The sequence below is a fragment of the Furipterus horrens genome, unplaced genomic scaffold, assembly GCF_987537825.1.
Source record: "Furipterus horrens unplaced genomic scaffold, mFurHor1.1.pri manual_scaffold_6, whole genome shotgun sequence".
Taxonomy (NCBI): domain Eukaryota; kingdom Metazoa; phylum Chordata; class Mammalia; order Chiroptera; family Furipteridae; genus Furipterus; species Furipterus horrens.
Window position 1 is genome coordinate 31,616,397 of NW_028327176.1, and position 71,915 is coordinate 31,688,311.

Consider the following 71,915-nt stretch of genomic DNA (forward strand, 5'->3'; position numbering starts at 1 on the left):
GCATTAACCCTGGAAGTTGCTCCCAGCTCGTGAAAGCCTTCAAACCCTGTAACTTTAGCATGTAAAGATAGCAACTTGGTTGATGATGGCTGAAGAAGCATCTGGCAGAGCCACACTGACAAGGACTAGTTTGTTCTGTGATAGAAGAAGAAACTTCTGTCCTTGGCTAAGGGCCATGTTCTCAGACTCCATGGTGATAAATGGAAAGCTTGTCAGGAAGCTGTTGCCCGTGCCTTAAATTTTTAAGCAGTTTTGTAATTAGCTCCAAATTAGGAAATTAACTGGCAGTCAAAGCTTTAAAGCAGGAAAACCCATTATAGCCCTTCCAAATCTTTGAAAAAAAAGGTTATGGAGCATTAGACTAACTGTTTTTATAAGGAGAGGATTAGAAGAACTGACGTTTAGGTGAAAACATGGGAACTTCCCCTCTTAGAACCTCTGTGTTTGTTTTTTCAGGAGCTTTAATGATCTCTGAACTCAACCCCACTGCTCCCTAAACACCAGAGGAATAGCCAAGTGGTGACACCACATAGGTCCAAAAATAGAATCAATGCAGTTCAGTTAATTAGCGAAGAACAAAATATCAGTCAGATCTTGCTCAGATGGTAAAGAATTTTCTCCCTCTCTTAAGCTTTCCATATTTCTTGAGGACACTTCTGTTGTGTTAAACTGTCAACATATCTCATGGAGTCATTTTCATGTATGCCATCTCCTTAAGCAAGTACAGACGTGTGAGGCAGGCGCCATGCCTTACACTCACTCTTCCACAGTGCCTAGCAGAATGTCTTGTAAATAGTAGGTGTTCAATAAATACTAATTGGATACATTTTAGGGAGCAGACCAAGGAACTAGCCAATAGCAATGGTCAGTGTAGCTCAAGCCACAACTAAGAGTGTCCCATTCTAGGACAAAGGATAGTCAGTCGTGGGCCATTCTGAATTAGGTGATAATCCCCTTAAATATCATTGATTTCAGTTGGCATGCTCAGTGAAGATACGGGCTTTTAATTTATGGCTGGAAATTTCTATCCAAAGAGTATTCAGGTTTCCTCAAGGAAAAGGTTGTTTAAAAACAGTGTGTGCTTCAGACAGTAGGCCGGAATGTATCATGCACTGAAAATGGTGATGTTTTTTTCCCTGCTTCATTTTCACTTTTGTTGAAGCCATCCATATGCTGTAATTTTTTTAAAATATGGCTTTCCAAAAGCCTTCACTCTCTATTGAATGAATGTTGCAATATAAATAGACTTAATTGTTGTAAAGTTTTTAGAGAGGAATGTTCTTAAGCCTTTAGGGCTAAGCTTGTCCTAACTCTGAAGTCTTCACTTTTCCCAGCCACGTCCCCTTTCAAATCGGGCATTTCTGCAAACTGGTTTGAGTTTATATTAAGTGATTCCAACAGCCTCAGCTGATTTGTTTTGAGGAATTCCACATTAATCTGCTGGGTCACATCTATAAACACTTTGGGGACCCCTTGTTAAACAGTGTGAAAGTTCTACATCGTTCCCATGAAAAGGCTGCCAGGAAAGGGACCTGTTAATAAAAAGGAGAATGGTATCATCTGAAGGTCTGTTGATGTAGAGCAGGGACTGTAGTAAAACCAGGTCACAGCTGGCCAGGAATGGCTGTGGTGGATTAGTTAATTGAGGCCAGGTTGAGCTGTTTACCAGCAGATTTTGATACAAAGAAACAATGCCAAGAAACGGTTCTTTGGAAATATGTGATGGAGTTAATAAGAAATAAATCTGCATTCATGAACATGGCAACCGTTGGGGCAATGTTGACTCGTACAGAAGCGGGTGATGGTGGTGGGGTGCTTCCCTTGCAAAAAAGATAAATGGTTTTTGACCAATTATTTGGTCTTTAGAAAACTATGGGCCTATTTGCTTTGCAGAAGTGTCGAAGTTTTCAAAAGAGATTTCATTAGCAAGGTGGGCTACGGGCTAATCAAGGCCATACTGCTTATTCAAAGATGATAGAATTAATGATGGTTGCTGTTTGTCAAGTGTATTGTTTCCTGTATGAGTCAATCCTTTCTCCAGTTGTTACCTGTGGCATTTTCTGAGATGTTCTGGCCTCCCTAGGAGGCCCATTGGCTGGACACAGGGTATAGGAGGTTGAATTTGGAGCTTCAACCAGAAGGCCTTGGAGTCAAGACACCTTTTCTTCCCTTCCTCTACCTTTGTCCTTCTTGCTTTGCACCTTTCCCACTCCTTACAAGAAGCCTGACTCGGCCTCCCCAGTACCTGTCTGGTTCCATAGACAAGTCTCTGAAAAATTACCAGTTGAGTTCTCTTTTCTAGTCTCCCTCCTGCCCTTCCTCAACCGATGACCGTCACCAGGAAGGTAGCTGGAGGAAGTGAGGAAGGGAGGCAGACCTGGTGCCTTTTACTGTTTGGTTAGACTATCCTAAGGATAAACACAATTAGAAATTTTACCTGAGAATAAAAGTATCTTATACAGATCCTGGCTGGGTGACTGCGGGCACTCCATTGCCCTCTCAGAATGTTTTTTTTCCTCACAGCCCTCAGCTCAGGTTCTTAACTCTGGCTGGAGGCTGAATAGGATACTGAGCATCTTTTCCATTTCACCAAGGGTCTCCCAAGTCAAAAACAAGATATACCCGAGAGAGCATTTAAAAGAGAATCACACTGTTATGCAAACAGAAGGCCGTGCTCATTCAGAATTCCCTCATTTTCTTTCTACCACCCAGGCACAGCACGTCAGCTTGAGGTGTTCACTAGGGCCCAAGCCCTCTCTTCCCAGACAGTTCCTCTTTCAGACTGTTAACACCAATATTCCTCAGTCACCATTTTGAAGCCACAAGGGTTTACTGTGTCTACTGTATGCCGGGCTCTGGGAATACAAAAGTGAATAGCATACCACTTGGGCCAAAATGCTCCCTTGCTTAAAAACTTTCATGGATTTCCTTTTTTTCTGCTTCATGTCCAGTTACACACTGCCATCCAAACATTTCCCCACTTCTCCTAAGGCTTCCAGCCCTGCCATCCGCCAAAGCACCCCATGGCCCAGGCAGGGCCCAGAATGCCCTCCTTTGCCCCTGAGTCTGTTCAAACCCAGTTCAGGCTTCCCATCCTGGGGTTGGGTGTTCTTCCAGAATAAAAGGCACAGGCGGATCTCTTCATTCTGACTCGCTACCAGTGAGGCAGCCCGGCTTTCAGAAGAGGCGGAGATGTCAAGTGACTTGCCCAGAATCGCCTTCCAGCAGGTGAAGTAGGGGCTAAAAGCCACCCACTAACCTCTCCTTAGAGGACTGTCCCTTCTCTTCTGCAAGCAGCACACAGTGGCCATCTTTAAATACTTGCCTCCTGCCCCAGGCCCACAGCCTGGCCCTCACCAAGCCACCCTGCGTCCTCCCCTCATGAGTACTGATGCGCCCAGGAAGGTGAGGTTTCATCTTTGCGTCCATCCTACCCTAAGACCAGGGCTGGTCCCACTTCTGAAGAAAAAAGAAACACTCAGAAGCTTCAAAAAGCATTCTTTAGTTCTAATCACAAGACAAAACAAAACCATCCAAACAAAAAAAATCTCGAAGCCCAGTCCTAAGCACGACCATAGAGTCCCCTTTTCCGCCCCATTATCTCGCTACCCAGGGATGACGACACGGTCCTGGCGAGTGCAGGCTGGCTTCAGACCTGCCGAGGGTCCCAGCCTTGTGTGCATGTAAAGGTAACACGTACTGCATCCCTTACCCCCCGCTTTTGCTGGAGGGAGCACCCTCTCCCTGCCTTGGAGGCTGCAGACTCAAGGGAAGGAAGAGAATGGAGAATGAGACACCCGAAACACTTTGGGGGACCTAAGGCAGGAAGGGAATGAGGAGAGAAGGGGGAAACCGGCGGGAACGGGGCAGTGGAGCAGGTGGGTCGGGGAACAGGAGCGCCTCTGACCAGCGGCCACCCCTCCCTTCTCCTCCCCTCCCCTCCCCCTGCCCTCCCCTCCCCTCCCCCTGCCCTCCAGTAGGCTCCCGGCCCTCCCCCTCCGCCCCCTCTCCTCCGCCCCCTTCTCCGCCTCTCTCCCTCTTCCTCCCACCCCTCCTCCCGGTGTGGACGGCTGCCGAAGTCGGAGCCCCAGCGGCGCTGTCCGTGAGTGACCAACCCCAGGGGACAGACGGGGAGGCACAGGGAGCCCCCTTTCCAGGGTGGGGAAAGTTTGCGGGCGGGGAGCGCTGGCGCCCCGGGACTCGGGCATCCCCGGACTGGCCGGCGCGCTGTGCCCCGGCACCCCCCCAACCCCCACCGCGCCCCAGCACACACTCCGCCCTCCCTGTCCCCGAGCTGCCCAGGGCCCGCGGGGCGGCCCCGACGGGGCTTCCCCTCCGCACCTCAGCTCTGAGGCCACCGCGCGCTGGGTCCTGCTCTAAAGAGAAAGGAAGCGCAAAGAACAGATAGACTCCAGACTTGGTTCCGAGGGCGAGGCCGGGGCTCGTGCAGAACCCCGCGGGCGGTCCGGCCTTCCCGTCCGGGGCCACCAGGCTCCGTCCCTCCTCCTCTCTCGGGGGCTCAGGGGCGCCGGGACTCCCCTCCTTTCTCCTGACTCCTGTTTTGAGTGCTGTCGCCGCCCCATCCCTCCTTTCCGTGGGAGGCTCCTGTCCCCCAGGCTCCCGCCACAACCGGTGACCCCAGCCCCGTGTCTCCTGCAGCCCCACTAGGCGATGACCCAGGCCAAGGCGCTACAGCCACGAGACATTTCTCCCTGCCCGAATGACCGGCCTTGGGATTTGGTGTTGGGTCCCTCAGACCCACCACCTGGACCTTTTGAGCCCAAGGGGAAATTAAATACTGTAGAGTCCTTCTTAGGATTTTACTCTGCCTATTGGTTGAGCATCTTTTTAAAAACCTCTTCAACTCTGCATTTTTCCAATAACGTGCTACATAGAATTAGCCTTTCCAATTATGAAAGGAAAAAAAGAAAAGGAACCCCCCAAATAATAAAGAAAAGAAGAAAGAGAAAAAGAATGCTTGCTGTGCAGAAGCATTCTTTGGAAAGTGAAGCCTCAGTCCCACACTGAACCGTTTTAGCGGGAGATGGGAGTTCAGTAGAGCTTGTTCTCGGACTACCCCGAACGGACCATGATGGCCTCCGGGAGGCTAGAAGTTTTAATTGGCCTGACAGAAACCGCAGTGTTTGTTGGCATGGCAGCCTTCGCCCTGGCATATCCTCCTTGCATTTCTCTCCCCTCCTGCAGCTCTCCGACTCTCCCAACTCCCCCACTCCCACTTTCACTTATTTGTGAAAATAAGGCAGTGGAATAGGCTAAAATGAGCAGGACCACAAAGAAAAAGACAGCCTCACTTTTACTCCTGAGGCTCTTGCTTCAACTTGACTCCGATTGGGTGGAAGAATGTTTAGTTTATTGTGTGGTTTTATGTCGGTTCTCATTAAGGTTGAATCAGTGTTTCCATGACAGGCCTGGTTCTCTGGGTGCTTAGAAGGAGCTTGTTAATTCTCAGATGGGTCTGGACAGATCAAGTCTGAAATCTGGAGGGTTTTTTTTTTTTAGGGATTGATCTGGGTTGATTTTGCACGCCTCTGCCCACTCAGAACTGGAGCAGCAGTGGGCAGCCAGAGCTGGGGTTTGCTTCCATGTGACCTAGGAAGGAAAAGCTTCTCTAAGGAGTGACCTCTGTGAGCAGGATCCTAGGGGGTATTGAACTTTTTTATTGTTTTTAGGGAGAACACACTTCTGAAGAACTTCAGGCATTCCCATTTCTATACATACAAACAATAAGTGTGGTTGTAACATGTACTAAGTAGATCAGGTTCTGAACAACCCATCAGAACAGGTCATGGTATTGAACTATTTGGAAATAAAGACTAAAAATTTTTTAATTTCATTGGAAATACACTCCTTTATTTTAAAAAGGATGTGATTCATTTTTCAGTTTGATTGTTCCCCAGTTGTATGAATTAGCAAAGCTTTACTGTGGTCTCAAAGTGTCATTGATAAAGTGTTGTGATGTCCATTTAAAAAGAAAGCCCTTAAGTTTTGAAGTTGTTTGGCCCTGTTACTTAGAAAAACAATGTACTCAGATAAAAAATCTTCAGTCTCTTCCTCTTCTTGAGAATATTTAACTGTGTATTTAATGCCCTAGAAATCAACCTATGCTTTTTGGCCAGAACTTGCCTTCTGCCTTGTTGTTTTGCAACAACACTTCATGTAATCTTGTTAAACTGGGTGGTTTGTCATCAGTCAGAAAGTTTACTTGCAGCCCCAGATATACTGCTCTGGACGCTGAGGGTATAATGAGTGCTAGCAATGTGTGTCTTACCTAAGGAGCAGGTGTGTTCTGGATAGTGCGATGAAGCCTGCATTCCCAATAAGCTAAATGGAAAGCAGCCAATCAGCGATCATCTGGATGGGTCAGATGAGTTGTAAATACATGAAGTATGAGGCCTGCAGAGAGAAAGGAGGGCAGGGGTCATTAAGAAGTACAATAACCCAAAGGAAAAGGATGTGGCCTTTTAAAATCATATTGTACAAGTATACCAATTATATTGGACATGCTAGGGAATGGCGTTAAATGTTAAAAGCATGTTATAAAATAGAAAGCACTGTAATCTCAGTCTTTAAAAATACATCCAACAATGTTGGAATTATATACATTGAAATGGATGGTGGAATTATAGGTGCTTTTGATTTTTTTTGTGCTTGCCTGCATATCTCAAATTTTTTACAGTAGTAATAGCTAAGATTTATTGAGTATAGAACACATACATATGGTATTTCATTTATAAACTCTTTGAGATATGTACCATTGTTATTAGTCTCATGATATAAGATTCAGAAACTAGAATCAGAGGATCATTTGCCAAGGTTACATAGCCACTATGTGCCAATTGAATTCAGGTCAGTGGCCAAAGTCTATGCATCTCAATCCTACTGTCTACAATCTCCTTGCACATGTATTATGTCTTTAAATTATGAAAAAATAGAAAAAAGAAAGGGGGAGAGTATTTTCTGCTTTAATAACGGATATTTTGATTAATTATAAAATGCCTGAGTCTCCCATCTCTCCCATCTTCCACTGCCACTTCTCTGCCTTCTCTTTCTTTGTCACTTCTCCTTGGAAGTCCTTGGGAATCGCTCCAGACTTAGCTAGAGGTAAGTCACCTTCCCTTGGGAGCCAGCTTTACAGAAAAGTATCCAGCGTTCCTTGGAGGCTTCCCAGCCAGCCTGCAGTTTGAGGAACCCCATGAGATTCTGGAGCAGTCCTGATAGAAGGCAGGGTTTTTTAGTAGATCAGGCAAATAGTGTCTTCAGAGTTTTGCAAATATGGGCTTACAGTGTTCTTGGCATCGTCAGGGTGGAAAGACCCAGGGAAAGCTCACAGGCTCCCATTTACCCATGTGTTACGTGGAATGTCAGGGTAGGAAGGTTAAGCATTTACCACAGAACAAGGAGAAAGAGAAAAGTTAATTGCTTCTTGATGCTTGTTACTGTGAAAATACAATAAAAACTACTTTTTTAGAAGACTGGCTATGTGGGTGATCCCATGCATTGGCAAGACAAACTGGTTTAGTGGAGTTGGAAATATTCAGTGTGAGTGATTCTGGGGGAAGTCACAAACTGATGTGGGAAAAAATGCCCACATCCTATACTACCATGTGCCCTCATAGGCAGCCGGGCCCCCAGAGGTCACCTTGTCCATCCTCTTCCAGAAATACACTTGAATATCCCAAAAGGATGGGCTTTTCTAAGATACCTGGTTATTCAAGTACTATGCCTGCAGGAGGCTTAATCTTTTCCATTCCACAAGGAAGAGAATTCTGGAAGGCCGATGCATCTAAATCACCTTCTTGTTGAAAAAAAAATTGTAAGAGTCAAGGACTTCTCTCCCAAATTATCATGCTCGGACCAGTGTCCCAGATCTTGTAGACATTTAACCATATGAAAAATGTCTTTCTGGTCACAGTGCCAAGAAAACTTCTTGTGAGCAACTTGTTTGTTTTCTCTTGTTGGTGATGTGACTCCTTTAGTTGACATTTCCCATTTCGTATTTGGCCAGAAGGAAGCACAGAGCCACCTTAGTAGCCCACTTCCAGCATAGGTCTAGGACTTTATGGCCTCTATTTTTCAATAACTAATAACATTGTTATACAGCTTTTATTTCCTACCTGTACTTATCATTGAGCCCCAGTTTTCTCACCTACTTTGCATTGTTTTGTTTTATTCAATGCATTTCAGGGGCTGCTACTCTGACACCCCACTCCTTCCTTCTGAGTTTATTTTTCTTCATGCCAATATAAACGTAGAAGTTCTTTCATAAAAGGTCTTTGGTAAACTTTAAAGTACTTGTTATTCTAGAAATGTTTCTATTTTACAAATGAAAGTTTGACTCAGTGTAGAATTCTGGACTCACAATTATTTTCTCCTCAGTACTTGGAAGATACTATACCCTTATCATACTGCATCTATTGCTACTCCTGAGTATTAGGTAACTTTAGGCAAGTTACCTCAGGTCTCTCAGTATCCTGGTCTATAAATAGATCATAGTACCCACTTCAGGGATAATTGTGACGAGATAATGTGTACAGAATATAAGAATAGTGCCTACCATTTAAGGAAGCACACAATAATTGTTAATTATTATTATTTTATATTTTTTCAGAATTTCTTGGTTTTCTTGGGTTTTACTAGTTCATCTAAATGTTAGTTTGTCTAGTTGCGTGTGCCCAGTCCTTTTGGTAATTTTATTAAAATTAGTTTCAATTTATATTACAGGAGATCTGATACATTTACAATATTGGGTTGTCTCCTTTTACTCAGGTGAGTGGTGATTTTTCCTGTAAATGTCTTATACGACTTTTGGTGTATTTATTTCCTATAGATTTTGTTGATATTTTACAGGATATCTTTTTTCTTCTTATATATTCAAATTGATTATTTACTGATTTTTTAATTTTGATCTTGTATCCAGCATGCCAGCTGACTTCTCTTAAAAGATAGATCTAAGAATCTATATGTATATTTTCTTGAATTTGTAGGTAGACAGTCACAGAACAATCATGTGTCTTTTTTCCCCCTATTCCTCCTGATTCATATCTTTTTCTTGTATTATTGCATTGGGTGGATCCTCCAGTACAATGTTCAATAATAACAGTAGGCATCCTTCTTACTGTCTTTAATGAGTGCTCTTTAAATTTTTCCATTAAGCATGAAGTTTGCTTAAGGTTTTGGTACATATTCTTTATTAAATGAAGGACCTTTGCTGTATTAATATTGTTTAACAAGTTAAAATTTTTATCATGACTGAGTGTTAATTTTATGTAATGTCTTAATGTTTTTATATGAATTATATGAGATGATCATATATTTTTCTTTCTTAATATTAAAACATGATAAAAATATAAGTATATTTAATTATGTTGAGACATAATTGCATATATATGCACATACAGATATATTCTATTTTATGGGATGTATTGGGTTGGTCAAAAAGTTCATTTCATTTGTTTTTTTCCGTAAGATGGCTCTAGTAGTGCTTAGTTGTCTTTAACTTCATTGGAAATGATTTTGTGAGATTGTATTGTGAAAGCTGTCATATCATATCAGCATAAAAAAAATAACTTCTTGCCCTACCTGATGTGGCTCAGTGGATTAAGCACTAGCCTGCGAGCCAAAGGTTCAATTCCCAGTCAGGGAACATGCCTGGGTTGTGGGCCAGATCCCCAGTTGGGGGTGCATGAGAGGCAGCCATACACTGATGTTTCTCTTCCTCTCTTTCTCCCTCCCTTCCTCTTTCTATAAATAAACCAATAAAATCTTTTAAAAAACCATTTATCAAAATTGGTAAATTTTTGTGTAGCCATTTTAATGTTGAAGATGGAAGAAAACATGCAACATTTTTGTCATATTATGCTATATTATTTCAAGAAGGTAAAAATACAACTGAAATGCAACAAGAGATTTGTGCAGTGTGTGGAGAAGGTGCTGTGACTGATTGGACATGTCAAAAGTAGTTTGTAAAGTTTTGTGCTGGAGATTTCTTGCTGGATGGTGCTTTACAATCAGGTAGACGAGTTTAAGTTGGTAGCAATCAAATTGAGACACTAATTGAGAACAATCAATGTTATACCATGTGGAAGATAGCCAACATACTCAAAATATCCTAATCAATAAAGTTATTGGTGAAAATGAAAAATGTATCTTTCATTTTATGGAAAAAAATTAAATGGATTTTTTGGACAACACAGTAATTTGCTAGTACTTTAAGAGTTTTGCAAATATACATAAGTGAAACAATTGGTCTATAATTTTCTCTTAAAAATATTCTTATATTATTTGGTGTCAAGTTTATATTAACCTCATTAAGGTAGTTGGGTAACTTTTCCTCTTTCATGTATATTTTTCTTAAACTTTGTAAAAGATAAAGACTATCTGTTCCTTAAAAGTTTGGTACTATTATTGTAAAGTCATCTGGACTGCTTATAAAGGGTGTGTGTGTCAGGTTTTGATAATTCAATTTTATTAATGATTATTGATGAATTTGAGTTTCTGTTCTCAGAAGAGTTCTGAATGTCCAAAACACACTGCTCCAGTCCCCAAATGCTGTCTTGTAGATTCTCTGTAGTAGATTAAAACCTTCTCATGGCCAACCAGTGTCCTAACTCATGTTGATATTGAAAAGAAAAGCCTCTGTGGTGAGTTTCCTGTTCCCTTTGGTCATGGAGATGATGTTCTCTCTCTGCTTGCTTGTGTGTCTACTTGTGCTCCCAACAGTGCAAAGAGGTTTCCGTTCAACACTTGATTCTTTTCTTGTGGCCGATATCAGCAAAGCCTGTTTATAATATACACAGACATATATCTTTCTCATACCCTCTCAATAAATCCTATTCTTTTATGGACACCAAACCAGCAGTCATCCTTGCTTGGTCTTTTCCTCTGGCCCTCACATCAGCCGTCTGTGATAATGGAAAAGAAATGGACTTTGGAGTCCGGCGGATTGGAGCTTGAATCCAAGCTTTGCCACTAACCAGATGTGTGGCCCCGTTAGTGTGTTCAGGCTGCTATAAGAAAGTACCACAGACTCAGTAGCTTATTCTGGAGACTGAAAATCCAAGATAAGGGTATTGGCATGGTTCTGGTGAGGATGCTCTTCTTGGTTGCAGACAGCCATCTTCTCTCTGTGTGCTGACGTGGTAGAAGGGGAGCACTTATAAAAGCACTTATAAAGGCACTAATTTCATTCACGAGGGCTCTACTCTCAAGACCTCATCTCTTCCCCTTGAGGTTTATGATTTCAACATGTATTTTGGGGGGGGGCACAAACATTCAGAGTACAGGATAGCATGGCCTTGGGCAAGTTATTAAACATCTCTGAGGCTAAGTTTCCTTCTCTATAAAATAGTAATAGTAAAACCTATCACCCAAAATTGTTTTGACGATTAAGTGAGATAACAGGAAATAATATGGGCCAAATGCTTGGCTTATGTTAATGCTTACCAATGTTCATTTCCTCCCATCATCTCCCCTCCCCTGTTCTTTCTTTCAAACCAGGATTGTGCTTCCGAGTGACTTCAAGGAAGAGGCCATGGATGCACTTCCTAATAGCTTATGTTTTCTTAATAACCAATTTAAATTTCTCCTGGATGAATTTCCTGAAAGCTTTGGACTGCTACTTTGGTTTTGGATCTATACCACCTCTTAATAGCCCTCCTAGACTGTTGATCAAACTGTTGTATAGAATAATTATGTTGTTACTTAAGAACCATGCACCTTTTAAGAAGAAATATCTATTTGCTTTATTTGTTGGTTCTCCTTCCTTTAAGAAGATAAGGACCCTTTATTTTTGAAGATAACATGTTAAATGCAAAGACCCCAGAGAGTGAATATAAGGAGTAAATAACAGAACTACTTCTGGGACTAGGTTTTCTCAGGAGGGATCATGAAGTCCCTGAGCAATTGAGAGGTAGGTTTGGGTAGGGAATTGACAAGAGGCAGCCTCAGTGTGTAGAAGAACTAAAAGTATTCCTTGAGGATTTCCCAACACCTAAAATCTGCCTATTTCATAATCATTTATCTGGGCTCTGTGGAATCTGCACTTGGCCCAGAGTTTTTTGTAAGTGTCTTATCAGAAATGATAATAGCTATCACTGTTTTTACGTAGAGGAAAAGAGCATCATGAAAGCCAAACATAATTGGAATTATGGATGTACCTCCGTATAAATATCTGTGGCTCTGAGCATAATAATAACTTTTCCGTTGGAGAGCCAAGCCAAGAATTTCATGGAATCTGCAGAGAATCTAATTTAAAACAGCCGTGGCTTAGAAATTCAGAGACAGGGCTGACACATTGGCCTCTGTTCATCCCTTTGAACATTTTTTTCCTAGCTCATGGTAACTCATATTCAAGGCCAGTTTGGAGGGCCGAGAAGATGGTAATTGATACTACAAACCTTGCTTTTGTTGGCCTCAGTTTAGTGTTAATACAAACAGAGAGAAATGTTTTAATTTTATGTCTTTACAACCGAGAACCTCCCTTAATGCAGCTGTAAGCCTGTTGCTCATTTGTGGCTTGAAGCAGAACCTCATAAATTTTCTGAAAATTGCCAATTTCTCTGCTGGTCATGGATTCAGTAGAAGGTGCCTCATTGGGGTCATTCTAAGTAGCACGCTGACAGTCAGGTGCACTTGATTTTCAGAAAACTTATCTTGGGAGGGGAAAAAAGATCAGGCTTTCCTGGGAACTGGATAATAATGTCATAATCCTTCAGTTCTAAGAGGGCTCAGACTTCCCTAGATGAGCATATTTCCCCCTTAAGGAAGAAGAGTGTTTTAGGCTTCCGGCCTCATCCCCTTTTGATTGTAAACTCCCCGTAACAATGGCTCTGTAGCGCACATCATGGGGTTTACCTAGCTTTAAACAAGCATTCTCAGGATGTGCCTCCTTCCCACCCACACATTTCCCTTCTCCTACCAGATGTTCCTCCTTAACTGCTGGCACATGCCCTTCCCCATGCGCACAAGGGTTTGGCCAGTCCTGGCTGGGAACCCTGCTGCAAACTCCGCGTTTGTGGCGTGCTCTGGCCAGAGGGAGAGTCTTTCTTTGATCCACGCAAGGGCACTGTAGGGACTACCCCAACTGAGACAGGTGCTGGCTCCTTTATTGGTTTTCTAGTGTGTCTGCTTTTAACCCTCTGTTCCTGTGGAGAACTGAAGCCTTTCACTCCTTCCTTCCTGGATCTTGGGTTTGTCTTGCTTCTGACTTGTTGCTGTGCTTGGACTTGACTTATTCGTGCCTCTGGGACCCTGACCTTACTTTATTTAGGGCTCATCTACTCCCATCCCCTTTCGATATATGGGGTCATGCATTCAGCCACCACCTACTGAACAGCTGCCCTGTTTGAGGCTCCTGCACATCACCATTGGTTGTGATGCCACAGCTGACATCACTCTTGTGCCACCACGTCACTGTGGAGAATGATGAAGGTGATGTCATTCTGCAAAGCTTTGAGGCAGTTGTCTCGTGCCATGAGAGATGTGCATGAAAAGCAATCTCTTCTCCCTTATATTTCAGACTTTAAAACTAAGTGTGTGTGGGCAGGAGCCATCAGGTTTAACTCTGGTTTCTTCCTTGCCTCTGGCCTCACCACCTTCCAGAATATCCACCACTGTCAGCTTTCCTTCTAAAATTGCTATCTGATGCTCTTTATTCTCTCTTTAAATTCTTTCATTGAATCCTGTTGCCTTTAGGATAAAAATCAAACACTAACATGATACAGAAGGGCCTCTTTCACTCTATCCCCCATTTAACTCCTGGCTTCAGCCACACCCTCTACCTGTAGGATCAGGCTCTCTCCTGCCTTCTTGTCTTTGCGCACACACCTCTCTCCACTCTCTCTTGCCTGATCAATTCATATCGGCCTTCAAGATGCAGCTCAGAAGCCTGCTTTTCCTGAGATCCTTCCAAACCACGAGGACCAGCTGTTTTGTTTCCCCTACCACAATTGTGGACGTTGCCACCATCACTGTCACCCATCTTGATTAAGGATCTGGCTTATTAACAAGGTACCACAATACCCCCCATTTGGCTTAGACACATTAACATAACATTTGAGAATTGTCCCTGGTAGACAGAGAATGCCTGGGGTAACGGACTGTGCCTTTTTCACTTGCACCAGAGTGGGTGGGTGTTCTCATGCCTGAAAGAATTAATTCACACACACAAACTGCATGTTCACACACACCGTAGGGATGGGAAGCTCTCTAAATCTTACTGAGAGTACAGTATTTACAAAGCACAACGTAGGTGCTTAGTGAATGTCTGTTGAGTCAAAGAGTAAGTGCACATACATACAAACTATGGAAGATTTACCCTGAAATGTCTCAAGAAGAGAGGCCCACCTTGTAGCCCTGCTTCCTCTCCCTGCTCCCCCTGCTAACCCCCCAACTACTGTAGAAAGGATGTGGATTGGAAAATCAAACGTTAGAGTTCACATTCATCTTCTCTGCAGTTTCCCAGAGTGAATCATTTTACCTCTTTGTACCTCTTTTTCCTCATCTGTCATATGAGGTGTTAGAAAATGTATTTAATGCCTATTGAATGCTCAACATTCCATTTTTATTAGATGGCCTAAAGTCAGACGACCAGCTGTTTTCCATTAAGTGGCCTGCATGTGGGACTCATTTTTCAGCCTCATCATGGAGCACGTTCGTTCATGACAAGCCCTCCAGCACTGGGCAGAGCAGCAAAGCTGAGACCAACAGATGGATCAGAGTTTTCCCAAACTGTGGCAGGAGGCCAAGACCTAGTTGGAAAGCAAACACAGGATAAGATGCCCTGAGCCAGGCAGGAGCAGCAGTCGGTGTCACATATCAGTCTGAGGTCACAGTTGGCCAAGGTACCCAGGAAAGGAGCATAGAAGGGAGCTGGACAGTGTGCTTTCAGGTCTCCCTCCCAGGAGAGTCTTGGGAAGACCCAGTGTAAGTCATCAAGACCAGCTTCAGTTGTCTGAAGGACGGGTAAGTGAAAAGGTGTTTAGGCTTAGCCTGCGTCCCCCCAGAGCATAGATGGAAGCCAGGAAGAAGTTAATTTGGGACTAATAGGAGGGAGAAGAGTTTAGTCCTGTCCAAATGATAATGAGATGAACTTGCTCATAAAGTAATGAGGTTTCCCTACTGGAAGTGTTTATGCAGCAGCTGGATAATCCCTCAGCAGAGATGTATCAGGATTCTTTGATTGGGAAGGTTGGACTAGATGATGTTTAAAGTTTTCTTCTGATTCTAGGTCCTTCGCAAACCTTATTTAGGGAAACACTTTCAGATTCAGAGCCCTTCTTCAGCACACCCTGTAGTCCTGGTGACCAGCATTTTGTTCCTGGACTAAAGTGGTCCATTCACCTGCATGCATCGAAGTCCAATCAAAAGTAAACAGGAGTTTGCAGCAAAGAAAGTAGAGGTTTAATAGTTAAGGAAATGGCACCAAGCCTGGAGTCCCAGGTAAACTTGTGCTAAAAGATCTGGCTCCCTAATGGCTTCTAGGGGATGGGTTGTGTAGGGAGAAAGTTATGAATCATGGTGGTTAAAGGAGTTGGGGTTGTGGGCTCTACTGATTGGTTGGGGCCAAGGTAGAAGGTAGTTTATTATTGTGTCAGGTCTTGATGTCAGCCATGGTGTTGTGTTTCACGTAGGTGTGGTTTTGCTCTCATGGGCCTGGGGCTGACACACAACTGAAGTCAAGTGGTCAACAGACCTGAGGCTTTGTTGTTGAGACAGTTTGATATTGACCAGAAGCTGATGTCCTAAGGGATTAGTGATTAAGGAAGTGGACAGACTGAAAGGAGAAAGAGTCATGTTAAAGAAATGGAGTTTCTGTGTGGTTACACTTCGGGAACTCTTTAGTCTTTGAATGTTTCCCTTCAAGTGGAGCACCATGAATTGGACCTCATTGGCCAGGGTGTGGCCTGCCCAGGGCCTCTCTACAGACATTACACAATTTTTACAGATAGTGGACCTATTAATTCCTCAACTATCTTGCTCTGAGCTGAGCTGTAAAAGCAAACAGCAGGGAGTCTTGGTTCCACTGGTATGTGCTCATTGCCACCTCAGGTGATGGACAGACTTTATTTCCTTTTATATACTTTTCTCCACTGGAGCTGAACTTCCCATGCGTTTGCAGTAAATCTTCTAATCTAGACTGTGCCTTTCAGGCTTGGGGGACTTCTTCTATACGGGGAACTTCCATGGCATTCCATCCTTGCCTTCTAAAGAGCGTCACATCTCACCCCAAATGCTCTCTCTTTCTCTTTTATTTGTTTCTTTTCCCCTTTCAGTTTTCTTGTTCATCTCCTTTCCTAACTCTTCATGCTCACTGAATACTACATTTCTACTTGTTTTTCTTTTTCAGTGTTTTTCTTTTCAAATTTTTTGCCTTCCTGGTATCCTGGTGAATAGGAATGCGAGTGGCTTGTCAGCTCCATTGTGTTTATGAAGAAAAATGCCCAGAGGTTAAGTGATGCGCTTAATTTACTGGCAGAGCCAAGGTTTCCTGACTTCCCTCCTGGCCCCTGTCCTGAAGATCACATGCATTTACTCATAACACTGGTGTCACAGAGATCATCAAGCTTTTCTCTCTGTGCGTGGTGATTGTACCATAAAAGAATTTACCCAGGGGCCATACAAGGCCTCTGGAGATCATAATTTGAAATCACTCTGAAATAAACTAACAAGAGTGATGAGAGCAAAGGAATTTATGGAGTGCTTCCTATTTTTCAAAGAAACTTTTGAGTTCATCACTTTGATGTGATGTTCCCCAGAGCTGTTCGAGGTGGAAGAGCCCATGTGAGTCTCATTTTGCAGGTGAAGGTCATGGGTGGGGGAGGCCCTGAGCAGACATACTAGCTCCTGGTCCATAAATCTTCCATTTGGTCCATGCTGCAGGAAAACAAACAAAGGGGAATGGTTGTTTCTATCTGGTATCAAGGAAATGGAGACCTAGCATTCTGGGCTTGGCAGTTGTCCCAAGAAGCAGTCTCATGCCATATTTGAAGGTGGGAGCTGGGCCAGGGGCTAGGGAGGGGCAGTGGGGCATGTTCTGACCCTGGAAGTCAGACCAGCTCCAGCAGTCTGGGAGAATATAAGGCCAGATGGAAGGGAAGTGTGCAGGCTTGGTGAGTTAGTTGGTAAGACATGGGCAAGCTCATTTCAGCCTCCTGGAGAGAGAGGTGGCATTTTAAGATCTAGTAGATACACAAGTTGGGGATTCTGAAGTATGGAGAGGGACACATGTTATAAGTCTTGTTATAATCGGGTTGTTTATCCATTTATTCAGCAAATATCAGCAAGCACCTATTGAACATAAGTCAGTCTCTAACATATTTATAGGTTTTCTTATGAGGACCTCATATATGTGTGTGTATCTCTATATCATCTCATATATTTATTTTATTAATGTACATAAACAGTTGGAATACAAAGTATTTTCCTCTATTTATGGATTAGGAAACCAAGGCCCAAAGAGGGTAGGTAATTGGTTTGCTCAAAGTCCCACAGTTACTTAGAAGCTGAGCCAAGTTCCAAATCTTTGTTTCCTGAGTTCTTTTTCTTTTTCCTTTTTCCTTTTTTTACTGTTGTTCTTTTACAGTTCTCCCAATTTTTCCCCTGTTGCTCTCCCCTACTCTGCTCCCAGAGTCAGTCCCCACCCTGTTGTCCATGCCCATACCTGTTCCTTGACTACACCCTTCCCCGTCTTCCCGATTATCCCTGTCCTCCCTCCCCTCTGGTCACTGTCAGTCTGTTCTGAGTTCTTTCACTGGTGCTTCTAACTGCTTCCCGTATGGTACGCAGTTCCTAACTGTCAAGGTATACGCTTTGAAGAGGAACAGAGGAAAATGCCTTTGGAGATATTACTTTTTTACTTCATCTTTAGAGGCTGAAAAACCTAAACTTAAGAGTTGAAACACAACTTGAGCCCTTTTTGTTAAAATTCAAGTGGGCATTTGCATGGCTGGCATTCATTCTTTAAGTCAACCAGGAACAAGTCCTCTGTAGATTTGGAATTAACGTCCATGCTCTGGTGCATCTTGACCTGGGTTGGGAATCCTAGTTGTGAAGCCGAGTGGAGCAGAGCAGCAGGAAAAATGGGTTGGGTTTCCATGGTAGAGTGGTTATGGGTAAGAGGGCTGGGGTCATAGGGCAACCAACCTGGGTCCTCCTGCAGAGAAGGAAGGTTGCTGTCCCAAAGGTTCCAGAACTCAAATGTGTCTCAGTTCACAGCTTTCATACGTCCCACAGCTTGTACTATGACCACGAGTTGATCCCCTCTCAGCCCTGCCTGTGCCCCTGTAGTGGGTGCATGAGGCTCTGTCACCCTGAGCCCTGGGAATTCGGCCCAAAAAGCTGAGCAAGGCTGATGCCCAAGAGGCCGCATCGTGTTGGCTTAGCCTGATGGCTGGCACACCCATCCTAATGGGACTTCCTCACCTCCAGAGGAGGCCTGTGCTGGGCTGCCTCCGTTGGGGTGGGCGCGTCGACACAGATTCTGAGCTCCCTGGGAAGCCTAGGCCTGGCCGTAAATTTTTCCCCATCCAGCTATCCTGCTGCTGTTGCCTCCTTCTTTCCTTTCCAGCAGGAAGCAGCTGCCCTTTGTGCTTCCCTTGGCACAGTTTATGTCCTGCAAGGAGCCTGTGAGGAACTCTGGGATGAGTCAGAACCGGGCTTCAGTGTCAGGTACATTTTTCACTCATTCGTCAAATATTTTTTGGGCCTGTGAGCTTGTGCCAGGGTAGTGCACCCAGGCATGAATAAGATCCTTCCAGTCCCTGTCCTGGGGTTGCTCCAAGCCTAGAATGGAGACCTCAGGAAACACCCAGCTGGGTGTCAAAAGTGCTATTGGGAACTCCAGCCTAGATCACTGGCCGGTCACCTACTCGGGGTTATCGCCCTGGCGCTCTCTGTTTCTGCCAGACTCACCAGGCCCTGACATTTGCCTTGGGGGCCTTGCTGCTGTCTCAGGGCCACATTGCCCACTGCTCCAATAATACAGTGCTCTAGAACAGCATCTCCAAATGTAGAGGTTTTCATCGATGGGTGAATGAATGAACAGAATATGGTATACATGCACAATGGAACATTTCAGCCTTAAAAAGAAAGGAAATTCTGGCACATGCTTCAGCATGGGTGAATCTTGGTTACATTATGCTAACTGAAATAAGCCAGTCACAAAGGTTCAAATATTGAATGACTCCATTTATTGGAGGTAGTTAGAGTAGTCAGATTCATAGAAACACAGAGTAGAACTGTGGTTGCCAGGGGGCAGGGGAAGGGAAGGGAGAGCTAGTGTTTAATGGGAACACAGTTTCAGTTTGGGGACATGAATGTTCTGGGGACGGAGGGTGGTGGTAGTTGCACGATAATGTGAGTGCACTTAATGCCACAGATCCGTGAACTTAAAAATGGCTAAAAGGTAAATTTTATCTTTACGTATATTTTACCACATGCACAAAAAACGTAGAGGCTTAAAACCACAATTTAATATTATCTTTGCTGGTTCTGTGGGTTGACTGGTATTAGATGGGTGGTTCCTGCTCAGGGTCGCTCATGTCATGTTAGTCAGATGGCCACTGGGGTTGGAACCACTGAAAGCTCAATCAGCTGATGTCCAAGTTGGCGCCTCTGAGTGGCTTCTTTGTCCAACTTGGCTTTCTTCTTCGGTGGCCCAGGGCTCTGACACGCAGGAAATGGCAGCTTCTAGGACAGTTCAGTCCTATGCCCAGAATTGTCAGTGTCCCTTCTGCCACATTGTAGCCATCAGAGCAGTGACAGGCCCCCCCACGCCCCCCAGATTCAAGGGGGTGAGAAACGGAGCCTCTCTCTCAATGGAGGGGGGACTAGGTGACATTTCAGTAAACTTCCAGCCTGAAGCATGATTGCAGGAGTCCTAAAGAGTTTAAGTAGGAAAGTCTTCAGGCAGCCATAGACTTTGCACACCCCTTTTAGGAGAGTTCATCCTACATTGTTAGTTTGAAGGGCCCTTGGAAACTTGCTAGCAGTGACATTCTTTTTTAATATACAGAGCCAGAGAGAGCTGGAGGAAAACCTCCCAAACACTGACCTCCTGGCCCCTAGGCTGGGCAAACAGCTGTGGAACCTCACCCAGAGGGACCCTTGTGTGCTGTGAGCAGTAGTACGAAGGTCTGGTGGAGAGATGGGCGTGGTGAGAGAGCAGAGCCCTGAGTGGTATTCAATGGAGACCTGCCAGTATCTTAGAGGCCTCGCTGGATCTGTCTGGAGTTTGGAGTTTGTGGGCCTTGCTGGGCAGAGCTGCAGAGGCACCTGGGATGCTCCATGAGGAGGCTGAGAATTTACTCATTTAAATGTAGACTCAGAGTTGGGATAAAGGAAGTGAGTCTGCTGTAGGCTCAATTGCCGCAGGTTGAGACTTAGAGATCTGTGTGTTTAAATATAAGCTGAGAATGCCATTTGGCAAATCCATTCATTTGCATCTACTTAAACACATTTCTAATCAGACTTTGCTAAAAGTGCAAAATTCTTTGTTAAAGCCTTTAGTGGCTTTCGAAATGCAATGAAATTCCCAACTATTCTGCACTCACTCCTTCTGGACTTAAGAGATACAAATATTATTTTTGTGTGTGATATCTGCATTTGAGACTTAAGAGTCCAAGTAAATGTTGATATTCTATACTTGGTTTGTAAATAGGACCTTCATAAGTGATTTTTAAAATCTTTCCATATTGTTGGAATTGCTCAAGTTGTTACATATTTATACACATGTACGTTCATGGAATTTCCAGGAATGGCTAGACTCAAAGCCAGTGCTTTCGTTCTCTGGAAGCCAGTGGTTCCTGCCTCCGTATTCACAATGATGTGGACATTTCCAGGTGAACCTGGTTGTCAGCAACAGCTTAGGGCTGCCTACGGACGACCCAAAATGCACTTGATTTGGGATATGCACACAGCTGATCTGAGGTGGTTTCTGTGGCTTGTTGCCCAGTCTGGGCAGCCAGAGAGGAGACCTGTTGAGCGATGATCAGTGCCTGCGAAACTGGATATTGTGTTCTCTTAGTGGAAGGGATGAAGCCAGACAGGAGAACTTCTCTTATGCTGGTGTTAACTGGCATGTAACCCAAATAACAGAAATATGAGCAGAGGGTGTGATCACTAATGTCTCATCTATTGCCCCATGTCTCTCCCCAAGCCAATGCCCCCTCCCCAGGTAGCCGCCCTACTCCTGAGCCAGGGCTGTCCTCTTTGCACAGGAGACAGCACATTAGTCTGTCATTTGTCGTTTCCTGTGGTCTCTTCTACTAGGTTTTAAGCACCTTAGGAGCAGGACTCTATAGTAACAAGCACCTCTATTTATGCTCTCCCCCTGCATCTGCCTCTTTACAGATGTTACTTAGGATGCGCAACACCCTGTCTCAGTTTGCTGCCTTAACTGAATACCAGACTGGGTGACTCACCAACAGAAATGTGCTTCTCACAATTCTGGAGGCTAGAAGTCCAAGATCAAGGTGTTGGCAGGTCTGGTTTCTTTGGAGGCCTCTCTCCTGGGCTTGCAGATAGTCACCTTCTCACTGTGCCCTTACACAGCCTTTTCTGTGTGTGTTCACCTCTCTAGTGTCTCTCTGTGTATCTGAACCCCTTCTTATAAGGATACCAGTCAGATTGGCTCAGGGCCTAGCCTAATGGCCTCATTTTAACTTATACAGCTCTTTAGAGGCCCTACCTCTAAATATAGTCACATTCCGAAGCACTGGGAGCTAGGGCTGACTTTTGGGGTACACAGTTTAGCCCTCAACAAATCCGAAAAGTTAACTATTATTGTCTTTGTCTCACACCTGAGGAAACTGAGGCTCACAGAATTAAAGTAACATGCCCTGTGTTGCTGAGTAAGTTGGTGTCAGGGCTGGGATTTACACACCGTCTAACTTTTCAGCGCTTCTTTTCCCCCCACATGACCAGTGAATCAGGTCTTACTTGTTTCTGTGGTGTACGTGGTGCTTAGCTCAGGACCCCACACGTAGAAGACAACGTGACTATTGGCTGAATGAAGAGCAGCCAGTGTGTTATACAAGAATTTGTAGCAGAACATTTAGAAGACATTCCCCAAAACCCAGCATCCAAAGGTGAAGATCTTGGGGCTTTTTCCTGGGATCTTGGTCCTTAACTTTACATACACACCATTCCAATTTCCACGCAGCACCATTAATGTGTGGGCAGGAATCACATTTTAAAGCGTTAAATATTCTTTCTGGGCCATTTAGCTACTGCCTTCTCTCAAAACACTAAAAGCAATTACACTGTAATTAAGATAAATTACTTTTCATAGCAAATTGGCCAATTTTGGTCCCCCCCCCCCAATAAATATTTAAATCCAGAGAGAGAGATTTCTAGTTCTTTAAATTTCCAGGACTTTCTGCTGCTTATCTTCAGGAGGGCCCTGGGCCTGCAGAGAAGGGAAGGAGGAGATTTGCATATTTAAGATGTGTGATCTGAGCCAGGCGGCTTCAGCTAACTATCCCACGTCTTTTTCATAGTTTCCTCTGAGAATTTGGAATCAAAATTCAGGAGCTGCCATCTAATAACCACAGGGCTGTGCACCCCAGCCCAGCCTCAGGGGTCCCTACAGAGATAATGCCTTCTCATTTCTTTCTCTCAGTGCCTTGCTCTTCCCACAGGAGAGAGAGAGCCCACGGGAATATAAATACCAGAAGACCTCCCTGAAAGCGGGCCTTGTTTGCAGCCCCTCAGCCTACACGAAGGCTCACTTGTCTGCCTCCCTCCCCCGCCCTGCCCCAGGCGGGGTGGGCTGGATTTTTCCGAGAGTGGGAAGCCCTGGGACCCTTCTATGCTCCAGAGACCAGAAGGTAAGAGGCAGGCTGCTCCTAGGGCTGCCAGAAGCCCGTCTGCTGGGAAACAACACAGCCCCAGAGCAGCAGAAACCCAGGAGCTGAGGTAGGAATGGAGTTGTCAAGATATGGACAGCTGACCCTGGCCTCTGTCTGTGGGTCCCAGCACCCTCAGCTCTTTAAGGGACCTGAGGACACTCCTTCTTGCCTTGGGGGACCCTGCTTCCTGGTTTCCCCTTGGCTTTTTTGGCTTGACTTCTTACTTTCTCCTTTTCTTCTTCCTGCAAAATGACAGGGTCCTTAGCTTTGGGTGTCTTACGGCCGCTCCCATTCTCCCCTGTATTCAGCTTTCATCTAGCTGAATAAAGACCCCCAGCTGGACATGGGTAGCTATGGTTTTCTCTCCAGACACGGTTTCATGTTTTAGCTTCTTGCTAGATATTTTCACTGGGATGTACTTGAGACCCGACGAACCTGTGACTGATCTGCTCCTCTTCCTGCCTCTCCTATGTCTCTTTTCTAGATGCCAGACTCCCCCTTTTCCCATGTTTTCTAGATCACTTTTGGTATCCGAGTCCTGTCATATCTTTTAAAATATTCCTTTATCTGCACTCTCTTCTGTTGTGATTCTCACCCTGGTAGTCATTGTGGTTTAGTGGGAAGAATAAGAGATTTGAGCCTGAGACAGGGTTCAATTCTGTCAGTACCTTTTTCTGGGGGCACCACCACATGCAAATCACTGAACTTATGCCTCCACTTTATTGTCTACAAAGTAGACCCATTCATAAGGGTGTGATAAGGGAACTCAAGAGTTAAAGATTTTAGCTTTAGCTGATAGGCTTAAGTGATTAATGCTTGTGGCTGTTATTCCCGGAACTGGAATGTATGACCATGTGACTCCAGGAGGTTGACAAGCAATTCAACCTTTGTGTCCCAGGAGGTCTGCAAGTGATAGAGCTGGTTTTTGAGCCATTGTGTTCCAGGGAGGAAAGCCAGTGATATAGATAAAGAATTGTTGATCAACAGATAAAGAAGTACTAGGAAAATTGTCAACCAACTGCAGCTCTTATGCAATTAACCTTTTTCCTAACCCCTTACCTACCCTTTCTTCTCCTTATAAAAAGTTCCGCTTGAAATGATGTTCAGACAGCTTTTTGAGGTTGCATAACTCGCTGTTTTCTCAGATCATCAGTCATCTGAATAAAGTCCCATAAAGATTCGATCCTTGTCTCTACTTATTGATTCTGGTAGTGACAGGCAGCATGAACACTGGCTTTTCCGGTTTCAGGTGGACCCTCTGTTTGGCACACTCAGCTCACTGGCTTTCTCAACAGAGAGCAGGATTTCTCATCCTTGGTGCCAGAGATATTGTGGGCTGAATAATCCTTCGTGTGGGGGTTGTCTTGTACATTGTAGGATGTTTAGTGGTATTCTAGCCTCTATGCCCTAGGTGAGGTCATCACTGACCAGGAACAGCAAATGCGGCGGTGGACCGAGCACTACCTCGAGCTGTACGCAACGAGGAACACCGTAACAGACACTGCTCTTAACGCCATCCCAGACCTACCAGTCATGGAGGAGCTAGACACCCCACCTACTGCGGCAGAGCTCGGCAAAGCCATCGACCGCCTCGCTTGCGGGAAAGCACCAGGAAGCGACGGAATCCCTCCAGAAATCCTAAAGACTGGGAAACCAGTCCTGCTACAGCCGCTCCACCATCTACTCTGTCTCTGCTGGAAGGAGGGTTACATCCCCCAGGATATGAGAGACGCCAACATTATCACCATGTACAAGAACAAAGGAGACCGCAGCGACTGCAACAACTACCGGGGCATCTCTCTCCTCAGCGTCGTCGGCAAAGTATTCGCCCGGGTCGCTCTTGCCCGCCTGCAGACCCTTGCTTCCCGCGTCTACCCAGAGTCCCAGTGTGGCTTCAGAGCTGGCCGCTCAACAGTGGACATGATCTTCTCCCTACGCCAGCTGCAGGAGAAGTGTCACGAGCAGCATAAACCACTCTACCTCGCCTTTATTGACCTCACGAAGGCGTTTGATCTGGTCAGTCGAAGCGGACTCTTCAGCTTGCTACGGAAGATTGGCTGTCCACCACATCTGCTTGCTGTGGTCATGTCCTTTCACGACAACATGCACAGCATGGTGTCCTACAACGGTGCAACCTCTGAGGCCTTCCCAGTCAGCAGCGGAGTAAAGCAGGGCTGCGTCCTCGCGCCTACGCTGTTCGGAATCTTCTTCTCCATGCTCCTCCAATACGCCTTTAAGGACTGCAGCGAGGGTGTCTTCATTCACACCAGATCCGATGGCAAGCTCTACAACCTGGCCCGTCTACGAGCCAAGACCAAAGTCAAAGAGGTGCTCATCCGTGAGATGCTCTTCGCCGACGACGCAGCTTTGACATCACACTCCGAAGAGGGACTCCAGCAGCTAGTCACTTGCCTTTCCCACGCATGCAAGGAGTTCGGACTAGCCATCAGCCTGACGAAGACGAATGTTATGGCTCAAGGCACGGGGACTCCCCCATGCATCACCATCGACGGATACACCCTGGAGGTTGTCAACGACTTCACTTACCTCGGGTCCACCATCTCGAGCTCTCTGTCAGTTGACTCGGAGGTCAACCGGAGAATCGCCAGGGCAGCCACAGTTATGGCCAGACTGAACCGGCGAGCGTGGAACAATTCCAGCCTCACTGAGAAAACCAGACTGCGCATCTACCAAGCCTGCGTACTCAGCACTCTCCTTTATGGCAGCGAGACGTGGACCACCTACGCAAGGCACGAAAGGAAACTCAACAGCTTCCACATGAGGTGCCTGCGACGCGTCCTGCATGTCGCCTGGCAGGATAAGGTTCCCAACACCGAGGTGCTGAAGCGAGCCAATATGAGCAGTTTGCATGCAGTTCTTAGTGAGAGACGCCTCAGGTGGCTCGGCCATGTCAAAAGAATGGATGCAGGCCGTATTCCCAAAGACCTCCTCTACGGCGAGCTAGCAGAAGGCCAGAGGATGACAGGGCGCCCAAAACTGCGGTTCAAAGACATCTGCAAAAAGGACATGACACAATGCTCCATCAATCTCAACACATGGGAAGTTCAAGCAGACGACCGCCTAGCCTGGAGGCTCGCGGTCAGGCAAGGTACGTCATGCGCAGAGGCTGCGCGCAACGAGGAGGCGGTCCAGAAAAGATCGAGGCGGAAGCAGCGTCAACAGCAGCAGCAACAGCCATCTGCCTTCACCTGTAACAAGTGCGGCAGGGATTGTCACTCCCGAGTCGGACTGCACAGCCATTCTCGGCGGTGCAGATAGACTCTCAAGAAGCTACGCCATCGTCTCTCGAGACGGACGGCTGCCGATGATGCCCTAGATGCCAGTAGCACATCATACCCCCAGTAGTGACAACTAAAAATGTCTCCAAACACAACCAAATGTCTCCTGGGAGTGAAATCACTCCAACTGAGAGCCAGTGGTATAGATGATGCAGAGTTAGGGTTGTGGTGATGAGCATGGTCCCAGGCTTTGAGATTTTCACCTTACATGTCAGCCATAAGTAGAAAAGGACTATGTCACTTCTTATAAGTTTTACTGTTTATGCTATTTACACTTGTCCGAATTTTCCCCCTTTGCCCACCTCCACCCTCACCCCACCCTCACAGGCAATCCCTGCACAATTATCCATGTCCATGCATCGTGCGTATATGGTTTTTTGGTTACTCTGTTCCCTGTGCTGTACTTTAAGAAGCTACACCATCGTCTCTCGAGACGGACGGCTGCCGACGACGACTTTACATCCCCATGACTATTCTGTAACTACCAATTTGTTCTTCCTAATCCCTTCACCTTTTTGCCCATGCCCTCAACCTCCCTCCCAGCTGGTAACCATCAAAATGTTCTCTGCATCTGTGATTCTGTTTCTGTTCTACTTGTTTACTTATTTTGTTTTTTAGATTCACTTGTTGATATGTATTTATTGCCATTTTATTCATTTTTTGTTGTTGTTCTTCTTCAAGAAGATCCTTTAACATTTTATGTAATACTGGTTTGGTGATGATGAACTCCTTTAGCTTTTTCTTGGCTGGGAAGTTCTTTATCTGTCTTTTGGCTCTAAATGATAGCTTTGCTGGGTAGAGTAATCTTGGTTGTTGGTCCTTGCTTTTCACCACTTTGAATATTTCTTGCGAATCTCTGAAAAGTTTCTTCTGTGAAATTAGTTGACAGTCTTATGGGAGCTCCCTTTTAGGTAACTACAAAGGGTTCCCCAAGAAAACTGGAATTATCTTTTGGAGAGTGGACCCCTTCTAGAACAGACTTCGCCTGACAGGTGAGTGTTCTAGGAACTCATCTGTATCAGTGTACCAGCTGGCGTTGTTGTGAGAGGCTGTGTTCAGCTTCAGTTAATTTTTTTTTTTAAGGCTCTTTCAGCAATTTCCCATTTCATGATTGGTGATATACGAGCGCACCTGCTCTCACTGTGCTGTGTTCAGCAGTTTTAGACTACAAACGGCATGACTCCCATGCCCCACCCTCTCTATTTACCCAGTCTAACCCTGAGTGACTTTTTTTTGTTTGTTTCCCTGGATGGAAAAATTTCTTAAAGGAAACATTTTGCCGATGTGAAGCAGGTGAAACAAAAAATGTCAGAAGCACTAAAAGGCATCAAAATCGACAAGTTCAAAAACCGTTTTGAGCAGTGGAAAAACCTTCTCTATAGATGTATTGCATCAAATGGAGAGTACTTTGAAGGTGACTGAAGTTTAACCACACAATTTTTAATAAATAAATTCTGTGTTTTTTGGGTCCCTCTTTTCTCTTGCTGTTTTTAAGATTCTCTTTTTGTATTTAACCTTTGGCATTTAATCATAATATGTCTTGGTATGGGCCTCTTTGGGTTCATCTAGTTTGGGATTTTCTGTGCTTTTTGCACTTGTATGTCTTTTTACTTCATCAAGTTAGGGAAGTTTTCTGTGGTTATTTTTTTAACTAGGTTTTCAATTTCTTGCTCTCTTCTACTACTGGCACCTTCATGATGCAAATGTTGGTAGCCTTGAAGTTGTCCCAGAGGGACCTTACACTATCCTCATTTTTTTAAATTCTTTTTTCCCCTTGCTGTTCTGATTGTTTTTTTTTTTTTTTTTTTGCTTCCTTATATTGCAGATTGCTGATTTGATTTTCAGCTTCATCCACTGTGCTGTTGATTTCCTGTAAATTGTTCTTTATTTTGATAGTGTATCCTTTGTTTCTGACTGGATCTTTTTTATGCTGTTGAGGTTTTCACTAAGTTTATTGAGCAGCCTTATAACCAGTGTTTTGAACTCTGCATCTAGTAGAGTGCTTGTCTCCATTTCCTTTAGTTCTTTTTCTGGAGTTTTGTCCTGTTCTTTCATTTGGGCCACGTATCATTGTCTCCTCATTTTGGCAGCCTCCCTATGTTTGTCTCTATGTATTAGGTAGACTGCTGAGTCTCCCAGACTTGGTAGAATGGCCTAATGTAGTAGGTGTCCTGTAGGGTCCAGTGGCACAGCCTCCCCTATCACCCAAGCTGGGTACTCAAGGTGCGCCCACTGTGTGGGCTGTGTACACCCTCCCATTGTTGTTAAGCCTTGATTGCCGTTGACATTTCCAAAGTCAGCCACCGCCTGTGTTCTGTTCTGGGTCTCACAGCATAAGCTTCAAAGTGATCTGCAGAAGGCTCCTTCTTGTGCTGGGCTTGGAGGTACCCAGGCAAGGCCAAACTGTGAACCAAGGCCGGCAGCTGGTAGTGCCAGACCTGGGGCAACTTAGTGAGAGGTGCAGGGCTCACTGAGGCCGGATGCTGTTTGTTTGAGAGAATTTAGGAAAATCTGAACTGTGAACCAAAACAAGCCATTCATATGGAAAAGTCACTGGAAATAACTTAGGTGGGCTTAAGGGTTGGGGGTGGCAGAGTCTTAGCAAATCACCAGGGTAAACTGTGTGAGCCAGGTTGATGAAGTCTCAGATGTGGTGCCTGTGTGCTGGCTCTGTGGCTGTGTCGGGGGAGGGCTCAGAAAACGAACAGTGTCCTTTGTCAGCACTTCAGCTTGGGAGAAAGCTGCCCCACCCCAAGCGCTTGCCCTGATGCCCCTCAATTAAGTTCCTCCATGTATGTCTCTGATGCATTTCTATATGCTGCCCCCATGCTTGAGCTCAGAGAGAGAGCGTTTGAGTAAGTCTGTCCCAGGGCCCATTAAGAGGAACCGCCTGGGATCCCAGTAGTTTCTGTCTTTTAGTGTCATGAGCAGATGTTTTATGACATGTAACAGTTTCCTATGACTCAGCCTCCACCCTTTGTCACAGACCAGAGGCGTTGGGCTGCCTATCCAGCCACCAGCCCTATAGGCAACATCAGCAATCAAGGAATAACTGCGAGTCAACACAGGTGACTGTGCTATTCACTCAGCTTTTATTAATGCAGAATCAATCCAAATCTTTAATAACCCAATAACTGTAATGAACCTGAGTCCCAAGAATCTAGATCAGGTCCAGGTCCAGGAGGCAGCCGGTCAGCATCTTGCAGGGCAGAATCTACAGTGGCTTCAGAGGCAGGTAGAGCAGAGCAACTGGAGCAGCAGAGCATCTCTCAGCCATCTCAGCTCCTCTCAGTTGTCTCAGCAGTCAGTGCGAAGATCTTTTCTTTCATACCCTTGTATGATGCAATGTTGCATCAGCCTCTGATTAACACGTTGTTTTGTACAACCGCAAAAGGCACACGTGGTTTATGTTGCTCTTCTGAGCTGGGTGGTGTTTACTCTTCAGATAAGCACATGTTGTCTACTCCATTGTACTGCGCATGCTCAAGGGATTGCGTCATCCCTTCGAGTCATTGCTCTACTGTGCTTGCCGTAAACATATCTTCCCTTGATGCCGTCTTAGTTCAGTCCTGCTCTCCACATATAGCCTCAATCTCCACTGGATTTTACAGCTAGAAGTTATGGAGACTTATCTCCCTGGCACTGGTGGCCTGGTGTGGGGCTGGGATCCCTCGCTCTTAAAATCTCTCTCAGAATTTTTATCTGCCACACGTAGGTGTGGGACCAACTCATTCTGCATCTCCACCAGTCTTGATGTGGTTTCTTCTTTAAAATGGTGATAATATCTGCCTCATGTGTAAATTGCCTCTTAACAGGTACTCAATACATAGAGTAGTTTTCCTTCCTCTCTCTCCCTCCTGTTTCCCCCCTCTCTCATTCTAGCCTTTCTTTCTCTACCAGTCTCAATGTGGTTTCTTCTTTAACTCTGGAATTATAGGATGTCCATCCAGCTTGATTTCTGATGGTTGTTCTATAGTTTAGTTGTAATTTTGATGTGGTTGTGTGAGGATGCAAGCTATGCTTTGGGACTATGTCACTTTTGATCTGTCTTTTTTTTCTGATTACTTTTAACATCTCCTGGTGCTGTGCTGATTTGCTTAAGTAATGCCTTTCATTTCACACCTCAGTTCAGCACATCTAGGGCTTGTACTTTGATTTCTCTTCCTGGAGAATGAGAGAGCAAGCAATTCATGGTTGAACAGACACCACGGGACTCTCACCAGCGTCCCCTGCAGGTCTGACCCAGTCCTCCTCATGGTCAGAGCAGAGAAGCTGGCAACAGAATGAAAAGGCCAAGATATCCAGAGTTAAAGGTGACTTATGTGCTTTCTAGCCACAGGTACTTTATCTTAGAATAGCATGTTCCAGAATGTTCTGAAGCACATTCCTTATGGGTCTTTTCCATAAGGAAAGCTGCCTGTTACTCCCTCCTGGCACCCATGAAAACATTAGCCTACAGGCTTTGGGAAGGATTGCCATGAAGAGACCTGGAAACCCTCGTTTAACCAGAATTTCGCAAATGCCTTTGACCATGGGTCTTTTCTCTCATACTCTTAATTTCTTGCCACTTTGGGAGATGATTTCTTCAAGGAGAAGCCCTCAGCAGGGATTCAGGCACAAGGAGAGGACTAGATAGAAACATCACATCTGGAGGGCAGGGTAGAGGCATGGTCATGTGCCAGGCAGAATGGAGACAAGAGTTCAAGAAATGGATTTTTAACAAGTTGACCGGATACAAAAGCAGACTCCAGAATCTGAGCTTCTTAATTTCTTTCTTACTAGAGAAAGGAAGGCTAGAATTGGAGAGAGGGCAAACAGGAGGGAGAGAGAGGAAGGAAAACTACTCTATGTATTGAGTATCTGTTATGAGGCAATTTACATGTGAAGCAGATATTATCACCATTTTACAGATGAAGAAATAGGCTCACAGACTTCTGTTTAGCAAATTTCTGTAGCATCTATGACAGTGACATGATCCTGGTATGGAAACTCCATAAAACTGTCAAGGTGAGAAAAATAAGATTCTGAAGTCAGAATGCCCATCTACCCTTATATCTTTTCTTTGTTCATGTAAAGATGGTCTTCTGGGACTAGCCAGTTTGAATTGGTATCTGTTCACACTGCTTCCTAAATTTATGAAATAAGCAGATTATTAAAATGAAGTTAAAATAATAGCCGAGAACCAAATTCATCCTGGAAAAGTGGAGGTTAAATGTCATAGGGGATCCTAGAAGCCTTGCGGAGCGCTAAGGGGCTGCTATGCCTTCCAGTGGGGTCAGTGTGAGCGCTGGGGGCTCGACAAATGAAGCTTCCGAAATTCCAGACAACGTGGGAGATTGGCTGTGGGGCATCTACCGCTTCGCCACCGATAGGAATGACTTCCGGAGGAACTTGATACTAAACTTGGGACTTTTTGCTGTGGGAGTTTGGCTGGCCAGGAATTTGAGTGACATTGACCTAATGGCCCCTCAGCCAGGGGTGTAGACAAATAGACACATGGGACCCGTGCTGTACTTGAACCTTCCAAATGCAGAGCCTCCAATTTGTGACCATCACAAGACTTGCCCTGATGGCAGCTGAAGTTTGATTCCTATGGGTACCTTCCCTTCCCTGTATCTATTCAGAACTCCATTCTCTGGTCAGCAGTCAGGCTTCAGCTAAAGTGTTGTCCTCTGTTTTGTAACGTTCTGTATATAGTCCCTAAGTTTCTGCAGGGGAGATTTTTGCTCTTGTCTTGAGGAATAACCTGATGGCATTTTAACAGTTACTCAAAATAAAGACTGCACACAAAGCCATTTTTTTATTCTTTTAATAAGAAACTTCAGCTTACAAAAAAAAAAAAAAAAAAAAAAAGAATGTCATAGGGGAGGAGTAAGGTTGGGGAGCTCACTAGAACCAGCACAGATTATATTTGAGGGCATGGATAGGTTTTGCTGTGGTTTAATATTTTACAAATGGTATTTCCTGTTGTATAGCTGAACTAAATACCACACATGTTTGTGATTAAACATTATGGACTGCAGAACATATGTGTTAATAATACATCCAGTACGTGTAGTGGACACTTCTCCTGTGAGCTAAGGCGAGAGTGTACTTTGCAAGTGTTTTCATTTTATTTAGGGTTTTGTGTTGTCTTATGATTTGTTTCTGTTTCAGACTTTTAGTTTCCCCTTTAAAGGGAAACATGCTCTAGGAATGATATTTTAAATTCATAGCAAACCTTTAAGAAAATTCTTCATGGATGCATTGTGCACATTGGGCTGTTTCTGGCTTTGGCTTTGTTTCTGGGGTATACGTTCCAGAATAACAAGGAGGGTAACTTTTGCAGACCTCTAACCACACAAAGCAACAGGGAGATCTTTGCAAATGCAGCTCCAGTCTGATTTCAGTGTGGCAGTTAAGGAGTCCAGCCCTGGGGAGAGTCTGAGAATTCCTTATTTGGGAGACAGCCAAGGAAACCACGCAGATACTGACATGAAGACATTCTTTCTCTATAATATGCAGCATTGTTATAGAGCAAAAAAAGTCCCAGGCATAAAGGACTAAATTCAGCCCTCTGCAAAGGCGAGTGCATTGCTGAGGGTCCAGATGTGTTCATGACGCTTGAGTAGGAGTCAGCCTGACAATGACAGTTGTGGTGGGACCGCTACCAGGAGGCTGCAGGGTGATGCTTCCCAGAGCTTTCTCTGCTGAATATTCCTAGCATCAGGCCTCCCCCAGCCTGGCAGATGCGGAGAAGCCAGACCCTTGGGTCATCCTAGAGGGTGTTATTTCCCACAGGTAACGGGCTGAAGTGGGACAGTCTTCAGTTGCAGATAATCTGGAATGCTGATTCAACAACCAAGTGCATCTAATTTGATTTTGACAATCTGCAGGATAAGGTAGAACTTCATATTTATACTTTACTTGAATGGTTTCGGAGAAAAGCAAAGGAAAACTGAAAAGAACAGCAGGAGTAAACACTTGAGAGTAGAGGGGTTTTGGGGACAGCATGGGAGGAAGGACAACGCAGAGAGTTACACAAATCTCGGGGCATTAGTCTACTGAGACCGCAACTCGAAGAGCAGATGGCACCAAAATGCATTTGTTGGGCAGCAAGTCTGAACAGTTGTTCATCACTAAGGGTGGGCTGGCCAGTGGATGCAGACAGGAAGGGAAAGGAAATAGGGCAGGCTGAGTGACGAAAGCCAGTCTTAGAATGGACCCAAATTGATAATTAGTGGTCGTTTTTCTTGAGCAGTCATGGGGAAAACTGTCTCAAGAACACCTGGGGTGGGTGTCCAAGCGGCAGATACATGTGGTGGGCTTTGTGGAGAAATAGGTTCTTCTCAGGTGAGAACAGAATCTTTCCAGTTTATAGAGGGTTCCCAGCACCAGGCAATGGTGGCTTGTAACCTGGAGCTTTCTTCTTAGTGAAGTGTGGAGAGGTGGAAAGGACTTGGAAGTGGCAGTTAGGACACTGATGTAGTCTGTCATCAGTTCTCTTGGGACCTTTGGGGTGATGGAAAAATGTTGAACGTGGACTTTGGGGTCAGACAGACCTGTTCAGAGTCCGGGTCTTCCTAACTGAATGGGTGACTTAAGGCAAGTAGCTTAACCTCTCTGAGCCTTACTTTCATATTCCACAAAAAGATGATATTACCACCTGATGGGATTGTGACAATTAAATGAGATCATGCGCATATAGCACTTAGCATACCCCGAGCAATAGGACCTGATGACTGTTTGCTGGTGCGGTGAACTGAACAGAATACCTCCAATTTCTGCCTAACTCTAAGGCTCTGTGAGTCTTTGAACTGGGGAGGGCAGTATAAGTTACTTTATGGAAAACTGAATAGAACATTTAAAATATTCAATCAAAAATTTATAGAGCTACATACTCATGTCAGACATTTGTAGGCAATGTGGAAAATGCCCTAATGAATGAGATGTGATCCCACCCTGAAAAAGTCTGACTCTCAAGGAATGTATGAATTTTTTTCTATGATAACTTGAAAATTTGTATCCCCAAATTATTTTTGATGAGATAATTTTTTTCATACCAGTGCTTCTTATTCATAAGGCTTATTATAAGTAATGTGCAGTACTATTAATATTTAAGGTGCTGCTATTTGTGAAAGATTTCATTTTTAAAACAATTTAGAATAAGTTTATTATAATCTCCATAATACTTTTAAAGAATTCCAGCATGATTTCTTAAGTGGAGAAAAGGGGTGGAATGCAGTAATTGTATATAAGGGCAGCCTTTCTCATGTTGGCTGTGGCCTGGGCCACTCCTTTGCTGATCCAGCCCTAAGCATGTGGGGGTAATTAATTATTTTAAGGCTTCCCTAAATATTTTGGGGGGTTGTTAAACTGGGTACATCCAAGAGAATGTGCTAGGCTTTGGGATGCCATCTGTCACATGTGTTGAAGTAAGAGGTTGAAAACCATGGTCTACCTATATATATCCTTGTTATTCCCAGTGTGAGTAGGCATGTCCATTTACTTTCAATTTGATCTTGAGTTCAGTGTGCTGTGATGCTGCCTTGAAAATAGGGAGGCAAAAAAAATGTCTAATAGTCTTAAAGGGGAAGCAAACACTCCCCTGGAAACCTTCAAGCCTCAGAGACTGAGTTCTAGAATTTCTACCATAATACATTTTCCTTTTCTATCTGGTAGGACTCAGGGCCCTCTGGGAGGCACAGATACATATTTAGTCTTACCCCATTTGCAGTGCAGAATAAATAAATACTGTGGTTAAATAGATGCTGCTGCTTGAATACTTTTAGATTTCAGTCTTGAAGTAGATGGGGTGAATTTACAGCTGATGAAAATAAAACACATTCTGGACCACTAGATTCTTGAGCTTTCTCATCCCTCCCCGAGACCCAGTGGGCCCTGGACAGACCAAGGTCCTGGACAGGATGTGGCCCACTGTCCCTGCTGGGGGTGGGGATGGGCTAGGAGGGAAGGAAAGTGCTGGAGAGAATTGATTCTAGTTGTTCACTTTGGGAAAACTGAGTGGTTTGCTGTTTTGAGACTAGACTAGAAAGATGAGGTCATAGAGAGGGAAGGGGCAAAAGAGGTAAGAGAGAAATGGAAGTAAGTGTAAAGAGGATTGATAAGGAAGGGCAGCAAGAGGTATAGAGAAGAGGAGAAAGGGGAGCACGACAGGAAACAAACCCGCTCTTGACCGTGGAGCTGGAGTCTCAGACATTCACTCCAGAGAAGCATCTAAGTCCTGCTTTTTAAACAGGGACAAAGGCTTGAGCTCTTGGGCACAGAATTCTCTTTGGTTGCATTGAACTCACATTACATTTGCCGAGTGCCTGCTCTGGAAGAGTCTTGCATAGGGGAAGAGTGCTTTGCTAGGTTTTTTCACTCAAGGTAGGAGATATTTTGCAAGCCGTGCTTTCCAAAGTTTAGGGGTTACTTAAAAAGCAATGAGATTGATTTCTTTATCTGGTTTATGGAAATCTTTTTTCCCCCACAATAAGCAAAAACTTTGAAGAAACCAATATCCCTATCTCACATTTTGAAGCTACCAATGGATCATGGATGAGGCCAAACATTTGGTGTAGATCAGGAGTCATTCAGAAGCTGAATTATTTCTTCCCTTGCTTTTTAATTTTTTTTCTTCATTATCAAACCAATCAAAGAAAACATTTTCATGATCTTTCACCCTATATGAAGAATTATTTTGGCTGCATTCCTTCTGAAGAGGGTGAGATTGGATGGGTTAATAAATTACTGCTGCTGATTTCCTGCCTGGAGGCTGCTGGCCGAGTCCCCTGAATCACTGCTCATCCTGCCCCAAGGGAAAGTGCCTTATGGCAACTGCAGCCCCAGGGCATGCCGTGACAGTGAAATGCCCTCCAGAGAGCCAGCTGGCCTGGGCTGCTGCTCTGCTGTGTGTTTTTGTGCCCTCAGGAATGTGCGGATTTAGCAAATGACAACACTGAGCGTGCCCTGTCCCCAGCCCCTCCCTTTGTGTTGGCTCTTTTCCAAGCTTGAATGATTGCGCTGGTTGAGCCTTCATTATCCACAAGGGGAGGTGAGGAGGCAGGCTGGAGGGAGAAAAATAGGCTTTCTCATGGCCTTTATTCCAGCAGGTTTTGAATTTTCACACCAGTAGATCTTATGGAGCTTTACTTCTGTCGGTTTGGAAGTTCGGTAAAAAATCCCAGTGGTAACACAATTTCTGCTTTTGAAAGAAAATTCAGCTGGGTGTCAAAGCAATTACTGTACCATAGAATTCCTTTAGAATTGGGGAGAAACTCAGAGATGTTTCTAGTCTAGTCACTGAATGTTTGGAGTGAGTGGCAGGGCAGTGCCCAGTGTTCTGGTTATACCCAACCAGGTCAGCACTGGGTTCTGTACAGCTCATCGCCTTTGATGCCATTAGAATAATTTCAATAATTTGTGTTGTATTAGATTTGCATGAAGTGACCTGTGTTCAAATTTGGGTTCTTTCCAAACCTAGGTTTATATAACCAAGAGAAACAGTTACACAAAAAACTTATACATGCATGTTCATAGCAGTATTCTAATAGCCAAAAAATAGAAACAAACCAAATGCCCATCAATTGATGAACAAAATAGGAGATATCCTCACAATGAAATATTATTCAGCCACAATAAGGAATGAAGTACTGTTTGATATATGCTACAACATGGGTGAACTTCGAAAACATGCTAAGTGAAAGAAGCCAGACACAAAAGGCAATATGTTGTAGAGATTCTATTTATATGAAATGTCCAGACTAGGCAAATTCAGAAAAATAAAGTAGCATAGTGGTTTTAGGGCCTGGGGGAGGGAGAAAATGGGGAATGAATGCTAATAGGTACAGGGTTTATTTGCAGGGACAGGGTGATAAAAATGTTCTGGAATGAGATGGTGGTGATGGTTGCACAACTCTGTTAATGTACTAAATACCACTGAGTTGTCTTTTTTAAAGGGAATTTTATGTTTGTGAATTGTATGTCAATAAAGCTGTTATTTAAAAAAAACAACAACTTAGTTCTGCCTTTTAACCAGTTGGATGATTTAGGTAATGACTCTAAACCCAAGTAACTGCCATGAAATAGGAATAATGATATATACCTCTCAGAGTTGTTTTGATAAATGAGATCATGAATTTGAAAATGCTTTTTAAATATAAACATCACATGTTTTGGGGCTGTCTGTGGGTTAAAGTTCTATATGCATTGGGTTTTATCTATTCCTCCTGTATTTTCTAGAGCACTAACAAGGTCTGGCTACATAATAATCATTTAAATATATACCTTTGGAAGTGATTCAAAAGTGTTGCAGTTAATAAAAACAATTTTTTAAACAGATTTTTAAGTGTATGGTAGAGTATTGTTAACTATATGCACCGTGTTGTACAACAAATCTCTAAATTTTCACTGACTAGCAACACCTCTTTTTCCCCTCCCCCAGCCTTTGGTAACCACTATTCTACTCTGCTTCTATAAATTTGACTACAGTAATGCCCTGCCTAACAATGGGGATGTGTTCTGAGAAACTTGTCATTAGGCAGTTTCATTGTTGTGTGAGCACCATAGAGTGTACTTGCAAATACTTAGATGATGTAGCCTGCTACACACCTAGACTATGTGGTATAGCCTATTGCTCCTAGACTACAGGTCTCTATGGCATGTCTGTACACAACAACATAAGATTAAATCATGCACAAAAGAAAAGGATGCAGTCAGAATCATGGTAAATGTGAGCTGTATGAGGCTGCTGCTGGCATGTTTTACAATAATTCTTTTTATAAGTAGAGTACACTCTAAAATAATGACAAAAAGTATAGTGTAACAGATACATAAACCAGTAACAGTTGTTTATTGTCATTATTAAGTATTATGTACTGTACTATGTAATTGTATGTGCTATACTTTTTATATAACTGGCAACACCATGGGTTTGTTTACACCAGCATCCCCACAAACACTTGAATAATCTGTTACAACAGCCACAAAGTCACTAAGCAGTAGGCATTTTTTAGCTCCCTTATAGGACCATGGTCATATATGCCACTCATCAGTGACTGAAACATGGTTATGTGCAACATGACTGTACTTTAGATACCTCATGTAAGTGGACTCATACAATATTTGTCTTTTTGTGACTAGTTTACATCACTCATTTTACATAATGTGCTTAATGTTCATCCCTAATTGTTGCATGTATCAGACTTTCTTTTTAAGACTGAATAATACTCCATTGTATGTGTACATACCACATTTTCTTTATTCGTCAGATGTTGGACATTTAGGTTGTTTCCATATCTTGGCTATTGTGAGTAATGCTGCAGTGAACAGGGGAGTGTAGATATCTCTTTGAGATCCTGTTTCAATTCTTTTGGGTAAATAAATATCCAGAAGTGGGATTGCTGGATCATATGGGCAGCTTTACTTGAAAAGATTTGAGGAACCTTTATACTATTTTTCATTTTACATTTCTAACAGTGCACAGGGGTTCCAGTTGCTCCACATCTTTGCCAACTCTTGTTTTTGTTTTTTGTTTGTTTTTTCTTTCTTTTCTTTCTTTTTCAGTAATGGCCATCCTAACAGATGTAAGGAGAGTTTTTATTTGCATTTCCATGGTGGCTAGTGATGTTTACTATCTCTTCATATACCTATTGTCCATTTGTGTGTTGTCTTTGGAGGAATGTCTGTCTATTCAAGTCTGTTGCTCATGTTCAAGTTGGGTTATTTGTTTTTTGTTTTTGTTTTGTTATTGAATTAGGAGCTCCTTATATATTTTGGATATTAACCCCCTTACTAGATATATGATTTGCAAGTATTTTCTCCCATTTCATAGGTTGCTTTTTTACTCTGTTGATTGGTTTTTGTTTTGTTTTTTTTTTTTTTGGTATACAGAAGCTTTTCGATTTGATGTAGTTTCACTTGTCAGTTTTGGTTTTTTTTGCCTATGCTTTTGGTGTCAAATTTAAGAAATCATTGTTGAGACCAGTGTTGTTGTGAAGTTTTCCTCTATGTTTTCTTCTATGAGTGTACAAGGCCTCCAGCTTCATTATTCTTTCTCAAGATTGTTTTTTTTTTTTTAAGTATATTTTATTGATTATATTGTTACAATAGTTCCAATTTTTTTTTTTCCCCTTTGCTCCCCTCCGCCCAGCACCCCCCTTCCCCAACAATCCCCTCTCCAAGTCCATGCCCATGGGTCGTACATACAAGCTCTCCCGCCTCACCCTTTCATATATTCTTCTTCTTCTTTTTTTAAAATTAATTAATTAATTAGTTAAATATTTTAACAATAAAAAATAACAATTCCTCCCTCTCAGACTTAAGACCCTTTACAATCTTATAAAGGACAATGGATGAAGGTCTCGAGCTCCTCTAGCTGCTTCAAGCTGGACATGGTCGTCGTCCTACCTACCCGTGGGTCAAGAAATCCCTAATAAGAGTGGGGATGTGGAGGGGAGGGTGGCCTTCCCACAAGGGGAAGGATCATGCAGACTCCAGGTTGGTTGGCTGTCTCTGGACAACGGCATGCTTGGTTTGACAGGCTGGCATCCTTGTTGTATTCTGGGGGCAACAGGGTTAAAGGACATCATTTAATCCGTAACCACTAGATGACAAAAGACAGGTATTAATTTTTCAATGTCCCACATTAGGGAAAAGAGGGGCTTCTTTGGAGGAAGGTGTGCCAGGTACATCTCACCTGTCCAAAACCCTTTTGCCCATTATACTTATTTTGGACTGAGGGAAATATTTTAGGTTTCCCCCATCTCAGGCCTCTGGGCTTTTTCTGTCCAAGCCATTAGGATAGAAAAGAGAAACCAGTTTTAAAGTGAAGCCCACAGACCACCCCGTTCTTCACCAACCCAGCCACTTAGTTCAGCCAAACCATTGAGTCTCAGGAGGCAGCAATGCAGACAGGATTAAGTGAGGCCTATGCATACAGATAATCACTCAGGTAATGAGATTGTAGGCTTATGCCCTTTGAAAACAGAAAACACATGTTAATTTATGTAACATAACCCACATACAAGTCTCTAAATCTGTAGGACTGTCTTATCGGAAGGAAAATCCTTGTCCTTCTAATATTCACTGAACTTGCATTTCTATTCTTTATATTTTTATTCCCCCCCCACTAAAAAATTTTCTGTTTGTTTGTTTTTCCACTACAGTTGTCTCACTTTTTTTCCCCCTCTTGCTTCCCTGCACCCTGCCCCCCCCCCACAGTCAGTCCCCACCCAGTTGTCCATGTCCATGGGTCATTCATACATGTTCTTTGACTAGACCCTTCCCCTTCTTACCCCTTCTCTCCCTCCCATCTTCCCCTTTGTTACTGTTAGTTTATTCCTTGTTTACATACCTCTGGTTCAATTTTGCTCATTTGTTTGTGTTGTTCATTAGTTTCCTGTAACAGGTGACAGCATAAGGTAATTTTCTTTTGTTGCCTGGCTTATTTCGCTAAGCATAATTCTCTCTAGTTCCAATCATGTTGTTGCAAATGGTAGAAGTTCCTTCTTTCTTTCAGTACTTATTCATTGTCATTTTCCCCCTTTGTACTCGTGTTCCTCTCTGTCTCTCTGTTTCTTCATCTTCTTAAAGCAGACCCTTTAGCATCTCTTGCAATGCTGGTTTGGTGGAGATGTATTCTTTTAGCCTTCTTTTGTCTTGGAAACTCCTTATTTCACCTTCCATTTTGAATGAAAGCCTTGCTGGGTAGAGTATTCTTGGTTGTAGGCCTTTGTTTTTCATTGCTTGGAATATTTTTTGCCATTCCCTTCTGGCTTGTAGTGTTTCTGCTGAGAAATCTGATGATAGCCTTATTGGAGCTCCCTTGTATGTTATTAGTTGTTTCTCTCTTGCTGCTTTTAGGATTCTCTCTTTGTCTTTGAATGTTGGCATTTTAATTATGATGTGTCTTGAAGTGGGCCTGTTGGGGTTCATCTTCATTGGGACCCTCTGTGCTTCCTGGACTTGCGTGACTCTTTCTCTCGTCATGTTAGGAAAGTTTTCTGTCATTAGTTTTTCAAAGAGGTTTTCTATCCCTTGCTCTTCTTCTTCTCCTTCTGGAATTCCTATGATACGGATATTATTACGTTTCATGTTGTCCTGCATCTGTCTTAGAACCTCTTCAGTCTTGTTCAGTCTTTTTTCATTTTGTTGCATTGTCTGGGAGTTTTTGTGTAGGTTGTCCTCCAGCTCGCTGATCCGATCTTCTGCTTCCTCTAGCCTGCTTTTAATTCCTTCTACTGTGTTCTTCAATTCAGAGATCGTATTTTTCATTTCCTCCTGGCTCTTATTGATAGCTTCTATGTCCTTTTTCATGCTCACGTAATTTTCTGTGAGTTCCTTGTAGTTTTTCTGGAGTTCTTTGAAGTTTCCGCTGAGCTCATTCAGCTTCTCCATAATCCATGTTTTGAATTCCATATCTGATAGTTCGCTCCCCTCTATTTCATTTAGCACTCTTTCTGGGGATTCTACCTTTCCTTTTGATGGGAGGTTGTTTCTCTGTCTCCCCATTTTTTTGACTCCTATTGTTTGTTGGTGCTTCTTGGAATGATCTGCACTTCCTGGATCTGCCTCTGGTGGCGTCAGATCATGTACCAGTCTGGCCCTAGGCAGCCTGTTGGAGACTTCCAGGGATCTACTGCTGTTGTCTGTCTTCTTTGATTGTTAATCTATTCAATCTGTGATTAGCTGTCAGGCTTAAGGACTGTGGGTGTGGCAGCTTAATTCCTGTAGGCAGGGCTTTTGCTTCCCCTCAGGCTGACGCCACTTGGAGGGGAATGGTCTACCCGCAGTACTGGGGATGAGTCAGCACTGGGACCCAGCCAGCCGCTCCTCCAGTTCTCCCCTCAAAGCCACCGTGCCAAATTCTCCCCAAGTGTCTCCAGTCCTCTCCGCCTTCCCTCTGCTTGAGCCCAGGGTAAGTGGTGGCCAAAATATTTTCGTATGTGATCCGCTTAAGAGCTCTTTTTCTCCTGCTGTTTCTCTCCGGCTAGCAAGAAAGCCTGTGGCTTTTCGCTTTTCACAGCTGATACTATTTTACTTTCCACTCTGTCGCTGTAGGCTGGGAAGCCCAGCTGGGGGTTTAGACCCTGCCCTTCTCAGGGGGAATCCCCGGCTGCTGAGCTGTTTCTCAGCCCCTTCAGCTGCCACCCGTGGGAGCCCAGCCAGCCCTTCCACGTCTCCGCACTCCCAACCGGTCACGTTGTGATGTAGCGGCCTTTTCTGTCTCTCCGTGGTTATAAGACTTCTCTCCAGCTGGTGTTCGGTTCGTTATTCCAGATGATTTCTCCAAAATTACATTGTAAATCCAGACTAGTTCTAGGAGGAAGTTAGTGTAGCTTCCACTTACTCCTCCGCCATCTTGTTTCGCCTCAAGATTGTTTTGACTATTCAAAATCCTTTGAGATTCCAAATAAATTTAAGTATTGTTTTCCCTATTTCCACACACAAGAAAGTCATTGGCATTTTGATAGAGATTGCATTGAATCTGCTTTTAGTAGTATGGACATCTTAACAATATTAAGTGTTCTAATCCATGAACATGGAGTGTATTACCATTTATTTGTGTTTTTAATTTCTTTTAGCAATGATACTTTGTAATTTTCAGGGTATAAGTCCTTTGCCTCTTCAGTTAAGTTTATTCCTAAATATTTTATTTTTTTGATGCTATTGTAAACAGGGTTATTTTCTTAATTTTCTTTTTGGATTTTAATTGCTTGTGCATAGAAATGCAAGTGATACTTGGATATTGATTTTATATTTTACAACTTTGCTGAATTCATTTATTCTAACATTGCACACAATGTGTTGCCCTGGCTGGTTTAGCTCAGTGGATTGAGCGTCGGCCTGCGAGCTAAGTGTCGCTGGTTCGATCTTCCAGTCAGGGTACATCAGAGAAGGAAAACTCTGACTCCAAAAAACCTCCGCTGCCTTGCGGCATACCTCTTCAGGGGAAAGGCTAAGGGAGTAAACCCCGACAGAAAATCCGGAGCCGGAGTCCCTAAGGCGGTTTGACGTTGTAGTCAACACCGGCAACTCCTGCGGCGCACCTGAACCCAAGCTGTATCGACTCCGTCTTTCCCTTGGACCCTTCAGCTGCGAAGAGAGGGGGGGTCTGCTGCATGGGCAACAGCAGACCCTCCATATTACCCTGCCCAGGCTCTGTAGCTTCAGCGTCATCGCAAGATGTCGATTCAACACGGGAGGAGACAGATACCATGTCACTCCCGAGTCGGACTGCACAGCCATTCTTGGCGGTGCAGATAGACTCTGAAGAAGCTACACCATCGTCTCTCGAGACGGACGGCTGCCGACGACGACACAATGTGTGTGTGAAATCTTTAGTTTTCTATGTATAAGAGCGTATCATCTGCAAGCAGACAAAATGCAACTTCTTTTCTGATTTGGATACCCTTTATTTTATTTTTCTTGCCTCATTGCTCTGGTTGGGACTTCCAGTACTGTGTTGAATAGAAGTAGCAAGAGTGGATACATCCTTGCCTTATTCTTGGTCTTAGAGGAAAAGCTTTCAGTTTTTCAACATTGCATATTATATTAGTTGTGGGCTTTACATATATTATTTTTATTATGTCGAGGTAGTTTCCTTCTATTGCTAGCTTGTTGAGTAGTTTCTTATCATGAAAAGGTGTTGAATTTTGTCAAATGCTTTTTCTGCATCATGTGGTATTTATCCTTTGTTCTGTTAATGTGGTATATCACATTGATGGATTTTTCATATGTTGAACATCCCAGGGATAAATCCAGCTGGATAATGGTGTATGATCTTTTTAATCTGCTACTGAATTTGGTTTGCCAGTATTTTGTTGGGCATTTTTTTTGCATTCATATTCAAATAGTAGTTTTCTTGTAGTGTCTTTGGCTTTAGTATCAGAATAATACGTACTGACATCATGAAATGAGTTTGGAAGTATTCCCTCCTCTGTAATTTTTTGGAAGAGTTTTAGAAGGATTAATGTCAAGAAGTCTTTAAATGTTTAGTAGAAGTCTCCAGTGAAGCCATCTGAGCCTAGGCTATTCTTTTTTGGGGAGGTTTTGAGTACCAGTTCAACCTCTTTATTAATTATAGGTATAGGTCTGTTCATATTTTCTATTTCTTTATGATTGGATCTTGGTAGGTGTTATGCTTCTGGGAATTTATCCAATTCTTTTGGATTAATCAATTTGTTTGCATATAATTGTTCATGTAATCTCATAATGATACTTTAAAAATTCTGTGACCTCAGTTGTAATTGTCTTCTTTCATTTCCAAAAAAGTTTGTTAATTTTGTTGATTTAAAAAAAATTAAACTCTTTAGTTTTATGGATATTTTCCCTATTTTATATTGCCTATATCATTTATTCTGCTCTAATCTTTATTCTTGTCTTTCTACTTACTTAGGGCTTAGTTTTTTTTTTTTTTTCCTAGTTCTTTAAGCTATAAAAGTTACTTTATTTTTGAAGGTCTTTTTTTCTCTTTTTTTTAAGCATTTACCACTGTAAACTCCCCTCTTAGAACCACTTTTGTTGAATCCTATAAATTTTGGTATATTGTGTTTTAATTTTTTTCCCTCAAGATATTTTCTAATTTTGTTTTGATTTCTTCTTTGACACATTGTATATTGTTTAATTTTTTAAAAAATTGTATTGTTCTTCAATTACAGTTGTCCCAGTTTTTTCCCTATTGCTCTCCCCTGCCTCGCTCACCACCTTAATTTCTACATATTCGTGAATTTTCCAGTTTTCCTTCTGTTATTGACTTTTAGTGTTTTTTTTTCCTATTATGGTGAAAAAGATACCTGGTATAATTTCAATCTTAAGTTTGTTAAGACTTATTTTGTGGCCTAACCTGTGATATATCCTAGAGACTGTTTTGTTCTGTGTGTTCTTGAGAAGAATTTGTGTTTTACTGCTGTTATATGGGATGTTCTGTGTATGTCTGGTATGTCCATTGATCTATAGTGTTGTTCAAGTCCTCTATTTTCTTATTGATACTATGTCTGGATGTCCTATGCATTATTGAAAGTGGGGTATTGAAATCTCCTACTATTATGTGTTCCTATCTAATTTCTCCATTTAGGTTTTAATATTTGCTTTATATATTTGTGTGTTGAGTTTATATATACTTGTAATTGTTACATCTTTCTGGTAAGTTGACCCTATTATATAATGTCCTTCTTTGTCTCTTGTGACAGTTTTTGACTTAATTATTTTGTCTGATATTAGTATGGCTATCCCTGCTCTCTTGATTTCTATTTGCATAAAATATCATTTTCCATCCTTTCACTTGCAGCCTGTGTGTGTTCTTAAATCTAAAATGACTCTCTTGTCACAGTACATGGTTAGATCTTATATTTTTAAATCAATTCAGTCATCAAAAATGTTACAGTGTTAAAGCATTACTTTAAACTCAGTTAATCTGTAAATAATGTGCTTTTAAATCCAAGTATATCTCAGAACTGAAGACCTCTAGTAACTCAAATTTTTCCTCATTTTATATTCGTATTTTCTCTTTCTTCTTTAACAGAGACAACACATCTGACTCATTGACAAGATCACAATCTGATTTCAAAGATGTGTTCTACGAACCCAGGCAGCTGGGTCACATTTGATGATGACCCTGAATTTCAGTCTTCTCAAAGGTCAAAGAATTTCCCTCTGGAAAATCAAGGCATCTGTAGGCCAAACGGGCTGAAGCTGAACCTTTCTGGTCCTAAGGAATTTCCCAGTGGGTCTTCCTCCACCAGCAGTACTCCTCTCCCCTCTCCCATCATAGACTTCTACTTCAGTCCAGGACCTCCGAGTAACTCACCTCTTTCTACCCCTACCAAAGACTTCCCGGGAATTCCTGGCATCCCCAAAGCAGGCGCTCATGTGCTCTATCCTATTCCAGAATTATCTTCAAACAGTCCACTCACAGCACCTGGAGCAGATTCTTCCTTATTGCCTACTCTGCCAGCCTCTTCATCCCACACCTCCTTACCCAGTGAGCACTCATGTCCACATCCAGCTCCCAAAGGGGGTCTTCCAGATGAAGCTAGTTCCCCACAGGCCGAGAGCCTAGGGTTGCAAAGTGGTGCTCTCCAGTTTCAGTATTTTCGGGAGGACTGTGCCTTTTCAAGTCCATTTTGGAAAGAAGAAGGCAGTGCTTCCCAGTTCACCTTCGACCCTCCGGGAAGCAAAAAGGGGTTCACATCAAGAGACAAAGAAGTGCCAATTGATCAAAAAAGCTTAAATCAGTGTTCACTCAACTACATCTGTAAGAGGCTTGAGCATCTCCAATCAGCTGAGAGCCAAGATTCATTTGGAAATTTGTCTATGCAGTGTCTGTATGCTGAAGATGCCACCTCTTCCTTTGTCCCCCACACTCTCTTCAGGAGTCAGCCCAAAACTGGATGGTCTTTCATGTTGAGAATCCCTGAGAAGAAGAACATGATGTCCTCCCGTCAGTGGGGACCAATTTTTTTAAAAGTCTTGCCTGGAGGAATTTTGCAAATGTATTATGAGAAGGGGTTAGAAAAACCATTTAAAGAGTTACAGCTTGATCCACAATGCAGACTTTCTGAACCCAAAATTGAGAACTTTACTGTGGCAGGAAAAATCCATACTGTGAAGATTGAACATGTGTCTTACGCAGAAAAAAGAAAATACCATTCTAAGACAGAAGTAGTTCATGAGCCAGACATAGAACAGATGCTAAAGTTGGGGTCCACAGAGTACCATGACTTCCTCGACTTTCTGACTACTATAGAGGAGGAGCTGGTGAAGCTGCCAGCTGTTTCAAAAACAAAAAAGAATTATGAGGAACAAGAAATTTCCCTTGAAATTGTGGACAACTTTTGGGGTAAAATCACCAAAGAAGAAGGAAAATTGGTTGAAAGTGCTGTGATAACTCAAATCTCTTGCCTCTGCTTTGTGAATGGGAGCACGGAATGCTTTTTAACACTGAACGATCTGGAGCTGCAGAAGCGAAATGAACACTATTTTGAAGCAGACCCAGAAAAGAAGGGCATTGATATTCTTGAATATCATTTTCATAAGTGTGTGAAAGCACAAGAATTTGAGCAATCAAGAATCATTAAGTTTGTACCTCTGGATGCCTGCCGGTTTGAGCTGATGCGTTTCAAGACTTTGTACGATGGGGAGGATCTTCCCTTTTCCCTGAAGTCAGTAGTGGTTGTCCAGGGGGCATATGTGGAGCTTCAGGCCTTTGTCAACATGGCGCCACTGCTTCAGAGATCATCCCAGGCCAGTTCCTTGAGGTCCTGTGACAACATAATGATACACTTCCCTGTCCCATCGCAGTGGATCAAGGCTCTCTGGACCATGAACCTCCAGAGACAGAAGTCCCTGAAAGCCAAAATGAACCGCCGGGCATGTCTAGGGAGTTTACATGAACCTGAATCTGAACCTGTCATACAGGTCACTGTGGGGTCAGCAAAATATGAGAGTGTCTACCGGGCCGTGGTATGGAAGATAGACCGGCTTCCTGATAAACATTCAAGTAAATATTCAACGCCCCAAGTTGATTTTTATGTGGAATAGCTTCAGTGTTTTCACCCTCCTCCTTGTACTGAAACCAGGCTGAGACAGATGGTAACTTCAGTCAGCTGAGGACATACTTATACATTGCTGGGTGGGAGATGGAATGTTTAGTTAAACAGCTGGCTTATTGCATCCTCTTGTGCCTGTTTCTATCAGATAAGTTAACTTTAAAAAAAAATTTTAAAAAAATCATAAATATCATCCTAGGCTAGGGTTTTGTTGCAGATGGTGGCACTGAGGGAAAATTCATAGTTGACTTCTTGACATCAGATTCCCTAATTAACCTTTAAATATCTGTCATTCATATTCTTAGTCAGTACCTCTTCTTCCTTAGGCTTTGCTCTGTGCTGTTTGAAATAAGACTGCCTTTCACTAGGGAGGTGAGGGATGGGTGAGGAAATTCAGAAGTGCCCCCAAGACAATGACAGATCACCTGTGGGCCTGAGGGAAGGGGAGGAGGATGGGAGGAGAGAGGGTCTCTGGCTTTGGGGAATGGATGGGCAGTGGTACCATTAGCTTAGGCAGCCTAAGATCCTTGTCATCACTCTTCCTTTTAAAATCTGTTTCCTAGCCCTTGCTGCCTGTCAGAGTCCATAGAATCATTAGAGCTTTAGAAACATCATACCCATATTTAGACCCCCTCCCAACCATGACACTCTGGTAGTGGGAGGCCCAGGTATGGGCGCTACTGAAAGGTTCTCCAGGCTGCCAGGGCTGAGAACTGACCTGGGACCTCTCCTGTGGAACCTTTATGGTCCCCTAGGCAGCAATCACCCCACCTTGTGCTGTCTACCCCTGTGTCTCCTGGAGCTCTGTTTTTACCCTCCTACCTGTATATACTAGCAGTTGAGCTCACTAAGAACAATGATAATAGTGAGTGTTCCAGAGAGGCAGCTGGACTTGATCTTGGTGTTCAGGATTCTGTTTGAAGACTTTCATAACACCAGACCCACATAGAACATTTTACGGGCATTCCGGTGATAATTTACTGAACAAGTCCTTTGGAATCAAAGTTGCTTTGTTCAGATCAAGTCTGTGTGCAAAGAGGACGCTCAGGGAAAAGGCAAGTAAGTGGACTGTGTCAGGTAGAGTCTGGAGGGCGTGGCATGGCTCTGAGGCTGGTGGGATCCTGTGGTGCTGTCTTGTGGCTTCGCCATTGTGGGGGCCAGGGAGTGAATGCAAAGAGTGAGCAGGTGCCTGCCAACTTGCCTCTGGAGAAGCACAGAGATAGTAAGGTTGGGGTGGAGAGGAAATCTCTGTCCTAAAGTGGTGCTTCCCAGACGTGTGTGTGCACATGAATCACCTTGTTAAAATGTAGGTTGTGATGCAACATGCGGGGTCTGACAGCTGTGTTTCCCGCATATTCTCAGGTGATACCAATGCTGTTGGCCCACGGACCACACTTAGAATAACAGGGTCTTAGAATGCATCTCTATTTTTCTATATGATTTTCAAAGCAATTGGGTGTTTAGAGAATAGCAGATTTTTTAAAAAGTCTTTAAAATATTACTCATACCAAGTTAGTTTCTGAAAAACCTATATTAGAAAAAATATTTAAGTATGGAAAATGAAAGAGGATATAAGAACTAGTCTACTAGGCACTAATTAAAAAAATAATTATGCTTTTCTTCATGTGGATTTTTGAGATCAGGATTGACTTCTTTTTCATTTACATGTGGATTTCAAGGGAGGTGGGAAGGGCTGCTGGCCCCTTAAATGCCTCTTCTACTAGCGTAATATTCCTTTAAGAGTAGGCAGGCCTTTAATTTTGCAGCAAAGGTTGGCCTTGGCCAGACAGCTCAGGTAGTTCATTCAGACTAAGGTGTGAACGACAGCAAAGGAACAGAGGAACCTTTCCTGAAGACAGGCTTTGGTGGGGGTTAGGGGGTGGGGTGGCAGGAGTGGGGGTTGAGAAAGAGAGGTGGGTGGGGAAAGAGAGGAAGAAGAGGAAGACAAGGGAATGAATGACAAAGGAGGTCCAGGTGGTGGAATAGACTTCGGGGAGTGGGAGTGGGAGTGGTGGAGGGTCAATTAAATATATCTGTCTCTACCTTCCCAATTTTACCAATTTTTAATATAATTTGCCTTTACTTTTTCTCTTTGCTCTCTGTCACCAGCACATTGGTTGATTTCTCCTTCTATACCTGTATCATTCTCCTTCCGTTCATACCCTCCAACTCTCAACAGTTCTGTTTCAGACGTGAAATATTTTGGTTCAAGAGGGACCAGATACTATACTAGACCTAAGTAGATGTAATTTGCATTCCCTGTCTTTAGAAAGTTATGGTGAGAGAATAACCATTACCAAAGCCCGAGAGTTCCCCCTGCTGGTCAGTACTGAGATAAATTACATGATTTTCCTCTGTCTTTTATTCATTTATTTGTAGATTTGTCTAATATCGGTTGAGTTCCAAACATGCCAGACATTGTCCTAGGGACAGACATGATACCTCTCCTCATGAAGATCAAAGTCTAAAGAGGGAGTATGTCATCAAACATTGTAGAGTATTTAGAGTTTTTAAAAGCCAGGGAAAATATGCCAGAAAACTTAAAGGAACAGTTGTTTAGAAAAGCAAGTAGAAGGGTTTTGTTTTTAATATTTTCTAGAATACTAGGTCTTCAACTTGGGTAATTTTGATGGCAAAAGATTCCAAAACAGTTTTTGCCTTTAAAGTGTGACTGTCAAATTAGATCATCTCCAATATAATTTTCAGCTCTAAAAACACAGAATTCACGGTCGCTTCATTAACAGAATTATAGTAATTAAATAATAAATTGGATTTGTAATCTAATAGTACTTTGCAAAGTAACCATATGTATCCCCCCTTCTATTTATACCACCACAGTATACCATGGCTCTAGTGCTCCAGGTCTGCAGACTGCTTTGTTTAATTCTCACAATCCTGTAAGGTTTATGTTGTTATTATCAGCACCATCACCCCCATTTTCAGATGAGGAAACTGAGGCTCAGAGAGATCAAGTAACTTGCCTAGGATCACACAGCTATTAAGTAGCACAATTGGGACTGGACTCTGGGCAACCTGGGTCCAGTGTTTGTGTTCTTAAAGCACTGTGTGTCATAAAGGATGTAAGAGTTCCTGAATTAAGTTTAAATGAACTTACTGTATCCTCACTGCAGGCAGAAGACTAGAGACGGTAAAGGATTGTGGAGTCTCCCCTGGGTATGTGTGTGTGAATAGAGTTACCGCTTGCCTGCAGTGTTCTGGGTAGCTTACAGCACCTCAGAGGCCACTGTTGCTCTGCCCCACATGTAAGAAGTGGAGATGGTAATGAGCCTCTGTTGGTTAATTGATTGATGACTTTTCAAGGCCTTTTACAGCCTTAGAATTCTATTAGTCTCTCTATAAGAAACAGGTTGTAAGGAACGAAAGGCAATTTATCTTTTAAGAATTAAGTGAAATCCTTTAAACTCTTGTTTTTGTGCCTAAAGCTATATTCTGATGGAAATGTTCTTTCTGAAGCTATGTCAGTGCTACAGTCATTTAATCTGGCTTTGAAATGACTGTCCCCTCATACATTTATTTAAGCTGCATTGGATATGTAGATGCTATGGAAAATGCAACAGAATCATGGCACATTTAAAGAGTTACTACATTGATTACAATGAAAAAACTTATTTTTTACTCCATTAGAACACACACACACACATTACATGACCACACTTAAAATATTTGCATTTATCTGATGTTCCTAGGTCTGGCACATAGCCTGGCCTGAGAAAGTAGATGCTCAATAAATGACATTTTGAATTAAGTGAAAACAAATATTAGATTAAAACATTGAAAACTAATATGCCCATGTCTTACACTGTACACCTGTTTCCTTTAAAGCTTTAAAAAGGGTGAGTGGAAATTAATGTACTAAAATATAATTTGTTCTACTGAAAAAGGAATTCTGGGCCCAGAATATTTTCTGAAATGTAATACAAATTTCATTAAGTTAAACTTAAAAATAAATCAGAATTTTTAATAATGTGACATAATTTAGGCTGAAGTTTACCTTTGCATTAACTATCAATAAAGAAGAGTGGTAAGAAAATAGCTAAATTAAGAATTATGGTAAGAACTTATTTAGTTTACTTAAGAGAGTTTTTTTTTTTTTTTTTACAGATCTTACATTCTAGCCAAATAATGGTACTTTACATAAATATTACTTATCTTTTAAAAAGAAACTTAGCATGCTTCTAACTGAAAACATTTTTTAGAATTAATATATGCATGTATATAGTAATTAAGTTGTATTTATTTTAAAGCTAGTACTTAAAAATCTCAGATTTCCCCCTAGTTAGTGCAGAATTGTGAATTTTGATGTTATTTTGTTCAAATGGAATTCACACTGCCATAGTGCTACAGGAATTGCTTATTAAAGAGAGGGATGAGTGCCTCTTACATTAAAGAGAAATGTTCAAAGGCCATTGAAATACTTTGACTGACAATGTGATTTTTTCTTCAAGGTCCTGATCATCCCCATTGTTTGTCATACAAACTAGAACTTGGATCAGACCAAGAAATTCCCTCTGATTGGTATCCATTTGCTACTGTTCAGTTTGGGATGCTTGACACCTGTGCCTCAAGGACAGAGGTCAGGTCTCTGGGGGTGGAGAGCGATGTCCAGCCACAGAAACGTGTTCAGCAGCGAGCTTGCTACAACATCCAGGTGCGTCTCATACCCCTTTGGCTCTTGTTGGGACTTCGAGAGCTGTGACCTCATTTGGTTTTGAATATTTGTTTTGCCCTCTTACGTGACCTTGTATGTGTGTGAGTGTGTGTGTGTGTGTATGGATGTATGTGACCTAGAAGAGAGCTTGACCTTGAGAACTTCATGGACACTAGTGAGCCCAGTTCATCCCCTCACTTCTAGAGAATGTTAGGAGCCTGAGCACACAGTGCCACACATTTAAATCAACGCTCAGTGAAAACCAGGGCATTAAAAATGATTTCACATCTCAGAAGCATATTTATAATAAAAATTATGTTAGAATAGCATTTCCCAATATGTGAAACATATGCCCAAGAAAACAAAAAGTTTCAGAATGCCGTACACAAAATTAATGTTAAATGATGGCTCTGAGAAGTCCTACAGTAAAGAAGCTTGTTAATCTAGTCCAGTTTTCCCCAATTTACTGATTATGTTAAACATGTCAGTATCTTCTGGAATTGTATTCTGTGAAGCACCCCTTGGAAATGCTGAGTTACTCTATTGCAACAATTTTAAATATTCACCATCAGTGCTTCTGCATTCTTCAACGAGATGAATTAAAGAGCGATATACATTTGCACCTGTTTCTAAACTGGCTTTCTGTCTCATCTTCAAAGTTAGTAGATACAGGGATAACCTCTGTCATATATTTCCCAGAATATTTTGAAATGATTAGAAAATATTTCCAGACTTCTGGCCAAGGTGGAGGCATAGGTAGGCATGCTTCGCCACCCTCCACGATAATAAGAAGAAATACAACTATCTCAAAAGTAAAAGAACCAGAACTATCAGAAAATTGAACTGCATGGAAGTCCAACAAACAAAGCTATAAGGAAGCAATACTCATACAGACAGGTAGAAGGGGCGGAGCCGGGGTGGAGAGGACCCGGTGTGGTGGCAGCGGTGGCAGCAAGGCAGTAGCTGTTGCCAGCCAGCGGAAAAAGCAGCCACACATTATAAAAGTTGGGAGGGAAACCTGGGGAGCAGTCCCAGCCCCAGACCAGACTGTGCAGCTCACGGTCCCAGCACCAGGGAAAATAAAGCCTCATTGCTTCTGACTATGAAAACCAGTGGGGGTTGGGGCGGAGGGAGAAACTGCCGGTCTCAGCAGAGTCTGTTTGATTAGAGGGTGCCCATGGCCTTAGAGTATCCGCAGTCACACCCACTCTGGGAACCACAACCAGGCAACAGCTAGAGGGGTGCCAGTCCCATACAGGAAGTGAGAGAAGTGCCTGGAAAAGGGGTGAGTGCTGTGCAAGTAGCATTGTTCCCTCTCAGACCCCTCTCCTACATACAACACCACAATGTGGTGAAACGGGTTGCCCCACACTGATGAATACCTTAGGCTCCACCCCTTACAATGTAACGGGAGCAACAGTTCTACCTAAGATATAGAGGCAAACACAGTAGGCGGATAAGTTGAGTAGACAGAGAAGTATGGCCCAGAGGGAGCAGGTCAAGGTTCCAGTGGGAGAATTAAGTGACAAGGAGATAGCCAACCTAACAGATGCAGAGATCAGAACACTGGTGATAATGATGCTCACAGGCTTGATAGATAAGATTAAGTACAACAAACACATAAGGGAAGAAATAAAGTTGAGGCTAAGTGAAATGAAGGAAAATCCACATGAAATCAATGGTGAAAGGAAGAAAGCCAGGGTTCAAATCAATGATTTGGAACATAAGAAAAAAACAGTCAACCAGTGCAGAATGAGGAAACAAGAATTGAAGAAACTGAGGAGAGGCTTAGGAATATCTGGGATAACTTTAAATGTGCCAACATCTGAATCATAGGGGTGCCAGAAGGAGAAGAGAAAGAACAAGAAATTGAAAACTTATGTGAGAAAATAATGAAGGAAAACTTTCCTAATTTGTCGAAGGACATAGACAAACAAGTCAAGGAAGCACAGACAGTCCCAAACAAGCTAGACCCAAAGGGGACCACACCAAGACACATCGTAATTAAAATACCAAAGGTGAAAGATAAAGAGAGAATCTTAAAAGCAGCAAGAGAAAAGCGGAGAGTTACCTACAAAGGGATGCCTATAAGACTATCAGCTGATTTTTCCAAAAAAACTTCGAAGGCAAGAAGGGACTGGCAAGAAGTATTCAATGTGATGAAAAGTAGGGACCTACAACCAAGATTACTCTGTCCAGCAAAGCCATCATTTAGAATGGAAGGGTAGATAAAGTGCTTCCCAGACAAGGTAAAGCTAAAGGAGTTCATCATCACCAAGCCATTATTATATGAAATGTTAAAGGGACTTATTTTAAGAAAAAGATAAAAAGTATGAACATTAAAATGACAACAAACTCAGAACTATCAACAGAATCTAAAAAATAAAAACTAAGCAAATAATCAGAATAGGAACAGAATGGAACAGAATCATAGGTATGGGGATCATTTGGAGAGTTATCGGCTGCAAGGAGAAAGGGGGAGAAATGGGGAAATGGTGCAAGGATGAAGAAGTATAATTAGTAGGTACAAAATAGATGGGGAAGTTAAAAATAATATAGGAAAGGGTGAAGCCAAAGAACATACAGGCACGACCCATGGACATAAACTCAAGAGGGTGGGGCTGCTAGAGGGAATGGGGATACTGGGTGGAGGAGAGCAAAAGGGAAAGAAGTTGGGATAGCTGTAACAGCATAATAAATAAAATATACTTAAAAAAAGAAGAAAATATTTCCAAACTCAAAAAATTAAATAACAAGCAGGTGGTTCTGCTTAGAATTTATATATTTTTCTTTTTGTCCTGCACACAAGTAACATTTTACACTTTCTAATATATATAAAGTCTGTGTTGCTGGAATCTCAGCTATGATTAATGCTATTCTGATCTTCCATTCATTTATTCCTATCAAAAATAGTGGGATTTTATAAGACATCATAAACACCAACTGGTGGTTCTATAATATAGTAATATGTCAGGATTTTTCTTTATTTTGGACCATCAGTTTAGAAGTGTATATGCTTTGATCCAGTGATTTTTTTCTACTGGTAAAATTAATGATGGCTGGCTGTCCTGGGCAGCCCCTTGGGGACCTAAGCACTTACTCCCCCCCAGCAGGGAATTGTCCTGGCTGAAGAAGCCTCCAGGTCCTGCCCCTTCCTGTGACAGCTTTTGTCCAGCAGGGGTGTAAAGACCCTTTTGCTTCAGCATGGGTAACTGCAGAGCCATGCTCACTGGCTAGCTTCAGTTCTCCCTGGGGATCAGCTGAAGCCTTTGTTGTGACTGCATTGCAGCCCAGCCTTGCCCCTTTGCTGTTCTGCTTGCTTTCCTCCCCAACAGGTGTTGACCCCAACAACACTCCCCAGTAACCTTTCTGCACACCAGTCTCCATCTCAGAGTTTGCATCTTGGGGAACCTGCCTGTGTCGCTGGGTATATAAGTATTATGTGGGACTGAAATATGGGTCAAGTGCACATGGAGACTTCATTTATACCTAGTTTCCTATTCATGGGGTGTGCCAGGTTCTCATAGTTTTTGAGGACAGCTCAAAATTCTGTAACAAAGTCTCTACCTTTAAGAGCATTTACTAATTGATCTGCACTTGGTGGCAGTCAGTTTCAAAATGTTATCTTTCATTTAATAAATATTGAGCAATTTCAAAGTGCCAGGTGCTGTTCTAGATGCTGGGGACATAAAAGTGAATAAGAGGTCTCTGTCCTCATGAAGCTTAGCTTCTAGTGGAAGAACAAAAAATAATTAGTAAGCAAATAAATAATATAATTTCAAATCGTGACAGATTCTAAGAAGAGAATAAAATGGGGAAATAGGATAGAGAGGGATGGGGGGCTTCTTTATCAGGAGTGGTCCCGGAGGGCCTCCATGGGGAGGTAACAGTTGAGCTGAGATGAAAAAAATAAGGGGCAGGCAGATGGTTTGGCCCAGCTGGTTTACTAGTTTGTAAGCTACTAGTTTGTTTTAGTTCATTAGAGAGATGATTTGGGGTGTTATAAATCTCAGGTGGGTCAAAGCCTGGATCTGTGATGTGGAATTGATCACATACCTAGCCAGATCTCTGTCTTATCGATATACATATTCTGTACATATTTTATAAAAACTGTATTTGACTTAGAAGAGAGGAGAGTTTTAGTTCTTTTCAAGATTTGACCCTGGAGGGAAGGATTTGGGATGAGGGGGCTCTGTTGCCCCAAAGTAGAGGAGAATGCCTCACTATGGAACTAGCACAAGAGGGAAGAAGGGCTGTGTGTGTGTGCATGTGTGTGTGCAAAGAAAGGGTGATGTGGCTTTGGTCCTTGCCTCATGTATGAAACGGGACTGAGCAGGTGCTAGTGCTGTGTTGCATTTGTTAATGATGTCTGTGTTCTGTTTTTGCCTAACAGGTCGAAATAGAAAAGAAGTGGATTAAAATCGATGGAGAAGACCCAGATAAGGCCGGTGACTGCCTAACGCAGTAGGAATAGCAAGAGTTAATGATGACGACCCATTTTTCGTATATGTAACTTATAGAAACCACTCCACACAGTTCTATTACTGTATAGTGGAAATGACTTCTGAATAGAGGGTTTAGGACAGGTCCAATGGCTGTGTCTAGAGATAAGTTTAGACCTGAAACCAAACAATCTATATTTTATGCTTTTGATATGTTTGTGCCCTTAGGGGTTTGATCTAAATTGTGTGTATAATTTGCGTGATGTTTCTGCTTCCTATTGAAACTCAAAGGCGCTGTTATTCAATGTGAGACCCAACAGCCAGCTTAACTAAAGGGTTTTTGATTTTTGACTACTCAGTGGGCTGATTGTTTTGTGCTCTGGATTACCCAGGCGTTGTATTTATTATCCTCCAGTCCTATTTCTTCTTGCTGTGTCAGCACCTGTACTGGAGGGTAAGGCAATCGCAGGAAACATAAACCAAAATCTTAATTTTCCCTTCCTGCTCTTCTTGGAAATGTGGCTAGGTATAGAATGATGCTGAAATCACAGGCGAAAATGGAGATGTGGAAGTATCTGTGACTTTGAATTAGTTAGCTTCCAGTCCTCTTACCACATTGCGAGTAATTATCGGCTGTGTTTGGTACCTGTCTTTCCCCCACGGTATTATTGTTCCCAAAATGAATTTGTATTCTGTTGCGTGTTGCAAAGAAGCTCTTTCTGTTGATATATATATTTTAGTACAAGTCACTAAGACCTATTGCCTTTTGCTTGGAGAGATTTCTTTTAAAATGGAATCCCAGTATTGGGCACTAGTTAAAATATTTATGTACATTAAAGATGAATTTTTAAAGTTCATGAATATTCTTTCCCCAAAGTACAGAGTCTAAGAATGTATTTTGATAAAATATTATTTGTGATTAACACAAGCCTCTCTTGAGTAGAAGTCTAACTTGTATTATGATTATTTTATGCTAGTTCTACTAAATTTAGAGTATTTTTCTTGAAAAGATGAGCAAAATGAAAGACACTAGGTTATTTTCCCTAGATTTTTAAGAAGTGACGTTTCTGTTTTTCAGTCAGCTAAATGTTTAGTTTCTAATGAAAAGCCAGTGGCATTAGCAGTTATATTCTGTTTATAATTTCCTTTCCATATTTACAGAAAAAGGTCAAATTAAAAAATTTATGAAGTCTATACTCTAGGTATTTTTTAGTCTGAAAAATAAAGTCCTCCATTTCATATTAATATACCTTCAATTTATGTTGACTTTAAAATATTATTAGGAGGTATTTTTCTCTATTTACCAGATTCGTTTTGAATCTAACTGATATAATAATGTTCTTCCAAACAACATTTATTTGTTGGCCCGAGTTTCTGACTTATGTTTTATTTAATATTGTGTTACATTCATTGTACTGTGTTCCAAAACCAGATTAAAACGAACATGTATGATGGTTTGTATCAATCAGCAGATTTTATTGCTTTTCATTATTTTGCTATAACAGCAAGGAATGCAAAAATTGACTCTTAAAATGAATTGTTATTGCTCTTTTTAACTCCACTTGATGCATTGCTCATAATATCATATGCTTGAGACTCACCGTTGATGTATGGGAGGGCAAATCTGTGTGTGCGTTATTAAAAAAAAACAAAACAAGAAACACCCCACTGTCTTCAGCATCCGGTGCAGCACATTCTGGAACGACATCAGTCTGCTCAGCACAAACATGGAGGTGGCTGGAGGAGATGCCGCTCCAGCTCCCAGAAAAGTCAGCTGGGTTAATTACTGCCATTGCTTTCAAATCTGTTTTGTGGCATCCTGCCCACGAACAACTCAGAGTCTGATTCAGTTGAACTTAATGAATATTTACACCTCAAAATAATTTCAGCAAAGGGTTCAATTAATTGCCCCTCGTGCTTCACAGGTTGCCCAGTATCTCTGGCTTCCTCACTGCTGAGGTCACCAGCCATTCGGACTGCAGGAGCATCTCAAGATTCAGTGTTGGAAACAGAGTAACAAACCGCTGACTGAAGCCCAAATTGAGTTTCTGCTGCAATGCAGAGGTTGATAGCATTAACAGTGGGGTGCTATGGCATAATTGTTAATTTGCACATCTATTAAGACCTTAAATATTCATTACTTAGCTTTAAGTTAACATTCTGTGGAAGGAGGAGAGGCTTTTTAATTTAATTCTTCTGACCTCAGAAATGGCAGAAGGGCAAATGTGCTGTAAAGGAAAAATCGGGTAGGGTCCACTTAGACTTAGAAATTAAGTAGAATCTCCTTTGCTGGAAGTAAACGATGATCTTAAAGACAATAACTGCAATAAGATAAACCCCTGCTTTTAAGGTTGGGAAGGGCAGAAGAGAGTGAAGGAGGAACTACTCCTTTCTAGTATTTTAGTTTAGGTAATTTAGATAAACCCTTCCTGAGTTTGACCATTTAGGTACCAGACATTTGATGGATACATGGAATGCTTCCAAGGCCTTAACCAGTTCCTGACTAGCTGTCCTGCTCTAATTGTTCAGGTCTGGTTGTCTTGCCAGCCAAAGAATCATATTAACTGTGTAAGTGAATTCATGGCCTAGTGATTAATTACTGGGTCAATTGTACAGATCAGAATTTAAGGACACTTTCTTTTTTTATTCACTTAAAAATGTATGAAAAATACTTTTCAGCACACAGATAAAGGCTGGATTTTATTTCAAAGCTGATTTATATATTAGACAGTTCTAGGGTTTAGTCCCTTCATTCCGAAGCTGTACTTATGATAGTGCCCTTTTCTTATGAATTCAGTTAGAAGGCCTTCCTTAATAATGATTATTATATCTTAAAATATTACTTTATGTCATAGCAACACAAATATAAAACAGATTGAGCCTTGTAACAGAGTATTTGGTAGATTGCACATTGGTTTTTCAAAATTAAAGTTATATTTCAAATGATTCTTGCTGTGCGATTGACTTATATCTTCTTTTGCAAGGTCTGGGGCTATTTTTTAAAGGTGTGAAATCAATTTCAATAACCTTAAACAATTGACCCTCTGTCAGGCAAATGTATACTGCTTTACTCTTGAGTCAGTGGACATGGCATGTTGACACATCCTGGAAAAATAACACCAACAAACTATAATTTGTGATGTTAAAGGATGACTTTTAAAAGAGGATATAATCATTACTCTCCTAAAGGAATAAAGTGAGTATGTGCCCAACGTTTTACTTAACTCATTAACTAACAAGGGAACTAATGTTAGAACTGATTCCAAGGAGAATTCAAAGAGCAGAGAGACATTGTAGGAAATAAGGAATTCTGCAAAGCATTTACAAATACATGTAAAATAGATCTATCCACAGGGCAATAATGAATAATCAGTTTCCCCTATTGCCTCACAATTAATTTGCATTTGCATGGACTCGTATTACGTGTATTGTCAGTTTTCTAAAATTTACAGAATTATAAAACTTTGTAAAAACAATAACATTTGTTGATAACCTGGACAAATGAGCTAGATGGGACACCTACTCCTAAAAAGTCTTTAACAATTTTTTTTTTTGACAACAGGGCAGACTTTGTCTGCAGGAGAATTCTAAAGAATTTTTAAATTTTGGCAACTAGTATTATAGGTATGATATGCATTTAAAACAATTTTCTAAAGTTTAGAAAACTTTTTATGTAATTGTCAGAATATATTTCAGATAAGTTGTGTGTTGAGGGGAGAGGGCATAAAAAGGTGAAGATAAATCAGTTCTAATATAAACCTAACAAACTCTACCCACTGTTTTTATGAGAAAGCTGCTGTGAGGAGACAGAATAATTTTTTTTCTACCCTTCTGAGTTCTAATCAAATTGACATGGCAGATTAACAGGAGAAACAACCAAGTTTATTACATATGTGTGCTGGGGTTTTGTAAGAGGGGGTGGGGTGCAGGGAGGTGGTTGTTTAAAGCTCCAAACTAGAGGAAGGTAATTCACATGGAGATGAAAAGCAAATGTTTGTAAACCAATGTTTGCTGGGCTGTCTTTAACAGTGGACAGAGGGCTTGGACTAAATGGGTCTTGCTGGGTTCCTGCCCTCCATCACATGTAGTCCAATCAAACTATAGTTATTTATGATGATTGCTCCCTTCTTGGAGCAGGTCTTCTTTTTCAATTATTTTAGGCAGGAGGAAGATCAAATGTTATTCCTGAGTCTTGTTTCTTAAAAATAACCAGCTTAAAATAATATCCTCCCCAAAAGGCATGTTTTGGGGTGGTAAACTCTGCTCCCCTCACTGCTAAGTGTTGAAATTCAACTTTTATCAAGCTGTTAAAGTTCAATTTCAAAACTGCATCAGGAAATAAAACTTCATAGAGTCCAGATCATTAAGCACTGTTTTAGCTACTATTGTACTGGAATTAACAGGGCTTGGCACTAATTCCTAAGAAACAATAAAGGATTAAGTGTCATAAACTGACCCTATTTATAACAAAATTCCTCCAATTCTCATCCTTCAGTTCTTTTCTGTTTTGTCTCAACTTCACCCACTTTGTGTACAGACAGTGGTTCCACCAGATTTTTGCTCTCTCCCCACCGCTCCCTACTCTCTGGAGCTACTCTGCTCCAAGAATCTTTTATGCCCTAAACCTGGGTCCTAAGCACAGGGCTGGGTGTATTGGACTGAAATTTATGAAATGGCCAATATTTAACCATTCTTGATGGCGATTTTATGGAGTGCAACCTAATTACCAGCCTATTTTCCCAGTGTATATGAAACAAAAGATTTTTCGTGTTACAATAGCATTTAAAAGTTCCTGCTTTGAACTGGCATCTAAATATGAATTTGACTGTAAATTCATTTTTAAAGCAAGGCAGAATGGTTGGTCAGAAAGCAAATAGTTGAGTTACAAAAACATAACGTAGATAAAAGTTGTAGGTAATATTATGCCTTTAAAGTCATGTTCCATCTGTAAGGAAAAGGAAAACAGATTTGTTGCCCCATTTAAAAATATATTGCGATAACATTGAAACTAGAAATTTCAGGGGTATGACTTTATAATTCAACATCTGTCTACTCCAGCAATTTTCAACCTTTTTCATCTCATGGCACATAAACTAATTACTAAAATTCTATTACACACAAAAATATATTTTTGCCAATCTAATTAAAAAATAAGTTTTCCGCCCTGGCTGGTGTGGCTCTGTGGATTGAGTGCTGGCCTGCAAACCAAAGGGTCACCGGTTTGATTCCCAGTCAGGGCACATGGCTGGGTTGTGGGCCAGGTCCCCGATTGGGGGTATGTGAGAGGCAACCACACATTGATGTTTCCCTCTCTTCCTCCCTTCCCCTCGCTCTTAAAATGAATAAATAAAACCCTAAAATTAAAAAAAGGCTGTTGTCATTAAAAAAAATATTTTTTTATTTGACAATCTAAGGGAAAAAGAGGTCCGTGCCCCTAACTAAATAGCCGGGTATTGCATGTTGTAAAAATTTTTGCGGCACACCAATGTGCTTCTTGCAGCATACGGTTGAAAATCACTGGTATACTCTGTTGCATGCTCACTACCCAAAAACCTTTTTAGAAGATTGAAGGTAAGTTCTTTGAGACTTCCTGGGGAAGAAATGCAAATTGCCATTAGACTTACAGGACTGCAACTTTTCCCTTATCTTTCCCTCCTGTCTCTTCTCCAAAACAGCCTTCCAAACCTCAGGTAACTTACTTAAAGGATATGATTGTGTGTGTTGGCATTTTCCTGAAAAGCCCATTTTGTACTACCCAGAATTTCTGTGAATTCCATGTAAGGCACTTTACGGTATACTCTGGGAACAGAAGAGGGCGCTCGCACGCAAGCTGCTGCTTCTCAGTGTTAGAACCTGCGTGTGAATTTGGTGGTGCTTGTATTATGATTAATACAAGATCTTGGGGGCATTGTGTAAAGCATTTCAAAGCTTTGTGAGTCCAGTGGAATATAATTAAAATTAATGCACTAGACAAACATTTTAAAGTATTCCTAATGCTTTACCTAAAAATGCTGTTGACTACAGTTTTACACATCTCAAAGATTTAAATATTATGCTTATCTCTAAACATTTCTAAGTAGTGGGAACAGAAAAAGAGTGCCTTTCTTAAAATAGTTCAAACAAATGTTTTCTAATAGGGGTTATAAACTTTAAATCTGCTTACTTTAAAAGATTTATAAAGTATTATAAGAAATCCATTCTGTTTGACTTCTGAACTTCAGCTGCATGTATCAAGGTCAATGTGGTCTCTAAAAAACTTCAGCCTAGGATTGTACTTGCAGATTTTTAGATAAGAACAAACAAATACATGCTCTCAGGAGACTATTCCGTGCCACCTTGACTTGGTAACAAGCCTTCTTACCCTGTTTATTCCTTAGAAATCAGTAATGGACATTGTCTTTTCAAGATGGGCACTGTCTTCTCAGAAATATTTCTGGGTGGATGTTGTCCTCTTTTATAAAGCCTGTTAGAACAAATCTTATAGCATGGGTAAGTCTATGAATGTGGCTAAGCATATAAAGCACTCCCAAAGGTGTCTTCCATACATACTCTGAAGAGAAGAGCTTGTTTAAGACGTTGGCTGCCTTATTTGGTCAACTTGAGACACCCTAAAATGCTTTGTGACCATTGTTCCAATTAATTGTCTTGCTGATTCTAATGTTTATTAAGTGCCTACTATGTGCCTGCATTTTTCTAGGCACTGAGTTTAAGCAATCCCAAACTGGAAATTCCTGTTCTTGTAGAGGATATATCAGTGGAGGAAGTCAGACAATAGATGTCAAGTTCTGATCATTGCAATGCAGGGGGAGAAAGCATCAGAGTGGCAGAAGAGTGCTAATATAGATAGGTTGGTTAGGGAAGTCCTCTTTGATGAGCTGACATTCTAGCAGAGACCTGAAAGAAGTGAGGAAGCAAGACACCAAGGACACACAAAGAAGAGCGTGTCCCAGAGGGAACCACTAATGCAAAAGTGCTTAAATCGGAGTGCATTTAGTCTGTCAGAGGAACAGTAAGGCGGGCAGATGGCAGCTGGGTGGCAGGAGCAGAGTGAACAAAGAGGATGGTTGGGGGCTGGCATTAGAGAGGTTGTAGGCAGCTGAGGGAAGCAGATCATGTAGGGCTCATGGTAAGGACTTTAGATTCTATTCCGAGTGAGACCAGAGCCACTAGAAGTTTTTGTGTGAAGGAGTAACAAGAACTGACTTACATGTTAAGATGATCTGATGGCCACAGAAGGGGGGCAATGACGGAGGCAGACAGGGCAGACAGCAAACTATCGCAATCATTCATGTGAGAGGAGACAGTAACTAGGAATGGTGATGGGAGATGAAAAATGGTGAGACTCAGAATCCACTGGAAATGTAGAGTTAGTAGGTGTGCTGATTGATTGGATGGGATTCCCAGCATGAGGAAAAGAAGGGAACCAAAAATGACTCCCAGATTTTTGGCCTGAACAACTAAAAAATGGAGCTGTCTTTTGTGGAGAAAAGGAAGGCTTGTAGGAGCAGGTTTTGGGGAGAAAGATCAGAAGTTCAGACTTGGGTGTGTTATCTTAAAGATGCCAGTTAGACATCCAAGAGGAGACACCAGATTGCAATTGAGTGTAGAATTGGAAAGAGGGCTGGGCTGGAGGTGTAACATTTAGGCATATAAGTATTAAAAACTGAGAGAATGGATGAGCTCACCTGGGTGCATATGAGAAGCTGAAGTGGTCTGAGAACTGAGCCTTTGGACTCTAAAGTTTAGAGATCAGGAAAAGGGGGATGAGTCAGTAAAGGAGATTGAAATTGAGTAGCTGGCTAGAATAAGTGTAATCAGCTGCCTCACCTGTGTTGCTGATAAGGTAAGTGGAGGACCAAGAACTGACCGTTGAATTTAGCAACATGAAAATTGTTGGTGACTTTGACAGACAACTCAAGTGGCTGTGCAGATAGTGAGTTGATGGCGTTTTGAGGAGTTTTACTGTAAATACAAACATTGGGACAGTAGCTGGTGAGGATGAGATCTTTTTTAACATCCCTGCCTACTTAAGGCCAAAGTCTTAGTCTTGGTCTTTACTAGTGTCTCTCCTTCATTGTTTTCTTTTAATCTTATTGATGTTGACTCCTGCTGAACATTTCCTTCTCTTCCTCATTGTCAATGATTACAGAAGATGGGACCTTGTCATCTTTCTGTCCCATGTCATCTGAATTGTGTGTTGTTTCTATCATAGGTGCTTTGGAGCTGCCAGCTTGTAGTTCTTCATAGTTTTCATTAACTACAAATTCAGCCATTACTTCAAGCACCTCTTGTTTTGCTTTAAATTTTTTTCTTGGTTGAGCTTGACCAGTCAATGTCATTTCACATTGGTGGGGAGATCTCACTTTAGACTTTGTAATGAAATTTAGAATAATTATGAACTAGTTGCTGGTTTCACAATGTTGCAAACACCTGCAAATTCCTCCAAGTTTTTGCAGGATAAAAAGAAAACCATAATTATTTATTAAATAGTTTTTATATTTATGTAACAGTTTGTATTTTGGTTCTTTGTTACAGTTTGGTGAATAACATTCTATATAAGTTGTCCAGTAACTAACAAATGAATTTTAATAAAATATATGCAAAAGGTACAATTTAAGCAACTGCTAATGTAATATTTTATTTTCTTGATTCCTTTTAAAATTTTAAAACAATGATTAAAATAGAAGAATATACTTTAATTTTAAAGATATTATTACTCAAATACAATAAATATTTCATGTGTAAATTAACCAAACAAAACTTACCAAGCAAAAATACTACATCTTGCCCTTCACATTCTATTTCACTTTTTTAAAATTTAAAGACACAAAAACAACTCCAAATGGTCACGGAGAATGACAAAGTTGAAGTAACTCAGGTTCTATTTCTTATCTTTATAATCATTGTTTATTTTGAATTCATGGTTCAAACCCAGGAACATGTAGTAGTAAAGGGGCTGGGGAGAAGAACTGCAGTGGAAGCAAGTTTGAACAGCTCTGGACCATTAGGTATTCCCCAAATGAACATGTGTATCTATGTTCTAGGCTCAATTATATAACTGGGAGTTTTCCAAATTAACTTTTATGTAGAAGACCGTGTTTATTAAGTGAAGTTAAAAATGTGATATTTGAAGTTTACATGTGCATTATTAAAACTCAACAGTAATTCAGCAATTATTTAGAACACTATGCTAATTTAAAAGTGGGGTGGGGCACTTAATTTTAGACAGGGCTTAGAACTGTCAGCACGTGATTATAGAAAGTAGGCTGATTTTAGTCAGTTTCATTATTGTATTTAAATTCTGTACAGACAATGCATGCCTTTATTACCTGCACCCAGGACTGACTGCCCCTCCCCCCTTGTATACCACTGGATGGTGGCTATCTCTGCATGCTGGCAGTAATCCAGTACTGAAAGGAAAACTGATGGTGCAGAAGACAGAGAGAGAAAATACTAGGGCTATATGTCTGAGTAGATGAGAGGATGGGATCGGAGATGCTAACAGAAGGGCTGATTTAGGTAAGGGCATGAAAAGTTCACCCACTGCAAAAGCAGGAAAGGCAGAGTTTATGGGCACAGATGCAGGCAGGCCTATATATCGAAGGTATTATTTCTCAGTTTCTTTTCCAGAAACGGAATTGGATTCAGAGACATCTCACCCTCTCACAGAGGGTGGGTGTCTGTGGACTCCCTTTAAGGACCCTTTGTAACTGACTTTAATTTTATTTTCTTGAATACTTTGGTCATGTCTTTCAATTTATGTGCTCTTTACTGATACTAACGCTTGATTGAATACCAACTATACTGATCCAAACGAAGAAACTCTTGTGATTTTGGAAGGGTGGTTATTAATTCTTTGTAACAGAGAACAAATGTTCTGATTTGGGAAACCCACTTGAAGACACTATAGAATTTAGTCTCTTTCTGCCTCTCATCTCTGAGAGGCACTGCCAATCTGTGAGTGGCTGCATGGTGGGTGGGAGATGGCACCCAGTTGCAGTGCTTGTCCTTTTCTGTAGGGTTTTATTTTGATATTTTCACACTGCTGAGAGAGAATTCCGTTGAAAGGTCAAGTGCCATGAAAAGGACAAGGAAAGAGCATCTTTGAACAGTGGCATTGTTAAATGCCAAGAGCCTACCTCTCCAGTGGATAATTTTGAGATATTCTGAAACACTTTTCAAAGGCTTTGCTAAGTACTCAATGTGGAAAAGGACAGAATCTATATTAAACTCACACTGGGATCACAAGTGGTCTTGGGTAAAATTGTGAACAGGACGATGTTTGTTGCCTTTTTTTTATTGCCTTTTTCTCCATCAGTGGATGCTCCATCCCTTCCCCTCCTCCAAAACCTCAAGCCCCTTGGGGGTCTTCCCCCTTTCTTCCTGTTTGCCTTATTTGACTGAGTGCCAGGAAAGGATATACATCAGTTACATAGATCTTGTTGTTCTCCCTGTAGACGTTGCGTCTGCTGCAGGCTCTTTAAACAGGGCTGCTGATTCTTCCTTACCCTGCTGTCCTCCAATTCCTGCCCTGTGTGCTGTCAGGGACCTGACACATACTTACCAGCCATCCTTAGTTTGGTCATGCTTGCCTGTGTCTTTGACCTTTGGCCAAATTGAACTGCTCTAATTTCCTCAAAGCCACCATGTTCCCTCTCATGCTCCAAGCTTTGGCCTGTTCAGCCCTCTCCCTGGAATACTCTTCCTGGCCCCCTTCCTCTGTCACTTACTCATTCTGCAGATTGAAGTTTAGAGATACCACTACGGAAAGTCTTCCCAGACTCCCCATTCAGATGAGGTATTCCTCCTAAGTGATTTTTAGTACTAATCCCATTATACTGTAATTGCATGTGTATTTTTCTCTCCCCTACCCCAATCTGGAATTTTGATTGGGTTGGCTTTGCCCACAGTGATTTCCCATTTTCCGGGAAGAGGTCCAAATACAGAGGTGGTGATAGGTGATGGTAGTATCAATGCCAATGTTGTGGTTCTGATCCCTTAGACAGAGCGTATGATATAAATGTCAATAAAAATATTGAATGAGTGAATAAATGACAGGATGAATTTGGATCAATGTACGACTTCTCCTAAGGATAACTGCATTTTAGTCTCTAAATTTTTCTGCACAAATGGGCTAGAAATTCCATTTTATGGCAGTTAAACAATGAATTCAAATCAATAACATTTAATGAATGCTTTCTATATTGGAGATACTGTGCTAAAAACTCAGGGGGAATATAAGGATGAATAATACACAGCCTCAATCCTTAAGAAATTTAAAATCTATCACACTTATAGTTACAAATATACTTTTCCTTACTAAACACACACATAAATCTTCAAGGGGTTGAAAAGATTAAAATATTTGTTTTAAATTTGATTTAATAGTGTTTATGAGGGCTGCTAAAGTCAAAAGAAAGAAACTTTAGCCTTTTAACTCCAACTATATGCCAGGAATAGTGTTTTTTCATTTAACACCTAACATCTGATAAAGTCAGTGTTATTTCTGGTTGTGAAATGATAGTATCTGCCTTTTTTTTTTTTTTTTTTACTTTATTTTTACTGTTGACATTATTACAGATGTCCCCATTTCCCCCCACCCCACCCACCTCCACCCAGCCTCCATCCTGCTTCCCTCTGGCCACCATGACACTATTGTCTATGCCTATGGGTCATACATATATGTTCTTCAGCTAATCCCTTCACCTTATTTCATCCAGTACTCCTTCTCCCCTCCCCTCTGACAGCTGTCAGCCTGTTTCATGTATCCATGCCTCTGTTTCTATTTTGTTCATTAGATCCCACATATAAGTGAGATCATATTGTATTTTTCTTTCTCTGACTGGCTTATTTCACTTAGCATAATAATCTCCAGGTCCATCCATGCTACTGCACAAGGTAAGATTGCCTTCTTTTTTACAGCTGCATAGTGTTCCACTGTGTAAATGTACCACAGCTTTTTTATCCACTCATCTACTGATGGGCACTTGGGCTGTTTTCAAATGTTGGCTCTTATAAATAATGCTGCTATGAACATAGGGGTGCATATATTTTTTCAAATTGGTGTTTCAGGATTTTAGGGTATATTCCCAGGAGTGGGATCGCTGGCTCAAAAGGCAATTCAATTTTTAATTTTTTGAGGAAACTTTATATTGTTGAACTGCATTCCCACCAGCAGTACATGAGGATTCCCTTTTCTCCACATCCTTGGTAGCACTTGCTGTTTGTTGATTTATTGATGGTAGTCCTTCTGAAAGGTGCTAGGTGATAGCTCATTGTGGTATAAATTTGCATCTGTCTGATGATTAGTGATATTGAGCATTTTTTATGTCTGTTGACCATTTGTGTGTCCTCCCTGGAGAGGTGTCTATTCAGGTCCTTTGCCCATTTTTTAATTGGATTGTTTGTCTTAAATGTAAGTCACAAAACCATAAAAATCCTAGAAGAAAACATAGGCAGTAAAATCTCAGACATCTTTTGTAGTAATATTTTTGCTAATATGTCTCCTAAGGCAAGAGAAACAAAGGAATATAAACAAACGGGACTACCTCAAACTAAAAGGTTCTGCACAACAAAAGAAACCAGCAGCAAAATGAAAAGGGAACTCACTGTATGGAAGTTAATTTCCAATACATGTAAAGAATGTATACAACTCAACACCAGGAAGACCCATTCTGTAGCTGAAGAAGGTGCTTCATTTCCTTGACCTGTTCATATTAAGAATAAAATGGAACCTCAAATTAACATGAGGAGTTATTGTTTAATGGCTATAGTATTTCAGTTTTGCAAGATGAATGGAGCTGGATGATGATGATGGTTGCAGAACAATGTGAAGGTACTTGATGCCACCGAATTATACTTAAAAATGGTAAAGATTGCAAATTTCATGTTTTGTCTATTTTACCACAATAAAAAAAAATTAGGTCTACTCTGAAGAAGAGAGCTTCTCCTGACACCCTTTAACAGCTTTGTTGAAGACTAATTTACACATCATGTAATTCACTTGTTTTACAATTCAATGGTTTTTATTATATTCATACAATTGTACAACAACCACCACAATCAATTTTAGAACATTTCCATCTCCACCGAAAGATCCCTCAAGTCCATCTTCAGTCACTCCTTGTTCTCAACCCAGCTCTGGGCAACCACTAATTTAATTTCTGTCTCATATATTTACCTTTTCTAGACATTTTATATAAATAGAATTACACAATGTAGGCCCTTTGTCTCAAGCTTCTTTCACTTAATGTTTTTGAGATTCATCCACATTGTTCATGCATGTTCATTCAGGTTCATGCATATATCAGAACTTTACTCTGTTTTACTGTCAAATATCATTCCAATCCATTGCATGGCTATACCACATTTTATTTACCCATTATCAGTTGATGGACGTTTTGGTTTTCCCTACTTTTTCACTGTTATCAGCAGCACTGCTATGAACATCCATGTATGAGTATTTGTGTGGACATATGTTTTCATTTCTCTTGGGTATGAGTGGAATTGCTGGGTCATATGGTAGGTAAATTTATATTTAAATTTTCAAAAAGCTGCAAAACTGTTTTCCAACCAGTTTGTCAACACTGGTTTGTCAACACATCCTTGCCAACACTGGTTTGTGCCTGTCTCTTTGTTTTCTCTGTTTGTTCCCTCTGTTCTGTATTGCTCTTCTTTTTCCTGCCTTTCTGTTGGTTACTGGTACATTTTTTAGAATTTAATTTTGATTTATCTATAGTATTTTTGGATGTATTTCTTTGTGTAGCTCTAGGTATTACATTATACATACATAACTTATTACAGTCAACATTTTTACCAGTTTCCGTGAATTGAAGAAACCTTACCTTACTTTATCCTCCCCCACTGATAACAGAATTTGAGAACCATATGAGGCAATGTTATAAGTTTTGCTTCAACTGTCAGACACACTAGAAAACTCAAGAAAATAAAAGTCTATTATACTTATTCATATTTTTATTTCTCATTATTTTTTCCTGATATTTTTTCTTTTATCATTTCCTTTCTATTTCAAAAATTCCTAAGCCATTCTTTTAGAGTAGGTTTGCTAGTGATAAATAATCTTAGTTTTGTTTCATCTGAGAATGTTATTATCCCTCCCCCACCCCTCGCCTTTTTTTTTCCTGAAGGATATTTTCATTGAGTATGGGATTCTGAGTTGATAGTTCTTTTCTTTCAGGTCACTTCCTCTGGCCTCCATGGTTTCTGATGAGAAATCCACTTATAGTTGAATTGTCTCTTTTTTTCTCTGTTGTTCAGATTGGGTTATTTCTATGGTTTGATCTTCAAGTTCATTGATTCTTTCCTTTGTCATCTCCATGTTGTTGTATGTCTCCTAGAACTACTGTAACATATTACCATACATTGGGTGATTTAAAATAACAGAAATTTATTGCCTTGAGTTTGAATTTTGGCTAGAAACCTGTAGGGGGGAAATTATTGCTCACCACTTCTAGCTTCTGGTGTTTGTTGGCAATCTTTGGTGTTCTTGGTTTATAGATGCAGCACTCCAATTACTGCCTCTGTTGTTACATGCCTGTCTTTCTGGTATCTTTGTCCTTTTCTTATAAAGACATCAGTCACATTGGATTAGGGGCCTACCCTATTCCACTATGAGTTCATATTAAGTAATTTCAGCTGCAAGACCCTATTTCCAAATACGGTAGTATATTGAGGTACTGGGAATTAGGACTTCAATATACCTTTTTGGGGGGACATAGTTCAACCCATAACAAGCCCATTCATTGAATTTTTAATTTTGGTTATTGCATTTTTGCAATATATAATTTCCATTTGGTTCTTTACATCTTCTATTTCTTTTCTGAGACTTTCTATTATTTAATTTGTTTAAAGTGCTAGTTAAATTGTTTGCTTAAGTGCTCATCAAAGCAGTTTTATGAGGCTGCTTTATAGTCCTTGTCAGATAGATACTTTAAACATCTTAGTCATCTTTGTCTTGGTGTCTATTGATGTTTTTCCCCCTTCGAGTAGAAATTTTCCTGGTTCTTGGTATGACAAATGATTTTCAATCGCATCTTGGACATTTCAGTTATTATGTTCCTCTGTATCTTATTTAAATCTTCTGTTTT

General features: G+C 41.7%; 1 protein-coding gene and 1 pseudogene across 3 annotated transcripts; both read left to right on the forward strand.

The window, feature by feature from the left end:
- Nucleotides 1-4,046: 4,046 nt before the first annotated feature.
- Nucleotides 4,047-58,772, forward strand: STON1 (stonin 1). 3 transcript variants are annotated; one of them, XM_090281267.1, is made up of 5 exons: nt 4,047-4,102; nt 8,743-8,787; nt 45,672-47,648; nt 52,164-52,366; nt 56,760-58,772. In XM_090281267.1, the coding sequence occupies exons 3-5, from the start codon at nt 45,719-45,721 to the stop codon at nt 56,832-56,834; spliced, it is 2,208 nt and encodes a 735-aa protein (XP_090137393.1). In that variant the 5' UTR covers nt 4,047-4,102; nt 8,743-8,787; nt 45,672-45,718; the 3' UTR covers nt 56,835-58,772. The 3 variants fall into 3 exon arrangements, with proteins under 3 accessions (XP_090137393.1, XP_090137395.1, XP_090137394.1); XM_090281269.1 differs by lacking the exons at nt 4,047-4,102; nt 8,743-8,787 and adding an exon at nt 18,433-18,687; XM_090281268.1 differs by lacking the exons at nt 4,047-4,102; nt 8,743-8,787 and adding an exon at nt 22,690-22,847.
- On the forward strand, nt 31,398-31,958 carry LOC150005941 (mitochondrial import receptor subunit TOM6 homolog pseudogene; annotated as a pseudogene).
- Nucleotides 58,773-71,915: the final 13,143 nt, after the last annotated feature.

What these genes read in the sequence shown, in the direction of transcription:
- STON1 (XM_090281267.1), top strand. Translation starts at nt 45,719, where the DNA reads ATGTGTTCTACGAACCCAGGCAGCTGGGTCACATTTGATGATGACCCT. An exon ending in GCTTCCTGATAAACATTCAA is followed by an intron (nt 47,649 to 52,163) that starts GTAAATATTCAA and finishes TTTTTCTTCAAG; the next exon opens with GTCCTGATCATCCCCATTGT. An exon ending in GAGCTTGCTACAACATCCAG is followed by an intron (nt 52,367 to 56,759) that starts GTGCGTCTCATA and finishes TTTGCCTAACAG; the next exon opens with GTCGAAATAGAAAAGAAGTG.